The sequence below is a fragment of the Meriones unguiculatus genome, chromosome 6 (genome assembly GCF_030254825.1).
Source record: "Meriones unguiculatus strain TT.TT164.6M chromosome 6, Bangor_MerUng_6.1, whole genome shotgun sequence".
Taxonomy (NCBI): Eukaryota; Metazoa; Chordata; class Mammalia; order Rodentia; family Muridae; genus Meriones; species Meriones unguiculatus.
In genome coordinates, this window is record NC_083354.1 from 105070473 (window position 1) to 105142561 (window position 72089).

Below are 72089 nucleotides of genomic sequence, written 5' to 3' on the forward strand. Positions count from 1 at the left end.
ATCCACTTATAAGTGAGTATATACAATATGTGTCTTTCTGCCTCTGGGATACATCACTCAGGATGATCTTTTCTAGTTCCCACCATTTGCCTGCAAATTTTGTGATTTCCTTGTTTTTAATTGCTGAGTAGTATTCCATTGTGTAAATGTACCAGAATTTTTATATCCATTCCTCATCTGAGAGACATCTGGGCTTTTTCCAGATTCTGACTATTAGGAATAAAGCTGCTATGAAGGTGGTTGAGCAAATGTCTTTGTTGTATACTTGAACATATTTTGGTTATATGCCTAGGAATGGTAGAGCTGGATTTTGAGATAGTGTTATTCCTAACTTTCTGATAAAAAGCCATATTAATTTCCAAAGGGCATTTTCTTAATAAGTGATTTGATGGGAGAAAGGGGGTGCCCAGCCCACTGTAATGCTAGCCTTGGGCTGGATACTGGATTCTATAAAAGCAAGATGTCTAAGCTAGGATGAACAAGCCATTACCCACCACTCCTTCATGTGCTGCATCAACTCCTGCCTCTAGGTTCCTGACCTGACTTTTCAGTAATTCACTACTACCTAAAAGTGTAAGCTGAAACAAATCCTCCCCTCTCCTAGTTGCTTTCTATCACAGCAATAGTCTCGGAAAATAAGACAAGTAGTGGTGTTGCGTAATGTTGACTAATTTTGCTTCATTGCTGTAAGTTATTTATAAGTGTATGCATGAATGCATGCATGTATATTTGTATATTTGCATCTTTCAAATAACTTACTCTAAAGACTGTTGCAAGAGTTGATGAGTATTAATTATGTTATACTTGAATGACTGAATTGATTATGTAAGGACATAATCTGTGCTAATCTGAGCAAAAAATAAGCTAAAAACCCTGTTCCTTCAATAAGAGAATGAGATTATGAGAGAAAAGCTACTTCTAAATATGAGAAAGACAACAACTGAATGAAAGCAAAACCGTTTGAACCCTTAAAAGAAGCCATGAAATCTCCATGGTACATTCAAAAATTTTGCAAAAGTTAGCTGGATTTGAGTTTTTGTTTCTCCCCATTCAAAGGAACATGCCAATTATAATTACGTTGCTCCCTGCTGTTTCCTCCCTCCAGATCCTCCCACATACCCCTCCTCACTCTCCTTCAAATGCATTGCCTTTTACTCCACTAATTGTTATAGCAAGCAGATATATGTATGTATACTCATTTATATTCCTAGGTATAGCTTTCTCCATTTGTATGTGTTAATTCAGTGCTAAGTGTTTGTCATTGGACAGCAACCAGGTGTTCTTCTTGGGAGAAGACTACTTGGGGAGGACCACCTGGAGAGGATTGCCTGGAAAAGACCACCTCTCCTTTTTAACCTAAAAATGACTAAAATGGGACTGATCCTCAGATCATTGTCTTTCTTAATCTCACAGGATTCATGATCTAACAGAGTAGCAACTAAATTTAAATGAGTATTTCAAACTATAATCAAGTAAGACTCAACATTACTTTGATGACCATTTTCTTGACTATAAAACCCTTCAGAGTTCTCCACAGTGGATGAACAGAAAATAAGGAATACAAAAGCAGGGCCATAGGTAGTAGTTTTTGCAGGATTTAATTGTTGACATGTCACTGATTTTCAGAATAGGAACTGTAGATAAGTTCCTCCCTCCCACAAAAGAAGTTACCCATTCTCTATGGAAATAATTCAACTCTATTGCATTATGCCTATTAGTAGATATTTTATGTTAGAATTATTATCTGAACTTGAAAGCATAATAAATTCTTTGCCAATTAGATTTGATTTAGAAAAGTTTATTAAACACTTACTCTGATGAAAGAATAATTTACATATCACCCAAACTGGGTCTCTTTAGGTCTTACGCTTAGCGCTTTGCTCTGCACATTAAACACTCAATAAATGTTTGTTAAATTAAATTAAATTAAAGGAGTTGCTTTTACTGCAGCTCCCATGCCCTTCCATGATTAATGAATCATCACTAAGTGAGAAATTAATGAGTGTGCTTTTCGTATCAGGAGGAGAAATGTATTCTGTTTTAGAGAGAGACAAAATTTCACAGCAGGGAGGAAGAGAGACAACTCGAGGAATTAACAGGAAAGAAGCTTGCAATTACAGCTACTGACATGTGGATAAATTCCAAATAGCTGCCAAAATCACTACCTGGGAGCTGACATGCACAGTGGTTTCAAGTTAATCAAGGCTTCCAAGCTGCTTTGCTGTACAGTTAGAATGAATACGAAATGAAAAAAATCTATTCCTGACAGCTCCAAGAAGCTAAAACTGAAGTTCAGACTTCCTGTTGCTGCCATGTTTGCTGTCATTTTGCCTGCATGGTTCTTCCTCGTTCTTGTAATCAAAGAATCAGTGCACACAGTGAGGATCCTACACTAAAACTTGGCTGCCAAGGGTAGAAGTGCCAGGGAAGGATCCCAAAGGGAGTGTTTCTTAAAGCATGTGTGACATGTTAGAGTCTTACAGCAAATAGGGAAATTTAAGCAATCAGGCAATCAAGGGGAGGAAGAGCCCAGCATGAAGTTGCTGCTCATGAAGGTGGAATGTAATTATCCATGGAAAGCAGTTATGGCCACAAGAAGTCTGCAGGAGCTAGCAAATAGAAAAAAAAAATGCAAAACCATCCTGCAATCTGGTATCAGATAAATCTAGATAAAAATCATAATAAAACCTGGATAAAAATCATGGATAATAACAAAGGAATGAGCACTAGAGGAATAGAAGGAATAAACTATATATCCAAAGATGTTGTTTATATATTTGATATACAACATATACTTGTATATAAAGGAGTGCCATATATCTATACACATATACTTGTGTATAAAGGAATGGTATATATGACATCATCATTTATTGTATTCAGGTGACAAATAATGGAAAACTATGCATTCATAAGGATGGTCTTTTGTTCATTCAGCAAGTTACTATCTTGGAACTCTATTTCTCAACTATGAACACACAGTGTTGGACATGGATCACTGAAAAAATTTATTGAGACATGCACCAAATATCTACCACAGAAAAAGTACATCATGGGTTCATCTCCCCTTTTCTTCAGTTATATTGTGTGGAGACCAGAGAGCAAGAAAATGGATATAAGCAGAATGTCCACTACACGTTCAGAAACAAAGAACCTGTCCTACCAGTATCTGACCATTGGGAAGTTTACAGTGGTACTTCCACTGTTGTTTTGCCATTGATGATAGCATCATGCTATGATGCATTACTAGATAAAATGGGCAGACGGTAAATATAAATTTAGTGGCCTGGGGAAATAATGAGCATGCCTAATGGTAGTAAGAGACAAGCAGGGTGAGCTGACTTGAAAAATCATGCCAAGACAGCATCTGGCCCTCTCAGAAGCCTTGAGTCCCCTCCTCCATTTGTGAATTCCATGAACATTGTTCAAGGTGGCCAGTGGAGGTGAGGGTCTTGGGTTTTGATTAAGGATAAGCTGTTACTGTGCACATGCAAAGACAGATGATGGCATAAATAGTATAAGGGTTTCCGTCATTGTTATTTCACAACAAAGCTCTCCTTCCACCCATGTTCTCCTGTTCTTCCCTTTTAGGTCTGGAAACAGAAGGCTCAAGTCTCACTTGGTGTAATGACCAGAAAACAGGTGTGGTTACAATTTTGTTTCAGAGGACATATGGAGATGAAAATAGAGTTTTCAGATTTGACAAACTAACAGTGACATTACAATATATTTGCAATTAATTTGAATTCTTAAGTAGAGATAATAATGATCCCTGAAAGAATTTCTTTCTGACACTGCCAATTAATTATAGACTAACAAGTTTTCCATTACTGACAAAGTTATATCCACCCACAGCAACCTTCACAGTCACTGACATTTTAGCATTTCAAATTAAAAATAAAATCTGTGTGAACTAGTTTCTTCAATTATACCAGCACTTATTTATACATTCTACAAAGAGATTAGTATAAGAACATTTTAAATGTGATTATCTTTATTCTTTCCTGATTAAGAGATGATAATGTTAGTAGGCTTGGACTTGGTTATTATTATATTATTATAAAAACACTCATTTTACAACCTAATTTCTGCAAATGATGTATAAATTTAAATCCATATTAAAAGTAAAAGCTAAATTTCAGGTAAGAATGCCAAATTTTATATAAAAATAACTATACCAAATAACTATAACTATTATTTAATATAGGGTATTACAACAGTTAATATTCCCTACTGTCAACAAGTTTCTTTCTTCATTCATGATTTTAGTGCATTCATCAGGCCAGCAATAGCTAATCTGAGCATAAAATAAGCTAAAACTCCTCACCAGCTTCATAAATGTGTGCTGCTACATTCCTCACTAATTCAGAGCAACAAGACAGTCTGTTAGGTAGTTAATGTTGAGTTTATTGGAATCAGGCCATGGGCTTTTGAGGAAACATGTGACTTAGCTAAGGACTTGCTTTTATTAACTGACTTTTGTGAAGACATATGTGAATTCTTTGTTCTTTTATCCTGCAACACTTTTGATACATTCAAACCTCATGCTCTCTTCTCTGCTCCTTCAGTTCCTAGGGGAAAGTACAATCTGTCAGAGAGAATTTTCTAGGGTCACCAGACTAACAGTTTTCTTTTTCAGTCTGTTCCTTTAAACTATATATTTTGAAAGAGAAATGAACTGATTTAGTGTATTTACCCCATGTACATTTTCATATTTGTGCTACCTTTTTATCAGTTTTTATATTGGAAATTTATAGAAACTAATAAAATGTCTCCTACTGCTCTAGTAATTTGATCATTTAAAAACAGTTACAGTTTATCAGATCATACAGACCACTAGAGTTCCAAAACAAAATTAGAGCTTGAGGGACCAAACAAGCAATGAATAGATGCTTCAAAAGTAGTTGGTAAACTCCGACAGAGTATGGAAAGTGTGTTCTTTTTATCATCAATGAACACTCACTTAATACATATTCGAAAGTACTAAGGAAAGTTAAAGCACTTCGTTTGGATTGCTGCAGTTAATGCTTCCTACAATCCATAGGACAAATCCAGAATTCAACCACATTTTGCAGTGAAAGATGCTGAACCTCAGGAGTTAAGTCACTGTCCAAGGTTTCCCAAGTAGTTCTTCACAGAGCAATGAATAAAATGTTGGCACCATGGCTCTATAATTTGCAACCAAAATTGTTATTTATTTTTCCACAGCTTTAAAACATGAAGAGTGGCCTGTTTTTCTCTTAACTTCCATTTATAACTCTCTAATATATAAAGGAAATTATCTACTGCTTCACACATCTTGGAAACACTGTATGTGTGTGTTTACATACAGTAATTATTTATATGTGAAGGATTGATATTTGATAAGGCAGACTTTTGTATCGCCTGGAAGCCAAGAGACACTGGAATTTCAGAGATAATACTTTACACGTGATTTGCCACTAAGAACATTCATTGGTTCACCCAGTCACTTCATAATAAGACAAAACCCAAAGAGCATCACTAATTATATTCTTCTTACAACTACACATAAAAAAGAAGGAAACCATTTACACTGTAAGTAGTTTACTAATAGATGGAATTATTATAAGGAGGGACATGCTCTTCCCATCCTGTTCATGTTTCTTAGAACACCATAATGTACTCTGTTGGAAGAAGTTCTGAGACAAATAGCATAGTCTGTTTGCTGTGGTCTTTTCTTTTGATTACCAAAATATGACATAACACACTCCCCTAGTTCTTACACTGAGTCTCTGAACTCTACACTTGACAGTCATGACCATCACGAACACTGAGTGGCACAGGGAACAGGAGAGACTGGCATGCATTTTGTTTGTCTGCCCACCTTACATTGTTTTACTGGATTCCATTAATCTATCCAAATAGGAAAATACAATATGATTGTAATAAATTTTTAAACTCAATGCTTACATTGTATGCCTTTGAATAAGATGCTGCCTGGGCTCATTAGGTGATTTAGAAGCTAGGCTTCACTAGAATAATTTCTTTAGTCAACTTCAAATATTTCTACAAAGTACCAGAGCTTGGCCATGGAGATTTAGAAATAGTTGGTGGTGATCAAATATGGCCAGGATCTATCAACTATTCGCAAAGATGAGTCAGGAGCCTAGGACCACCTGGTCAGTTGTGTAACAAGTGACTTTGAAGTCTCTTTACAATCTTGGATGTGAGTTCTAGGAAACAGCTTTGCTAAGAACCCACAGATGCCATTTGTTCCTATTAGGCCATGGCAAATCCATACCTTTCACAGTATTACAAACTTCTTCAGAAAAACATGGATTTCTATGGAATTGTTTCTTTCTGCTGGATAAAAGCGGGGTGTGAAGATGGCAAGTGCTGGTTTGACAGGAGTGGGTCAGCTCATTTGGCCACAAAGTAAGCTACATATCTCACAAAGTATGCAGCATTTTTTCAACGCATATTTCACCTACATTACTCTAATTGAGCTCACAACCCCATGATACTGGGAGGAAATGCTTTCATATTTTATAGATCAGAAAACTTAGGAAGGATACCCTACTACCTGTTATCTGCTGACTGAAATGTCCCGTGTGTGTGCTCTCTAATATTATTACTAGCCACGTGTAGCTTATCAGGCACTTAAAATGTGGCTAAGTGACTGAACAGTTGAATTTTTTATGATTAAATTTTTTTCTTTATTTTTATTTTGTGGACTCTGTGATTATGTGTGTGTGTGTGTGGTATGTGGATGTGTATACTTTAGAATGAACATGCAGAGGCCAGAAGAGTATGTCAAATGTCTTCTTCTATGGCTCTCTTACCATATTCTCCCAAAATCAGTGATTGACTTCATAAGCCCTGCTCTCCCGGGTTCACACTGCCAACTAGAGCAGTAGACAATCAACTGCCAATAGCTTATCTCTCATTCATGTTGAAATTCTGACTGGCCTGATACTGTGTGGCTTTCATGAACATAAGCTCTGGTGCTTAAACTTTATGAGCGCAGCAGATATGTCATGTCCAGAGCCAGCATTTTACAGCTCTCCTCCCCTTTGCCATTTCTTACATTCTTTCCACCCTCTTTAATGATGTTCCCTGAGCTTAAAATGAAGAGATTTGATATAGATAACTCAGCTATAACAGAGCACTCATGAATATTAACAACTGAGTTAATCATCATCCACTACAAAAAGGAGCTTTTCTGGCGAAAGTTGAGGGAAACACAAATATATTGACATAAACATAAATTATCTCATTCTATTAATGCTGAATAATTAAAAGGGAAAAACAGACATGGACTGCAGATGTAAAGTTTTAAGATTGTGGATCTACCTTGCCAAAAATGGGAAAACTACAGAATTTTGCTGAGAGGACACAAAGCTTAGGAATGGAGAAGATAAGTATGAGATTCAGGGTGCCTGAAATAAAGTGTGACCCTTTTACCTTTATGATCTGGGGTAATAAACTTAATATGTGTCCATGTTTCTCCATATGGAAAAGAGAATTTTGGTAATTTTTCCACAGGTATGTTGATAAAGTTCAATGTAATGATAAATATAGAACATAAACAATATACACTTCCTGGCATATATTCAGAACTATAAAGTATTCCGCAATACTATGATTTTGCAAGAGAAAGAGAAATAGTGTAATTTTAATTAACTCTAAGTCACTTTTACTGTTATAGTATATATGAGTATTTTAATTATAAATAACTTTGGAAATATTTACCTTCAACAATTAGTATTTAAATATATATTGACAGGGTTAAAGGTTTTGATAACCAGGAACCCATCATGATTCTCATCAAATAAGAAGTTCCTGGCTATCTTAGTTCTAAAAGATAAACATTCCCAGACAATGCTTCTGGTAATTGGGCCACCTATACATAAAAATTTTTGTTGTTTTGTATTTCACTGATAAATACTTAGGAAATAAGAGAAAGTCATGAAATTTTGATCACTAAATGTTAATTTGTTAATCTATAAATCATTTTAAAAGTAATACATAAGGAAGCTAGTTGAAACATCTTTGCCTTGATGCATCGTAGAGATTAACTGAACTTTGCACAGTCAAATACAGATCACACTTTATACGTGTATAATTAAAAATGTTGAATGCAACAGAGAATCCAGCTTGAACTTGAGAAGAACTGTGAAGTAATATCCACAATAAAAAAATGCCATTGCTTGTTTCTCTGAACAGAAAAAAAAATATTCTATGCTTCAAATGCCCTTATAAGTTTTTTAAATGTAAGATGGAACAGTTCGGCTTTGATAACTAAACATCGCTTTGCAACATTTATCTTTAAAGCAGGCAGGCTTTGTAGGATGGAAAACAAATATTCTACCTTCTTCAAAGTAAGACAATCTTTAACAAAGCATTCCCAAATTTACTGCACTAGGAAATCAAAAGCTATACACTCTCTTCCACAGTAACTCTCTTATTTTTCAATATGTGCTAGACAGTTTGGTTTTTATGCTCTTGTTCATATTTGTGTTTCTTCTTTACATTTCTCTTCTCTTGTATGAGCAGAGGACAAGCACCTCTCTGTTTATATACTCTCCAAGACACCAACCTGGTATCATGTAGCAAAACAAACAAACAAACAAAAATGTTTTCACTGTCATTGAATTAAAGCAGTTTAGATAAGATTTCTCAAAAATGAAGCTTTTAAAATAGTTATATTTATAAGTAGATAAAGCATAGATTTTACATTCTCTGTACTCCAATGCTTAGAAATTATTAAATTTTAGCTTAGGGCTAGTTCCCACCTTAGAAGTTGTGGGACTCTAAGAAGTATAAGCCTATACCTTCTCTACTTTGTGTAGAGTCAGAGTCTAGAAAGCAGCGTTATTCTTTGACTAATCAATCAAACCATCTACACATCTGACAACTTACTCCTAAAAATCATGTAAACTTCGAGTAAAGGGTTCCCAACAGATCCAGCCATGTTTTCTAGTTTCTGTGTGCATGCACGTGTGTGCAGGTTTGTCTTATTACCTTTTGATCATAACAAACCACCATGGCTAAGGCAGCCTATAAAAGAACTCATTTAATGTTGAGGATTTTGGCTCCAAATAGTTCAAAAGGTTACGGGTTAGGATGATCATGACAAGGAGGAGGGTGGCAGCCAGTCATGGAGCAATAGCTGAGAGCTGACATCTGCTCCACAGATACTAGGCAGAGTGAGCTAACTGGAAATGTCTGTGCTTTCAAAATTTTCAATACCCACCTCTAATACACATGTCTGCATACAAGAACACACCTCCTAAGCCTTCACAAACAGTTTCACCAAGTGGTGACTCTAGCAGGCCCAAGCATGGCAAACATGATGCCAACAGGTTTTTCCTATTATCTTTTCAACCCTTGCTAAACTCTTACATAAAAAACCCAAAGCAAGCCACAAAGGTCTTTTCCTTATTTACCTACTGACTCATTCAAGAAGTGAATCATCAAAGTTCAACTATCAAAACATCAAGGTCCAGTATTCAAAATTCATTATTTTGACTAACTTAATTGTAATGTCCAAGGACAACGTATCAACATGTCCTAGGTCATTCTAATATACACCCCTTCAGTTAGTGTACAGGCCAATCCAGCAACCTACTCTAGGGTGTTAGCAAGCTCATGCCATCACCTGCCACCACCACCAGGTACACACCAAGGGTGTGCTAGATAAAAGGAACACACCCCCTGCCAGCCTCCTTAGTGCTCTCTCTCTCTCTCTCTCTCTCTCTCTCACACACACACACACACACACACACACACACACACACTTTCTCTCTCCTTCCCTTAGTCTCTTCCTCTCTCTGTCATAGGTGCCCTCCTCTCTCTTCCTCCCTGCCCCTATATACCCTCCCCCACTTTCCCACACAAAAAACAAAATCAAACTCCTTTATAAGATATGCCACAATAGCAATCTACAATATAGCTACAGACATTTTGCAAACTAAATCATGCAGGAAACTGTTATGTTCTATAGTGGTACAACATAAAAAGGTAAAAAAAAAAAAGTTCCCAGTCTCTTTCCAGACTATATTTATGATTTTTTAAGGCTCTAAACCTAACTGGGATGAAACCTAAAGTCCTAATGTTTAATGATTAAGAAATGCAAGTCAGTCACCTTACAAATGATCAAACCCTTTAACATGTCCAGAAACGTATTCATAGTCATGTTAAGAACCAGTGTGATTAATTACAATATTATGCTTTATTTAGCCCATTGAACATGTTTTTGAAGTTAAACAGAAAGTAACTAGAAACAAGCAATGTTTTTTCTATTTAGATCTATTTGAGATAGACATGGTCCTCAAACAATTATTTGCAGAATATGGCATATTATAGATCATAATATTCAGTTTTATGTTTGCAAGATATAGCTTAGAGTTCATAGCTAAAGACAAAGATTGCTTAACTCAGATATGCTAGCCTTCAAACCTGTCAGAGATCTGCTAAATATGACATCTAATATGTTTAAATTTATTATGAAGGTCTCCAAGAAGATTTGGGCACAACGACAGATGACAGATCAATGGAATCCGATAGAAGACCCAGAAATAAACGCACACCTATGGATACTTGATTTTTTACAAAGAAGCCCAAACAATATAATGGAAACAAGATAGCATCTTCAACAAATGGTGCTGGTCTAAGTTGACATCTACATGTAGAAAAATGCAAATAGATTCATATTTATTACCCTGAACAAAACTAAAGCCCAAGTGGGTCAAAGAACTCAACATAAAACCAGACACACTAAGTATGTTAGAAGAAAATTTGTGGAAGGGCCTAGAACTCATTGGAACAAGAGAAAACTTTATGAACAGAACCCCAACAGCTGTTTCAACAATCATGAAAGTGAAAAGCTTCTGTAAAGCAAAGGACACTGTCATCTGAACAAAACGACAGCATACAGACTTAGAAAGGTTCTTCATCAACCCTATATCTGACAGAGGGCTAATATCCAGAATATATAAAGAAATCAATAAGTTAAAAAGCAACAATCAAGTAATCCACTTTAAAACGGGGTACAGAGCTAAACAGAATCCTCTGTAGAGGAATATAGAATGGTAGAGAAACACTTAAATGTTCAACGTCCTTAGTCATCAGGAACATGCAAATCAAAACGACCCTGAGATTTCACCTTACACACATCAGAATGGCTAAAATAAAAAACTCAAGTGACAATACATGCTGGAGATGTTGTGGAGAAAAGGGAACCCTCCTCCATTGCTGGTGGGAATGTAAACTTGTACAACTACTCTGGAAATCAATCTGGTGCTTTCTCAGGGAAGTAGGAATAGCGCTTTCTCAAGATCCAGCTATACCACTCCTAGGCATATATCCAAAAGATGCTCAAGTACACAACAAGGATATTTGCTCACCCATGTTCATAGCTGCTTTATTTGTAATAGCCAGAAGCTGGAAACAACCCAGATGTCCCTCAGATGAGGAATGGATATAAAAATTGTGGTATATTTACACAATGGAATACTACTCAGCAATTAAAAATAAGGAAATCATGACATTTTCAGGGAAATAGTGGGACCTAAAGAAGATTGTCCTGAGTGAGGTATCCCAGAAGCAGAAAGACACACGTGGTATATACTCATTTATAAGTGGATATTAGACATATCATATAGGATAAAGATACTAAAATCTGTTCACCTAAAGAAGCTAAGCAAGAAGGAGGACCCTGGGTAAGATGATCAATCCTCATTCAAAAAGGCAAACATGAAGGACATCAAAAGAAGGAGAAAACAGGGAACAGGACAGGAGCCTACCACAGAGGGCCTCTGAAAGACTCTATCCAGCAGGGTATCAAAGCAGATACTGAGGCTCATAGCCAAACTTTGGGCAGAGTGCAGGGAATCTTATGAAAGAAGGGAGAGCTAGAAAGACCTGACTGGGACAGGAGCTCCATAAGGAGAGAAACAGAAACAAACAAACAAACAAAAATATCTGGGCCTAGGTGTCCAAGGACCTTGCATGGAGATAACCTAGAACCCCTGCACAGATGTAGCCCATGACAGCCCAGTGTTCAAGTGGGTTCCCTAGTAAGGGGAACAGGAACTGTCTCTGACATGAACTCAATGGCTGGCTCTTTTATCACTTCCCCTGAAGGGGGAACAGCCTTACCAGGCCACAGAGGAAGACAATGCAGCTGGTCCTGATGAGACCTGATAAGCTAGGGTCAGATGAAAGGGGAGGAGGACCTCCACTAACAGTGGACTTGGAGAGGGGTTGGGAGGAGATGAGGGAGGGAAGACAGGATTGGGAGGGAATGAGGGAGGGGGCTTCAGCTGGGATACAAGGTGGATAAACTGTAATTAATATAAAACAAAATCAAAATTAAAAAAGAAAAACAAAACAATAACAATAACAAAATATGATAAGCAGGCTTCAGAGGCCTCCTCAGTCCTCTTCATATGTAAAAATCAGGCCTTAAGCCTCATTCTTAGAGATGTTACCACTAGGTGTAGACACAGTCTACCTTGTTACCAGATTTAAAAAACAAAGAGCCCGCCATTGAGTTCCTGTCAGAGATAGTCCCTGTTCCCCCTACTATGGGAAACCAATTGGTTATTGAGCTACTACGAACTTCTTCCCAGTAAAGGTTCTAGGTTATATCCATACGTGGTCCTTGGTTGGAGAAACAATTTCAGAAAAAAAACCCTGTGCCCAGATATATTTGATCCTTGTGGGGTTCCTATCCTTTCCCTGTCATACTAACTCCCCTTCTGCCGAAGGTTTTGGTTATGAGGACTTCGCAGCCAGCCCTAAAGATACCTGATAAAACAGGACCAGATGAAAGGGGAGGAGGTCCCCCCCCAGTCCGTGGACTTGGAAACTGGCAGGGAGAAGCTGAGGGAAGGAGGGTGGGATTGGGAGGGAATGGGGGAGCGGGATGCAGCTGGGATGCAGAGTTGATAAAATGTAAATAATAATAACAAACAATTTAAAAAAACCCAACCAAACAAACAAACAAAAAAAAAAGGTCTAGATGTAACATTTTAGTATTCCTTTAGTTAAAGGACAAGTACTCACAGCAGTCTCATCATTCTTTATGATAAGTAGTTAAAGGAGAAAGGTAGAAAGCTTGTGTAAGGCCTAAGGACATCAAAACTTAATTAATGAGGACCTAGGAAAGTATTTTAGGTTTAAGGTGTTTTAAGGTTAACAAATACAAATGAAGGCCTAGATAGTTATAAGAAGGTGATTTAAGGTATAAAAAATGAAAATAAAAGTTGAGTCAGATTTCATACTGTTCTATGCTGCTATTGTATTAAGATTGTTCAGAGCCTTGGCATTCCACTATACATTACACGGTCATGGTTCCAAGCTCATGATTTTAAATTTCCTTTGGTTTACCTTTTAAGTATAAAAGTATTTCTCATTGTGCTAAATTTATAGACATTCAGTTTTCAAGATAGAGGGGGGAAAAAAGCCCCTCTTTCATGATGTATGTCTACTGCCTTTTTCTACAATGAATTTCTTTGCAGATTACAAATAATGGCGATGCTAACATGTTTAAAACATAAACTTAAAAAAGATTCTTGTAAGCTAAAGGAAATCTACATCTCAGGTCAAATGGCCTGCAGATAAATACTGCCGATCAACAGCCTAGGTTTCCCACCTATTGCCCATCTCAGAGGGTGGGATTCCTCCTCCTTTCCCTAGTTTTGGGACTCCCCCCCAAAAAAAAAATCACCTACCAAAACCATGGTTCCAAAAGTTCCAAATGTACGCCTCATAAAGATTTTTCTCCCTAACCCACTTGACTTTGTTTTCTGCCCATATATATATTCCAACATCCTGTCAAGTCCAGGTGTTTCCTACATCCAAGACAGCTCCAAAGCAGCTACCCACAGGTGCTCCAGTCTAACCTTGCAGACTGAATCAACTGAGCCTACATTTTCCTTCCTAGCAACAGATGTTATTACAGATGGTGGGCAGCAGTAAAACAACTGGCTCTCCCAAGACGTCACCAGCCTCCCCATTCACTTAGGGTCAGGGTTCCCAAAGATGTTGCAGTAATCAGCCTCTCTAAACACAGTGTCTTCATTTCCATGTTTCCACTCCTCCCTAAGTTTTTCATTTTTTAATTAAACAAAAAGAAGTGTAAGTGTACAGGCAAATCTACTAACCTGCCTCTAAGGCCCTAGCAACCTCTTATGTTATCACCTTGTATGCCAGGTGTGTGCTGGATAAAAGGACCTCTGCCAGCATCCCCTAGCTCTCTTACTGTTTCTCTCTCTCTCTCTCTCTCTCTCTCTCTCTCTCTCTCTCTCTCTCTGTCTCTCACTGTCTCTCTGTCTGTCGGGTCTCTGTCTCTCTACTTCATGGGCATCCTCCTCTCTCTCCCTCCCTGCCTTTTCTCTCCCCCTCCCCCTTTCCCACAATAAACCTCCTCTATACCAGATAGGTTGTGGTGGTGTTCATCATTACTATAATATCCCCCTTTCCCTATTAAAATTAATGCTTGCAGAGCTATTTGTTGCTATTCCTTCCTGATTCAACCACTTTGTCTCTTTGCCTTGCTTAATGAAGGCTCTATCTGTATATGGTTTGTCCTTGGAACTTGATGTTTGAGTGTGGTCTGTGCCTAATCAGATCATAGGGGAACAGCCCAGTATCCCACAACACAGGAGATCCCTTCAGTGACCATGTATCCAAACATATGGAGTCCATTCTCATTCAAACCACCACAATGTTTATACTAGTAAACAAATGTGCATGCATGTTTATGGAATTTAGAGGTTAACCTCAGGTATCCTCTCTCAAGAGATATCCATCGTGGGTCCCTCACTGGTCTGGAATTTGCCAGTAGCAAGACAGGCTACTGAGTGAACCCCGAGCATCTACATGTCCCTATCTCTAGGTGCTGGGATTACAGGGATATACCAACACACTCAGCTTTCTTAGATGAATTCTGGGGATTGGACTCAGGTCTTCATGCATCTGTATTGAGCATTTTATTTACTGAGATGCTACCCTAGCCCACATACTCTTCATTTTCATAGAAGATACTAAAACCCTCAAATGATCTAATATTCATCCAAAGATACTCATCTCAGGTTGTAGTTTGGTTAAAATTGGTCATGTCTTCTTCTTGCTACTAGCAGTTCTTGCAAACCTATTTGTGGGGTGGATAGTCTGTGCACTATGTATTCAGATGCTGAGTTCTATGCCCAGAAATCAGGTTGCAGTAATGGACATGGGCAGTGTCATGATCATTGAAGAATCTCCTCTCTCGATATTGTGTAAAAATTGTTCTCCTTCATCCCTGATAATCCTATACCTGGGTGAGAGATGACAGAATATGAGACCTCTGTTTCCAGTCAGCAGGTCTCAGGTCCAGGGAGAATTAGATGGAGAGGGAGGAGAGAAGGAGGTGATGAGGAGGTGCCATGAGGAGGTCACCATGATGAGTTCTCCATAAGGACCAAAAGATAGAGCAGAAATACCCAAGGCGAGACTGCAATGGCAAGTAACAAAGGGCACTTGGCTTGGAGGTAGTCAGTCTAGCATAAATGAGTTAGAATAGATCAACATCTGCCCAGTTGTAGTTTACAGCTTGATGAATAAATACAATAGGTCTCCTGTCAATTATTTAGGAGCTAGGGTGGATATTAGAAAAGGCCCTGACTAATACCATAATTCAACACACAGCATTACCTTTTTTCATCTTTCTGGTAATTTACGTTACCTACTGTGTTACTCTTCTCATTGTAACAGAAGACCGCATGAGTACGTTGAGAGGAAGATTTCTTTTTTGCTCCCTTCCCTTCTTCCTCCTCCCTTCCCTCCCTCCTTCCCTCTCTCTTTCCTTCCTTCCTTCCTTCCTCCCTCCCTCCCTCCCTCCCTCCCTCTCTCTCTCTCTCTCTCTCTCTCTCTCTTTCTTTCTTTCTTTCTTTCTTTCTTCTTAAAGTTTGAGGGAAGTTTTCATCATCATGGCAGGGTTAGAAAACATGCTACTGGAGCATCTCAGTCTACATTAGCCGAGTTATATGGTGGACCACATGGCAGCCAGCTAGGAAACAGAGGCAGCTAATCTGTATTTGAGGTAAATAGATACATCCTTCAAGGCCATAGATACAGCCCTCAGCGACACCCTTAATGCCTACTTCTGCAAGCAGGGTCCAATGGTTCGACCTCCATAAACAACAATAATAGCTGGAAAACAACTGTTCACATATGCAAGATATTTCTCATACAAATCCTCACTGGAGATACTGAGAGGTGATTCTTAGTCCTTACATTTTTCCAAAATGAGAAGAAACGTCCATTTATTAGACACTCAAGTGGAGTTAATCCTTTTGGATACCTTCAGACTGCTTTAAAAGAAATATGAAATTTGGCTGTATTTGTAGTGCTTTATTCTTCTCACAAGTTCTTTTCATTTTTATGAAATATATTTTGATAGTTTCTCCCCTCCCAACTCCTCCTAGATCCTAGACACCTTCCTATCCACCCAATTTTATGTTTTCTTTTGTTCTCTCTTTAAAACAAACAAACAAAAAACAAGCCAAACAATAAAATAAGAGTAAGAATAACAAGAATAGTGATTTATCACCAGTCCTGAAGCTCCGAAATACTGAGTGAAGAGGCATTGCTGACAATATTTCACCCAGAGATTTTACTATGTTTCAGAGGCTTCATTTTGAAACATTTCCTGCCATTAAGGGACCCTCGGTCTTCCAGAGTTTGAAGCTTGAGGTGGGGACAAAGCTAAGCATTGGATGCTAAGACAGTAAGGTTAATGGTGCCAGGTTAAAAGGTTGCTTCAACACACAAACACACACACATACACTCACATTCTCTCTACTGACTTTTCTGTTATGGGAGATGAGATATACAGCACAAATAAATATGTGAGAAATGTTTTGTAATGAAATTATTTCACACTTGTACCTCTAGGGCCGATACAAAATCTATATGTCTGAAATGTAGAGGGAGTATCCTCTCTCGTTTTTAGGACCCAAGCTGACAAGGCAGCCAAACTAAGCTGGGCTAGGATCTAGGACTTATTAGCTTCTCGTATGGTTGTAATTATGTTACTGTAGAAAACCAGCAGACAAAGAAAACACAACTTCAAATAATACATGCAGACAGCCAAGAGACTCACAGGTTTAACTACAGACTTGGGTTGAAACTGTAGCCATAAAAAAAAAAAAAAATGGCCTTTAGAATCCTAATCCATTAAAACAGAAAGGAATCTTACAGGACATGTCAAACAGATGAGAGATTAAGAAACTAAGGCCCCTGACAGTTAGAGACCTTTCAAAGGTCACAGAAGTGTGGAAGACAAATCACGGTCAGTCAGGCCTCTTCATGGATTTCATATCTGCAGTTGTCTGCTTAGTATGTTGTGAATCAGAAGTGCAAACCTCACATGTAAGTCTATAAAAGACCCTAAATCTACGCCAACTAGAATTCTAAGGTGTGTTAAAAAGATAGATTGGAAACAATAGGAAAAAGAATGTATTTCTTTTTGGCCTTGCTCAGTGAGCTCTCCCTTCTGTGGCTACTGCTTTTGGCTAGACATGAAGCTGTGAAAACTTCTCTCTGGATTCCTATATTCCCCGAGAAGGAAACTCAATGTAGCTTAAGCGGAAAAAATTCCTCTCTACATAGATAGATTGTCTAGATTGAAAATTCATACCATAAACAAATTTGAAAAGTACAGACATCTTACAAAATTAAATTTCCATCTAGAGCATTTGAAATGATTCTCTGAAGAAAAAGACAGCCAAATATTTTAAGCCTTTCTTCATGTGATGTGTATTTGTTTTTCTGTGTTTAAGGCTCACTTCCAGGTATCTGAAAATACACACATAATGGTTTTTCTTCTTTATTGTTTTACTGTATTGAAATGTATAATGTGTTGAATGTAATTTCTGGTACTCCTCTTACGTAAAACACAAAATGCCTACAAGGTTTGGGATTTACTGATTTATCTAGACTTTGCTGAAATCAAACACAAACTAATTGTCTTAGTCAGGGTTATTATAGGTGATTGGTTATATGTGGTGATGAAACACCATGACAAGAATGACTTGGGGAGGAAAGGGCTTATTTGGTTTATGCTTCCACATCATAGTTCACCATAAAAGGAAATTGGGACAAGAATTGAAACAGGGGAACAATCTGAAGGCAGGAGCTGAGGCATAGGAAATAGAGGAAAGCTGTTGCCTGGCTTGCTCAGCCTACTATATAAAATCAGCACCACCAGAATAGTGAGCTAGCCCTTCCCTATTAATCACTAATTAAGAAAATGCTCTACAGGCTTGTCTACAGCCCCATCTTATGAAACCATTTTCTTAAATAAGGTTCCCTCCACAGAGAACTATTTTTATCATGTTGACATAAAACCAACACATTGATCATACCTTTAACAAGTTTAACCACTCAAAATGTCTTATATGTATTCTCACTTTTCCTTTGCACCCCACAGAAATTAAATTTCTTATTTTCAAATAATTGATATGAATGGACTCTCTAAGAGTTTCAGATTCATCTGAATATTATCTTTACAACAGTCAAGTATGCCAATTAAACTAAGATGCAGTTGATTCAAAGAGCAATTTAAAAAGCCAAGAATTTGAACTACAATTTTTAAATAAAAATATATTAAATACATGTATAATTAAAAATACATTTTTCTCAAGTATAATCAGGCCCAAACTTTCTTCTCTCTCCCACCTTTCTTTTTCCTGTGCCTCTGTAGACTCTGCACTGTTGTCCCATGTCCTAGGCCCCCTATTCCCACCCAGGTTCTTCTATTTTTTACACACACAGGTACACACACACACACACACATACACACACACTTTGCATCACACATACAAGGTAAGTGCAACACCACTAAACTGCATCCCTGGTCCCTCTGTTTTTGAGTAAGTACACCAAATTCTACCCCACATTTCAGATGCCTTCTAATGCTCCAACACTGTTTTCTACATACCCACCACATTGTGCCTTATCCTATGTGAATGTAAGAAGCAATGTAGTATGGTATTAAGGGCTCAAGTCATGCAACCTTAGTTCAAAATCGGCCATCGATTGACTACAAATCAGGCTGCCTTTTAACCTTTCTTGGTTCCAAGTTCATTTTTTTTTTTAATAAGTAACAGAATTAGTTTAACATCCTAAAGTTATTGTCCTAGTTTGCTTTCTCTTGCTGTGACAGAGACACCATAACCAATGGCAACTTGGGAGAGGAAAGGGCTTATTTCAGCTTACAGCTTACAGTTCATGATATAGGGGAATCAGGCTAAGAATTCAAGGGAGGAACCTGGAGGCAGGAGCTGAGGCTGAGATAACACAGAAATTCCCATTACGGATTGCTCTCCATGGCTTGCTTTACTTGCTTTTTTTATGTAACCCAGGGGCTACAGCCTCTAGTGGTCTAGGACATTCATTAATAAAGAAAACACCCCCAGATACTTGCATAAAGGTAATTTTATGCAATCATTTTCTCAAATGAAGTTTCCACTTCCCAGATGACCCTGGCTTATATTAAGTTATCCAAATGTAATTACAAGGTATACATTATATAACATGTGTATTACACATGTGTATGCATTTATATATTTTCTTGAAAACCTTGTTTTGTGTGTCAGCTTGACATAAACTAGAGTCATCAAAGAGGAAAGAGCCTCAGTTGAGAAAAATGCCTCTACAAGATCCAGCTATAAGGTATTTTATCAATTAGTAGACACTGGGAGAGAGCCCAGCCCATGGTGAGTGGTGCCATCTCCAGGCTGGTGTCCTGGGTTCTATAAGAAAGCAGGCTTGACAAGCCAGGTAAAGCACCTCTCCTTGTCCCCTGGATTAGCCTATGTCTCTAAGATTCTGCCCTGTTTGTGACCCTTCAATGTTGTAATACAATATGCAAGTATAAGATAAATAAACCCTTTCTTCTATTTCTGGTCATGGTATTCCACCACAGCAATAGAAATCCTAAGATACCCAGCAAGTCCTCAAAGAATGTAAGTTAATGCCAATATCTTATTTTATAGATCATTATTATCTGTCAGCAAAGTGACCCAGGAAGTTGATTAATCTTTCAAATTATTGTCTTCTTATCCCAATTAAATAGTATTTTCCTTGGTGTTATTTATTGTTGTACAGAATACAAACTCCAAACTTAGTGTTTTTGATAAACTTATTTCATAACTCCTACTGTTCATCTATATAGATACAGCATAAAGCACCTCATCTCTTGGGAGGCTGCATTTGATGTGTCCAAGGCTAAGGGCCAGACAAGTCTCATATAGAGAAGGATTGGCTCCCAAACTCATGTTTTGCTGGCTTCTACCCCTCACAGTTTGTTCATCTGGGGGCTTTGGTTTTGTCCTGGCTGTTTGCCATTGGTCATCTTCCATTTCTCAATATGCTGATCTCTTTTTAGGACAAGATATCACATTTCAGCTTCCTTTGTGAAAGAAAAATGGAAATCACAGCTGTTTGGTACCTAATCAACGATGATCTCCTATCACTTTTCTTCCATTCACTGGAAAAGTTAAAAATCAAACTCATATTCAAAGAAAGGAGATTGTACAAGACTGTGACTGTTGTGTGGAGTGGTCATCAAGAATCATCTTTGATTGCCTACAAAATTTCATAAGCTTACTCCAGAAATTAAATGGGATTAATGTATCAAACGTTTATTTAAGATAAATTTAGCCAGGCAGTGGTTGTACATGCCTTTAATCCCAGCACTCAGACGGCACAGGTAGGTGGATCTCTGTCAGTTTGAGCCCAGCCTGGTCTACTGATCAAGTTCCAGGACAGCCAAGGATACACATAAAAACCTCTCTTGAAAAACCCTGTCTTGAAAAAAAGTATCTTACCTAGCAGGACATAATCAGGAACAAGTTCATATTCTACTTTACTAAAATAAAAGTTCTTTAAGATTAATATACTGACAAATGGTCCCTTAAGAAGATTGGTCCTCTAATAAACAGATTTGGATCTCACCAAACACTGGAGGTTCAAATAATACCCTATTAATTCACAATTATATATTATACTCACTTTCCAAAAGCTCAAATTCCATCAGTGTAAATGTGGTAGGCAAAATAATAGTTTCCAAAGATGTCCATATTCTCAACCTTAGAACTTGCAAAAAATGATAATAACAACTACTACAAAATGTTGCATATTTAAGAGGCACAGAAGATATAAAGTTCATGAGATAGAAAGTCTTGGAGAGGAATATCCAAGAGATTTCAATGTCATCATGAGAATCTTTAAAAGCAGAAAATATTTCCTACCTGTATTCAGAGAAAGAAATGTAAAGACAAGAGAGTTATTAAAGAGATTCAACATTTCAAGCATCAAAGAAGGAAGAAAGGGTCCAATAACTTTTAGAGATCTTCTAGAAGGTAGAAAGCCAAGAAACCAGATTCTAGCCTGGAGGCCCCGAAACCTAATACAGATTGCTGACAACTTGATGAGAGCTCTGTTATGCTGCTGAGATCAGTGTTGGACTCCTGACCTACAGAACATGGTATTAAGTTGATATTGTTTTAAGCCACTAAGTTAGTGTCAATTTATAACAATAACAATATAAAAATGGTACAAAGGAAAAGTATGTCAACTCCTAATGAAAAAGACTATACTAAAGTACTTAAAGTGTATACAGGGTCATTATAGGATGTATAAAGTATTAAACACCATTAAAGGTAAACAAATTCTACTTCAGCAATTCAAACACAGAGCTATTTAAAAAACAGATTGCAATTTAAAATCATAACATATCATCAAACGCAGTAAGAACAGAAAATACTATTTTCTTTAACAAATACTTATAGAATATTCAATGTAGAAACAGTTACAAACATTTTGTTACATCACCCATTTACTTATTTAACCATAAAAAGTAGTCATTATCATTCTGTTTTAAGGTGCCAAGGACAAGGAACTTGCCTAAAATCACACAGCTTTGTAAGGGACAGGGGAAGAATCCAACTGTTCTAGTTCTACAATTCATACTTCAAATCACTAGTTATATTTCCTCAAAAAAAATCTAAAGCAAATTATGATAAGAATATATATGTATAAATATTTCACTTCATAAACTTTTTAGAGTTAAGCAACTGAATAGTACTAAGAATTCTGTATTATTCTTCCCAATTTATTTATTCACCAATTACTATCTCTTGTACCAATAGGTATAGAAGGAAAGAAAAATAGAGTTCACTGATTAGTGACTATGGCTCTCCCTCATTCCTGGGGTCATTGGCCACTGCTTCTCAGGAACAAGGGAGCAGAAACGACAAATTGAGGACTCCCTGGCCCATGAGCACAAACAGAAATGGTGTTTCAGGTCAGGACCAGCTTCAGGGAAGAGGAGCAATTGTATTCAGGGTGAACCAGGGTTATACAAAACATTGGGGAGGGGGAGGGATATCCAGGATAAGCAAAGGTCATTGACTGAAAGGCTAAGGTACTGAGATGTGTCATTTACATGGGGAAGCATTCTATGTATTCCAGAAGTTGGCTGAAGATATTCTTATCAGTAATAAGAGAGGTGGACTTGTAATTCCCCTAAGGACTATGTGACATTCTTCAGGTGGAAGGTATGTGGGTTCAGGATTCCCAGTCACAGAAGAAGCCTTGCCAGCAAAGGGTGTCCTCCAATTTGTACCAAGCTCAGAGCCTTCTTGTCATGGCAGATTGGGACCTTGGCAGCAGGGTTTCCCAACAAGTGATAAGACAAAGTAAATAATTACAATATGACAAAACAGTATAAGTAAATGACAAATATCAATATATCATAAATAAACTGGACTCAAGAAAAACCATTTTATGGTCCTATTCTCAAATGAGTTCATTATTTATATAAGGAAATAACATGTTTAAACAAACAATTGCTTGACATATATGATACTACTAGCATGTAACTGGTACCAAGAGGCAGAGAAAAGTTTAATATATGGATTGACAAAGAGGGCACTATGGGGTTTGAAAAAAGGAATTATGGAGTTTGGAATTAAGAAAGACCATTCTTAGCAAACAAGTATGAGTATACCTGTAGGGTGGTGAAGCCAGAGTCCATCAACTCCTTAGTACATACCTGAAAGCACATGGACAAGAATAAAGGCAATGGCAACAAACCGTCAATGAGAAAGTTAACATTTTAAAAGTGGTATTGGAAGGAATTATGGCCAGGGACTCAAGGTATCATTATACCTTCAACACCACTTGAAAAACAAGCCTCCCTCAAGGCATGTTGACAACTCATCAGAAATGAGAAGAGTTAAACTGGATATTACTTTAACTACCAGGCAAGGGACTGTCAGAACAGCATCTGGTGTTCTAAGTGGTTGAGACATTAGCTTAGGGGCAACTACAGTCTAAAGAGTGTGTTTCAATACCTACAACCTGGGGATGTGTTACCTTAGGGTGATAAAAGGGACTTTGAAAATATAACTAAAGTTATGAACTTGACATAGGAGACTCAAAATAATCAAATTGGATTTTTCTAAAATCAGTGATTAGAGAGATGTAAGAATGGAAAGGGAAAAGAAAGGAAAAGTTGAGGGTCTCATCCTTGTTGCTAAGCAGAAGATGGAAGAAGACAGCCACAAAATAGAGACTGTGTCCAAGCAATGTATACAGTCCTCTCCTAACAACAGTAAGAAAAAATGAAGGAAGGTAGAAAAGAAGGAAGGGACTAAAAAAGAAAGACAGGCAGGCAGGCAGGCAGGTAGGCAGGCAGACAGAAAGAGAGAGAGAAAAGGGAAAAAAGATAGAAACTTCAACCTGACACCTGCAAGTAGTTAATTTGGCAAATAACCAAACAACCAAAGATCATATGCACCATATTCCTCCACTGAGCTTCCAGAGGAAAAGCAGGGCCTTCAGATGCAGTGATTTTAGTGCATTGAGGCCCACCTTGAGACATAAAATAAATTTTAAAAAAAGGGTTGTTTTGAGGTGGTAACTTTGTGGTAATTCTTTACAGCAGCAACAGTAAAATAACACAATTGTATGATCAACTTTTTTCTTTTAAAACCCAATTTTATATTGATTTAAGAATAATGCAATATGCTAATATAAATTTAACTTCTTAAAGTCAGCAATTTTAAAATATGTTAGAGGCATAAATCAATGAGTCCTTAACATTTTTATTGTTATTCTTTAAAGCCTAAAAGTCACTAAAAGGCAAAAGGAGGATATAAGATGCCATTATAATTTAATGTTTTCTTTGTACTTAAAGGTAAAATAATAATCAATTTTTCTTCCTCAAACTCTCATACTAAATGAAGTATATTAATTATTTTCAGTACTTTTAAAAAGACCACAGTCAAGTCTTCACAAAGCTCTTTCTTAGCACATCTTTATGAATAATTCCAGGCTTAAAATATTAATGTATTGAATTTACAAAATCAAAATCTACTATGCCTGCTTATTATCTACACAGTCACCAACTTGATCCTTATTAGCCCCTATAAGTAAAGGCCACGTCTGACTCTCTTTAGCTTGTATTCTCACTAACATTGTCTAGCAATATTCCTGGCCCGGGAATAAAACCTGGCCCAGGCTTTTGTTCAATAAATGAGTAAATACATTTCTAAGGCAAGTTTTAAAAGAATTAAAACAAACTCTCTGAAACTACTAGTTCATTACAAAAATAAAGAAGTACACGATATTAAGACTAAATCCAAACTGGGCATGGTGATGTACACCTTTAATCCCAGCACTTGGGAGGTAGAGGCAGTGGAATTTCTGTGAGTTCAAGGCCAGCCTGGTCTACAAAGCAAGTCCAGAGAAACCCTGTCTCAGAAAAGAAAGAAACAATAACAACAAAAGACTAAATCCAGAAATTGTTTTAAATATTTTCAGCCAAAATTTTAAATGTTATGCTTCCTGTCATTCTTGAGACATCTAACATAATTGACTTTTCCTGTGGGATCATATTATCAAGATACTGTGACGTTTACGAGACCTATTAAAATTACCTGAACTGGAGACGTGTTCTGAAAATGTATTCTCTATCCATTATTGTGTGTGCATGAGTTGCGATGTCATTGTTTACTGTGTGTGTGCATGTGTTTATATGGGGCAGTCATATAAATGAAGGATTCAAAAAGAGGCGTTCTAGCCATCATGTATCTGGGATCCAGTGCTACCTACTTTCGTGGCAGAAAGCACCTTTAATTGCTGAGCCCTCTCGCTGGTCCCATTTTCTTTTCTTTCTTTCCTTTTTTTTTTTTTTTTTTTTTTTTTTGTAATTTCATCTTTGTCCTTCTCATAAAAATTAAGAGAAACCAGGCAAGATAATATACAGCTGTTTTCCCAGCACTTAGCTGAGACAGAACTGCTGTTGAGGACAACCATGGCTATACAACAAAAGCTTGTCTCAAAAGCAAAAAATAAAAAAAAAAAAAAATAAGTGAATCACAGCCTGGCCTAACAGAAACAACATGGACACCTTTCTACCAAGTCCAAGGCTTGCTATTCTCCAAAGAGTATTTACTCTTTTGAACAGGGCCCAACATAAATATGAGAACCACACTGATTTAAAATTTTTGGGACACTTTCAATGTAACCAACACATAAAACTGATGAGCGTTTTGTATCCATTTATGCTGTCTTACAATCATATCCATACCTTACAGTCAAGAGGAGACTGTATTTCAAGCCATCCACAAAAAGATAGTGGCCACCATGGGGTGGGTATACAGAATGGTCTAGACACCTCCCTCCTGTCCCTATCTGAACTCTATACCCTATCAACCTGTACTTCCTCCTACTGGGTCATCTTAAGGTCACTTGCTAGGGAAGAATCTGTTTCAAGTTTGCCTTCTTCCTCTTCCAGCCCATTATGCTGGATTCTTTATTATGTTCTCCTTTACCTAGTCCATGTACCATGCTTTGAGTAAGAACTCTGCGGTGCACGGGCTAATTCTTGAAACAGAATACAAGGAGAGGGTTTGGGGTGGGGTTAAGACTCGTATTCTAGGATCACTACCTCTAACACCTCAGTCCTGCTCGCTGTCACCTGGGTTGCCTTCCACCCAGAGGCTTGCAGCCTCCGTTCTGAGGAGCTATGGGGACCCAGGGTTCTGCCACATATATGGGGACACGGTCGGGCCGACACCCGCTGGGGCGAGAGGGGCCCTCTGGGCAAGGTCAGCCCTCTGGCCTCAGGTGCGCAGGCGCCCCACGACCACCCGGCGGCGCTTGTCCGGCGGTCCGCAGCGGCGTCCGTGGTCTCTGAGACCGGCGGTCCCGCCGGGCCCTGACACGGAAGCCTCTTCACGCCGGGCCCCGACCCGGCGCTGACCGGTTCGTGACTCTCCTGCCAATCAGAGGCCGCTTTGCCAACCAATCCCAGGCCGTGGAGTATCATCTTCGGCAGCTCGGCAGCTCGGCCCTTCGGCTCCTCGGCTCCTCGGCATTTTCCGTGGCTGGGCCTTCTCCGGCGGCTTTCCCCCAGACCCTGTCCCCGTCTCGGCCGTAATTTCCCGAGTTTCCCTTCAGCCACTTCCGGGTCCTGCGCCGTTCCGGAAGCCCGCGAGTTCCGGAAGCGTGGGTCGCCCTGCCTCGGCTAGGAAAAGCCCAGCTTGGCGGAGGACGCTTGAGAAAAGGTTCCGCGGCGCCCGGGCGTCCCGCAGAGCCCGCAGGTCAGTGTCCGCCCGGAGCGCAGCCTCCGCGGTGCGGCGTGCGGGCCCGGCGGTCCCGGAGCGCGGCCTGGCGACGCTCGCCTCGGCTGCAGGCCGCGCTGGCTTCCCGCACTGCTGGATGGAGCCGGTGTGTCTCCGGGTTTCCGGAGAGGCAGTGAAACAAACCAGTCTCCCCTAGGATAGCGCAGTCACACACCTAGAGCGACCCTGCTAGGAAGGAGCCGCCGCCTTGCCCGAGGAGACTTTCCAGACAGCCCCGACTACTCGCCATTAAGAGTAGTAGATGGACTTCTTAAACTCGGATTCGAGAACCTCTCCGGGTCCATAATCTGGGGCTCCTGAAAAAGATTTTGCGTTTGAGTACGATGGAGTTGCAGCCTTCCTGAGAGCCCATTCACTTAAGCTCAGTTTTGCTCTCCCGTGGGCGGAAGGTTTTTGAAGGTGTTGAAGGTTTTTCTTGTGAAATACCTTGTGAAGTTCACTGAAACCCATTGGTCTGTTACAAGGAATGTGACAGTCATTTCTGTTTTTCTTTTTGGGTCCTTAAAAGTCGTTGTTGGTTCGCTAATTTATTTATGTTCCGTTTTCCACACACCAGATACTTAGCAAAAGGACTTTTCACGGACTGAAAGTTTTTCCAAGTCTTACCAGCTTCAAATGTTCTAGGGCACCCTTTGCCGAATTTTTGTGTTGACAATTTTAGGTAATTACAGAATGACATAGAGTCCCCACCCCCACTCCTTTACCAGTTTGTAGTCAAAACACCTTCCAGGAATGTGTGGTCTTTAGTTAAACCTGAACAGAATGAATTTCGAGTGGCTGACTTACTTTCTTTTTACTGACTGGATCTCTTTTGCATTACCAATTACTTGTATCCAGAACGATTACAGTTGAAAGACCAAGAGCCAGGAGATTTGAAAAAGGAGTCAGTAGAATTACTTAGAAAAAGAACCCCTCCTTTTTCTTTTTCCTTTAAGAAGTAAAGTAACAGAACACAATAGGCTACTGAAATGAAAAGAATTAGGTTCTAGTCTTGATTATAGTTTGCCTCTGCCCAACTTTACCTTTTGGCCTAATTCTCTGTTTTAGTAATTAGAGGTAGCACTCAATCTGTGGTTTTAAAATTGTTCCATAAAAGAACTTTTGTAGAAATTTCCTGGAGCCATGCAGAGGAGAGACAAAGCAAGCCGACTGTCAGCTGTAGTTTAACAAGCACAGCTATTTATGTGTTCTTTTATAACAGTGTTCCTGTTAAGACTTAATTCATATCTCGGACCAGATGATCAGTCTTTCCTTTTAGCATGAAAATTCTCTTTCTTAGTACAATTGTTCATTTGTTTTCAGTGTGCATTAATTTGGTTATTCTGGCTTCCTGAAATTATGTATTCATAATTTCTAAAAGCTACAAAAATGATAATGCTGTTTCATTTTATGAAATAATGTTTCAAGTTTATTTCTGTCTTTTTGATTGGTCATAATTCCTAATTTCCATTACTCCCCAATATTCTTTTTTAACTGTAATTAAAATCCTTGCAGTAATTTTCTGTTTGACCAAGTCAGTTGCTGAGCCTTGAAGATAGGAGCTGACTTGCTGACTTCTCTAGTAAAATTAAGGATCTAGTACCATATGTTTCTCATGGCACTAAGTAATTTTCAGGTTTCTATAGTACAAAGAAAGTGTGAGCTTTGTCAGTTTTTATGTCTGAAGCAATGCTCACTTGAGATCCATATCTGCCTCCCACCACCACCACCGCCAAGTGCACTTTTCTTGTTGATCTGAGTTGGATAACCAAAAGGTAGGCTACATATTCCCTGTCTTTTTCTATGACATAAAATTAGCCTCTAAGTATGTCCCTCTTTCTTTCCTTCAAAATGTGAGAGAAACCTTGAGAGAACATCCTCAGCTGTTCCATTTTCCTGTTACCATGGGCCTGGTGCTATGGCCTTCACCCAGTACCGTGGTTTTAATACATGGAGATAGGGAAGGGAAGAGGATCATGCATGCTTTGCTAACCCCAGTGTGAGCTGTGTGTCCTTCCAGCCAGTTTCCTTCTGTACAGTCAAAGTCTCTTCCTATATTGTTTTTTGCTCTTTTAATATGCATTCCTTTTTTTTTTTTAATCAGAGCTCAGGTTTCTTTCCTGAGTGGGTCAAGGAGCTTGAAAGTAATTGTGTCTCTCTTGTCTTGCCCCTGTGTTCAGTGGATGAGTTGGCCTAACATCTACCTTACATGAAAATCTGTATTCATAATAAATGATCATGCCACATTTTTCACCCATATAAGTCTCTTTGTTTAGGTTTGACATTCAATCCCTTTGACTAATTCTCTGACCGCATGTATAGGGGGAGGGCATGTGGATGAGAGCATGGGTGATTTACCACATTCCTCTAATTTCTTTCTTCATCTGTAATTCAGAGAGCTTGGTTATGAATTTGGTCTTTTGAATGATCCTGAAAAGAAAAAACTTTGCTTTTCATTTTATGGAATTACATTTGATGCAAGCTCAGCAACCACCCAATCCATTCTAAGTTTATATGCATTTCAGTTTTTGTAGTGATTACCAGAAATTTACTAATTGTTAAATTTCCATAAATTATTTTTGTCTTAAAGTAGAGATGATAACAGCTACTGTTTTAGAAAGATTCCATGACACAATATAAAGGTAATATGCATTCTGGTGCAATTATGTATCACATGGTAATTTCTCCTGTTCTGCAATTGATACATCTTTGTTTGGGGGTATTTTCCCATTCTCTTTTGCCATAAAAATTGCAGCTAAAATATGTTCTAATAATTTTCAAGTCATTTGGAATTCATAAGCAATTTGATTCTAAAAGTTGATTAATGGAATAATTTGAAGATGTAGCTTCTTTGAGCATATCATCTGTCTGTCTATGCATGCTTGGATTAGAAGGTTGCTATATGTGGTATCTATGCACTTAATGTTTAGCCTTTGAAAATAATTCCTTCAGGGTGTCCTCTGGTGCCACCTTACAGTACTTATACTTCTGGGCCATCATCACCTTGTTGGTATAAGGCACAGGTACAGAGTATGGCTCTGCCACTTCTAGCTCTGTGACTTTATAGTAGTTACACACATACATACACACACACACACACACACACACACATATATGTGTGTGTATATATATATGTATATATATGTATATAGTACATTTTCAAAGTCAGTGTTTGCTATACCAATTACAAAGGGTGTTTGGCTTGTTTTCTAATTTTGTCCTTCCAAGCTTTGCTAAAACACTTCTTGTAAATTACTATTTTTTATTTATAATTGGTTTTTTCTCCAGTTGATGAAGACTGTATTGTGGTAAAATGACTTGTCCAGAATCTATTTGACATGACTTTTCCTATGTGCACTTAGATATCTCTTTAATGTTGCGGCATATTTTCTGAATGATGGAGAAATAGCATCTTTCTGAAAAAATAATAATAATAATATGCAAACCTTGCTGCTTTCTTTAAAAAAAAATGTATGATGCTACATCAAGGTGTTAGAAATTTTGTTTTAAGTTTTTAAAATAGTATTTTGGTTAACTGTAGATACTGAAACTAGTACACAGTAGCTAAAAGAAGTAAGCTCTGTGTGTGTGTAGGTATAAGATGAATTAGATGAATTACAGTCTTGAAAATTATACCATTTGCTCTTGGTTTCTTCTGTCTTCAAAAATGGGGGGAAATGTATTTCCTCTCTGGGAAGGAGCTTATCACTGCTCTCTTTTGAGAAAACTGCATTCCTTTTATCTTTCTTACATGTTTTAGAATAGTTAAGAAAATACTTACTAGAATTTTGATTAAGAACCCTTTTCAAGTTAAAGACATGTGGAGACCTAAATGGCCACAGTTTGAAAACTTTATATGTGTTGGATATGTCCAAAGGAACATTATTGTGATTTATCACACTGACTTTGTATGAAGTATTGAAACTAAATTTATTTGTGATGGAAGGAAGAACAACAGAATAGTGGCAATTCATTTAGCAAGTCTGGCAGAGTGGGATTTGAACTTACGAATTGTTGGGTTTTAGCCCTGTTCAAAGTGCCAGAGGTCACGGTATTCTGTGGGTCTCTGCTGTGGCTCTTCTCCTTACCTATGTTTGAAATGTGCTCTGGGAATCCAGTTAAGTCCCTCTCTGATGCAAGTCCCATTTGCTAGTATTGATTTCAGTACAATGGACAGTAAATCTATCAGACTATACAAAGAAGATAAAGTAGTAGAACATAGATTCAAAACTTAAGATCTGCACTTAAAGATTATTCACGTAGCCTCCTAGTATGAAGTTTTAGCTTAAAACTTATAAAAACCTAGAGGAAATAAAATGACGTTATAGTTCCATCCACTTTGATTGGTGGAATTTCAAAGACAGTATAGCAGTGATTTTTGTCCTACTAAGGATGAGTTTCCTGTGATAAAACTGCAAAAGAACATGGCAAGGGGAGAGACACATATGATAACTTAGAGATTAATAGGAATTCCAAGGTTTCTGCTGACAACGTTTACAGGACTGTAAATTTAAATGTAGAATTTCTGTAGACAGTATGCATTGACAAATATGTTTAATGGTAATACATCTAGTACTGAGAGTCCCAGAACAGGTCAATAATAATGTGTGTATTGATAGCAGCAATGTAGGAGATGTTACTTGGTATTATGGCTAAAAATCCATGTTATCCTCTTAATCATAATTACATTAATATTGACAGGGCCTTGACAATATCCACGTTACTATTGATAGATTTCTGTCAATAACATGTTTTTAAATAAAATATATTCATTTATAATTTGCACCACACTCAATAAAAGCTCTAAAATACATACTGAGAACTTCCTTCTTCCTCAATGAGATAAAATGATTTACTGTTTTTTCAATGTATGTAGATGATAAAGGTTTTATTTTGAAAAGAAAATCAAAAATTAAACAGTTACTTAAGGCATAAGGTTATATGTTGCTGTTCTTCAAAAACCTGTTTTTCAAGAGTTGTTTTTTGTTTTGTTTTTTTTTTAATCTAAAAAAAAGCAGTGTGGTATATCCCCTGATAAAATGTCAGCAGGGAACCTTTTAAACGGTTCTTAGTGCTGGGTCATTTGGTCTTAAACATACTTACGTGACAAGTTAGTTTAATTACCTTAACCATAGGAGGTATTATACTTTTTACCTATCTTTAACTTGTCTTCAGCATCTCTCCCATGTATCCTTAAAGAACTGAAAGTGATCTCTTATGATAATGTGTATATCACAAATTATAGTTTTATCACTTTTATGTCATTAAATAATTAAAATTATTCACTCTTTGCCTGAATAGTAAATATTTCTTAAGATTAGCATGGTTCAGCAAATGAGGGGAAAAATGTGTTAGGATAGGCCATTAAAAGGTGGAATAGAATGAAACTTGTCTGGGCATTTTGAAAAAAAAAAATTCAATCAGAATAATTTCAACTAAGAAAAGAAAAACGTTGACAGATTTACATGTTTGGGTTTTTTTGTTTGTTTGTTTGTTTTTAACTCTTCAACTTTGGGCCAACATTTTTGAAATTAGGTACCAGTCTAAAAGAACCAAAAATATGGGACTTAAGTAAAAGTCTTGAAAGTAAACTATATGGCTGATGTTTGAGCATTGCTATTGGCAATCACTGTAACAGCCAGTTACAGGAAAGTAATTAGCAATAGGGGCCAGGAAAGTACTGGCTTACCAAAAGTAGTAGAAAAAAATTATCTAAAAATATTGTAGCTAAAACTTTTCTTTTTTTTCTTTTTTTTTTTTTTCTTACAGGTTATTTACTTTGTATCCCAGTCATAGCCCCTCCCTCATTCCCTCCCAATCCCACCCTCCCTCCCTGCCCCTTTCCAAGTCTACTGGTAGGGGAGGACCTCCTCTCCTTCCATCTGACCCTAGCTTATCAGGTATCTTCAGGACTGGCTACAATGTCCTCTTCTATGGCCTAGCAAGGCTGCTCCTCCCTCGGGGGGAGGGGGAGGTTGAAGAGCTCACCATTGAGATCATGTCAGAAATAGTCCCTGTTCCCCTTACTAGAGAACCCACTTGGATACTGAGCTACCATGTGCTATATCCGAGCAGGGGTTCTAGGTTATATCCATACATGGTCCTTGGTTGGAGAAACAGTCTCATGAAAGACCCCTGTGCCCTGATATATTTGGTCCTTGTGGAGCGCCTGTCCTCTCCAGGTCTTACTAACTCCCCCTTCTTTCATATGATTTCTTGCACTCTGCTGAAGGTAAAACCTCTTTTCTATTGAAAATAAATTACCTTCTCCGAAAATTTGCTGCCATTGTGGACAACCTTTGGGCTGTAGAAGTCCTGCAAGTGCTCTCTTTTTTTTAATTAAATTTTTATTTTTTATATATTAATTACAGTTTATTCATTTTGCATCCCAACTGTAGCCTCCTCCCTCATTCCCTACCCATCCTACCCTCCCTCTCTCATCTCCTCCCATTCCTTTCTCCAAGTCCACTGATAGGGGTGAACAGCAGTTGTCTTCTCACTCAGTGGTCTGTGCTGTCAGGTCAACCTTCTGAAATGTAGACTGTGCTATGTCTCTTCTCGGTGATGTTCATACCTAGCATCACTGCAACATCCCTAACAGCTTTGCCCAGGGAGCCATAGCCCAGCATCCCATCTCTCTTGCAAAGCCTCTCTGCTTTCTTCATAGCAGATGGCTTCCTTCTTTGCAGCCAGGTGACATGAAAATACACTGATTAACTAACCAAGGATACCTTCCAGCAGCTCCTGCTGAAATTGAACTCCAAGAGCCTCAGTGAGCCCACAACCAAGAGTGCACATCTCAGGCCTTTTGCACAGCCTGTTCCTTTGTCCTAAGTTAAGAAAGAATTTATCTTCTTGTCAGAGAGGTTTTGTGGCCCTATGTAGTATTTTCAGGTTTTGAAGTCCATTCTTTGATTCGGAGATCCATGGCCAGTTCTGATTTTACTAAAGCTCTGTTAAGTTAAAGTACATGAGAAAAGGAAGTTCACTGATAATAAATATTTAGATCAAATCTGCTACCTCGGAGATTGCCTGGCATTTATATGCCCAATGAATATTAGTTAAATTGAATAAGTATTTGTCAGAGAATTAGAAGTCACTAGAACACAGACTACTTCCATTATGTTGAAAATGATTTTATGTGATTTAAAGGCATTTATGGCATTTTTTTCTGTACTTCACGCCTATTACGGGACAAATCTTATTATGCTGCAGTGGAAGGAAGAGGATTCTATAATCAGATTAATTGAACTTCCAATTATATTTATTTCATCAGTTTCCTCTCCTGGGCACTGCCCTTCTCTAAAGCCAGCATTCTAAAAGATATGTGCCTGCCAGAAAAAGGGGGTGGGAAGTGGAGTGGAGTTGGAGGAGAAGAACTGAATAGAGTATTTTGTTGATAAACCCAGGGTTGAATGCTTCGACTGCCTGTGCCCTGCCTGATGAGACAAAGTACCCCAGAAAGAGATAATATCGTTGTGCTCCTGAGGCTTCTTCATTTCCTAGTCAGGTTCAACCATGTTGATGGGTTAAGTTGCCGAGTACATTGATAGCGATGGAACCCAACCCCATTCTCTGGAAATCCCATTTTATGATCTTGTTCAGACAAGATACAAACTATATGTGAGATAATCCTCATGTCATATCCTCCTGCCTGGCTCACATAAGTACATAAAATAGTGATACCATGTTTACAGTTTATCTGCCACAATTACATTTTAATGACGTAGTCAATATTTCCTGGAAACAGATTCTTTTGACCCAGGTTTAGGCCTTATTGTGAGTAATAATGAAGCTTACAGTCCTTTAAAACGAAATTTGCCAAGATCAACTTGTAGTCTGTTTCTTTTATGCCCACCCTTACCCATGGTAATAACAATGTGGTAATGAGACTTCTTTATAGTTTCCAAGCCACTTTTGTAGCATTATCGAGTTTAATCTCAATAACCCCTTGAAGGAGCTGTTATTTCCAGCTTTTAGAAGAAGTATCTGAGGCAAACGAATTTTTTGATCACATAGCAAGTAGGAGACAGAGCTAGAACTTGAGTGCAGGAACGTTTGATTTCACCTTTTCTCAGTCTGTCACAGTTGTCCAAAAATGTATGTAGAATAAAGGTGAGGTATTCCATACTGACAAACTGTGTTCTGTAATGGACAGTGTTTGTTCTAAGTTTACGACTAAAACAAGTCACGAAAACTATTAAAATCTTGGAAATAAATCCTAAAACAAAACCCAGAGAAACAAATTATTCATCTGGGAAGGAAAGGCTGAAGAGCAGTTTAATAATAAGTCATTTGGTCTACTAAAAAAAACCTTACCAAGGGAGGAGAATGGGCCCAGCTGTTTCTAATCTACACTGGGGCCAGGCTTAGGGAGTAAAAAAAGCAAAGAAAAAAAATGTTAAACTGTAACAGAATAAGAAAGAATTTTTTATAGTATTGTTAAATATTGGATCTGCTAGGCTGTCTTAAGTCTTAATTCTCCTTTTCTGGTAGTCATTAAAAACTCCTTGCTACATGATCTCAAGTATGATTTCTCTAGAAAGAAGGATTTTGAAAAAGGTTTGTGTCAGGCAAACTTTTCACTGACTGTACTAAATATCAGTTAAAAATTGAGGCAGAGGTGTCTTGCCTAATTATCACGTTAGCTAAGTGTGTTCCAATGCTCTTCACCTAGTGTATGGCCTATTGACTGGCTACCAACCCTCCCTATCTCATAGGACTTCACAATTGCTCATTCCTGAGCAACTCCTATAAGCAGCCAGTCTTTGTTGAATTCTAGAGCTTTAAGATTAAGGTACTCATGTACTCCAATCTGGCTCTTTAACAATTCTAGTAGTTAGAAATACTTAGATTCGCACCACTAGCCTATAAAGCAAGCCTAACATCTCATCTGCTATTTGGCTAAGAAAAGCCATCTGTCAAACTCAGTGCTGGGGACCACATATGCAGGATTTACATGATGACTTGAATTGGGCAAGTACCCGTATAGGTTTGTGTTAGCTAACCAAATAGTGGTTTTGTTTTTGTTTTCCTTCTGCTATATACATAATGTGATTACATTAGGAGAAATACCACCTTAGCTCTGTGCACGCAATTGCCTTCCTTTTCAGACCTTCGATGACAGCCTTACTTAATACCAAGGCATGTTTTTGTCTATATTCCAAGATCCATTTATGATTGGGATTTTTGTGGAATCAACAATGACCTGATTTCACAAGGACTGCTTAATAGAAAAAGAGACATGCTGAGTCAGTGAAAGGTTTATATCAGCTTTTGTAGATGCAGTGATGGAAACCAGCTAGAAATGAATGACAGGAAGAACATGCAGCATTAAAGAATACAAGTGATAGGAAGCAAAAAAGTTGAATTTTGCTTTGACACTGACATCATTCTCAAGTTTTTGTGTTTTTGTTTTGTTTTGAGAATTTGAGACAGAAGTTCTCAAAATCACTAGAGTAGTTATGATAAAGGTGAAATCGGGAGGTCCCATTACATGTATAATAAATCAAAAATCTGAAGAGTGAAGCCCAACAATCTAACAGATCCTGTGAGTGACACTGGTTAGCTCTCAGATTTGAAATCTGCATAGAGGAGTGAAAGTATAAAGTATGTTAAATAGCAAAGATAGAACTGTCTTCCTACCTGAGACTTGTTATAAACAAAGTTGAATTCATTGTGAGGATATACGAACTACCAGAAGCATGTATCACTCTGCCATCCACATTTACTGTTTAATTACAAAAAGTAAATTTGATCAGAAATGCCTGGACTTATAAAAGTCTGCACCCAAAGTCTCTGTCCCATGATAAGTATGAAGGCATCTTATAGAAACCCCGACTTCAGCGTTGTATGCTTGGTCTTCCCCTCGTGTACTTCCCATGTTAGAGCACGGGGTCCCCATCCAGTTACTTATTACTCCATTATTTATTTATTTATTTATTTATTTATTTATTTATTAGGTAATTGTTGTCAAATAGTGTCAGCTCTCCCACCTCATTTTAGATTTCAACATTCTTTTTTTTTTTTTTTTTGTCCCCACTGATAGGCTTGTAATTAGCTTCTCAGTAGGTCAATCTAACGGTCTGTTGAATGGTCAGTGTGCTTCCAGTCCTTCTCACAGCTGGCAGAAATCCATTCTGAAGAGTAGCCAGAACAAACATCTACTGAGCAGATCTGATTAGATTTTTTTTTTTCTTGGGAGTGTTGACTGAATCCGTTTACCCTCCTGGTGATAAACCACGTCTGAGCTTCTCGCCTAGAGCCTTTAGGATCTGTCTCCTGCTGGCCTCTGCAGTTTTCTACTTGTCCTTGTGCTTCTTGCTCTCCTTAGTCTTTCTACTTAAAATGGTTTTTGTTTCTGTAGCCATACTGACCCTGCTTCTTCCTGGAGCCTGCTTAGATAGCTCTTCTCTAGGAACTGGTCTTCAGAAATGCAGGTGGAGGCACAGTACCCACCTGTTTTATATAGCATACCCTTTCAGTCCCCCTCATTTAACCTAGGCAAATTGTAGGCTCCAGCGTGCTCACAGCTGCCTTTCATTCGATCATATCACTCTCTGCAGCATAGCTGGTAAAGAGCGATGGACCACAAACTTGGAGAAGTAAATAAGAGCCTGTAGTTTATGGCAATTGTAAATAATTTTAAAGGTTACTGGATAGAATTTGTCCTTTTTTTTACCCTAAACTTTCATCCTGTTCATTTATCAACTAATATAAAATGCTTCTGTGTACCAGGAATTATGATAGCTGCCCTGATTCAACTCTGATAGTACCCAAGTAGTCATAGCATCAGTGCTTATCATGTAGTAGAGGAAATAAATGATTGAAAAGTATTCTGTCCAAAGTATAGATGCCAAGGCAGGAAGATAGAATGCTGAGGGAATACGCAGCAGAGTGGCCAAACTACATTGTAGAGTCAAAAGAAAGTAGTACTTGAGCTGGTAACTTAGCTGAGGAAGGAGGACACATGTTCCTTGCAAAAGAAGAAAAAAAATACACTTTATAAAGTGGTCTTGCTTGGGTTTGGAGATGCGTGTATTCTAGAATGCTTCCACGATGGATGTGTCTGATGGGCTAACAGATAGATAAAACAATAGAATGAGTTCTGGTGGAGGGAAGAACAGCCAGACTGTTTTAGAAAAAAGGTTTTAGCAGTTAGAAGGTAATGAATGCATGAGAAAAAAAAACAAAAACATTTTGTTTTAAGAACAAATCCATCCAATCCATCATTGGCATGGATTGGATGTGAAAAGTGAGGAAAGTGGACTCTTTCTCTTTTGAACCCTTTGCTTTCCTGCAGCTCCTGGCAAGTATGAGGCAAGGGTCTCTTGAAGCAGACTTGAAGCACATCTCTCCACCACGTTGTGGGTAGGCCGGTGAGTGCTGAAGGGGCCGTAGGAATGGGGAAAGGTGAGTGCTCCCTTAGAAGGAACTGGGATTTGTATGGTATCATTTTTACTCATGTCTGGTTTTGCGGAAGATGTCAGCAGGAAATGACCCTATATTATTCAAGGGTCATTTTGTTTTCTGTGGTTGAGCTTGTTAAGCATAAGGTCTCTGCCACTAACTTAATCTAGGACATATGAGCAGAATTAAAATTCACTTCTTGAAAATGTCTCATGTTGTCAGAGATAGTTCTAATTTCAAGAAGTATTAGGATATTTTCAGTTCATTTACTATTTAACATTTCAGATCTACCGTTAAATAAATTTCATAAAATAATGAAATTTTAAAGGAATGGAAAGTCATTTTTGTCTCTAGCCTTTTGTTTTGTATGTGAGAAACACAGGGTGGGGAAGAACAGGTGAAAATCCTGGTCTCAGACCACATTGTCCACTAGCAGAGTTGATATCCACAGGATCCACACCTTTAATGTAAGCCTGGCCTCTATATGTTACTGTCATAGGCCTTTCAAAGGCTTGAGAGCGTGTTTAAGCTTAGTGTGATGAAAATCCTTTTACTATGTGTGTGTGTGTTTCCTAGCCTATTGGTCAGTAATTGACAAAGGCTATATATGTGAAATAAAACACATTATGACCTCATATATGTATATATTGTGACATAAATACTGCAATTAAACAAACATATCCATCACAGGGTGCCTGCATGTGCGTTTGAGACACAGTCTTAGCCAGCTTCAAACAGACATGCTGACATATTAACTATAGTAGCCATGCTATACAAAAGTGTCCATAATTTACTCAACTTCTAGCTTAGAATTGGAATTTTTGGACAAAGTCTCCCCAATTTTACTATTCTTTTGAAATCACAACTTTGCCTCAGCTTACCTGAGTTCCACATACTTAGATTCTGCATGAACGTAGATCAAGCAAAGATGCACTTAGAAACTAAAGATAATTTGGGTCATAGTTTGAGGCTTCTGGTTCATTTAAAAGTTGTAACAGATTTCAGCTGTTCTGTATATCAACTGCTGCAGTGAGCAGATGTTTTGCTGCTGTAATTAGTAATTATAAATGACCTCTGAAGCACACCTACCTAGCTAACATTAATTAACTTTGTAGATTTTTCTGTTTTTTTTCTCTTTTAGCGTGTATTTCTTTCCTTGTGTATTATGAAATTATTATAGTATGTGTTTTTACTCCTGTTTATTCTTGATCACTTTATAGTTTGTGTATCCAAAGTATACATTAGTATTTTAGTAATGAAATATAAGTAAAATATATTTGAGAAAGTTTGTGACTATTTTAAAAACACACCCTTGAGTCCCAAAGAAGTACTGAAAATCACAATGAGGTCTTGATTTAATAATCTGTTGCCATGGTATATGTAATTCATCTTTCTCCATTTTTTTTTTTTTTTTGTGTGTGTGTGTGTGTTATTTGGCCCCATTGTAGTTTTAGGATTTTAATCTGTCTGCCAGAATATCCAGCCAAACAACTAATTTGTAGGGGTATATTTGTAGAGTCAGTAAAAAGCTGTTCTGTGTGTGTGTGTGTGTGTGTGTGTGTGTGTGTGTGTCCCTCTTTCCTTCCTCCTCCCTCTTCCCTTTCCTCCCTCCCTTTCTTCCCCTCCTTCCCTGCCTCCCTCCCTCCCACACACACACACACACACACACACACACATTCTCTTTCTCTCTATGTATATCCCTCTCTCCATCCCTTCCTTATTTCTCTAACTCTCTCTCTTCCTCTCTATATCCATCCCTCTCTATCACCCTCTCTCTCCATAACCCATAAGGGCCAAAGGATGGGATTAGTGGGGAAGGAGCAAGATATAAAGAAGGGAAGAAGAAAAGAAAGAGAGGTTCCAATTAAGAAGAAATTGTTGCCGTTTTTATACCACTAATAGGCTCATCTTCTGTGTTTCCAAGCAGCTGAGACGGTAATAGAAGATTGCCACTGCTTGCTGTTCCCTAATTGTATGTTTCCTAGGCAGCTTCAGAGAAGACATGTCTGGCAGAGAAGAGAATATGAAGAGTGCAGACAGAGTGCTGAGGATAAGTCAGCTGGATGCACTTGAACTGAACAAGGCACTGGAGCAGCTCGTGTGGTCCCAGTTTACTCAGTGCTTTCATGGATTCAAGCCAGGGCTGTTAGCTCGCTTTGAACCAGAAGTGAAAGCACTTCTGTGGCTTTTCCTATGGAGGTTCACCGTCTACTCCAAAAATGCGACTGTGGGGCAGTCAGTATTGAATATTCGGTACAAAAATGATTCTCTTTCCAACCCAAGATACCAAACACCAAGCAAAAATCAGAAACTGGGGTATGCTGTGTGCACCATTGGGGGTAGGTGGTTAGAAGAACGAAGTTATGATTTGTTTCGAAACCGTCATTTAGCGTCTTTCGGGAAAGTCAAACAGTGCATGAATTTTGTGGTTGGACTTTTAAAACTGGGTGAGTTGTTGAACTTCTTGATTTTCCTGCAGAAAGGAAAGTTTGCAACTTTGACAGAACGCCTCCTTGGCATTCATTCTGTATTTTGCAAGCCCCAGAACATGCGTGAAGTTGGCTTTGAGTACATGAATAGGGAACTTCTCTGGCATGGCTTTGCCGAATTTCTGATTTTTCTTTTACCACTCATCAACATCCAGAAGTTGAAAGCCAAATTGTCTTCCTGGTGCATCCCCCTCACTGGAGCTGCTGCTAGTGACAGTACGCTATCCAGCAGTGGCAAAGAGTGTGCTCTGTGTGGAGAGTGGCCCACAATGCCACACACCATTGGATGTGAGCATGTGTTCTGTTACTACTGTGTTAAAAGCAGCTTCCTGTTTGACATGTACTTTACCTGCCCTAAGTGTGGCACAGAAGTGCACAGTGTGCAGCCTCTGAAATCGGGAATTGAAATGTCAGAAGTGAATGCTCTTTAGAAACCAAATTGTTTCCTCTGAGAAAAATGCATTATGTCCAAGTCCTTGGCATTAGTCATCCTCAGTATTGTATGTAGGTGTCTTTTAAAAGGCATGTGCTGTTCATCCCCGTCTTCTTCCTTTCCAAGCACAACTGAATTCTAATCACTGGAAACTAAATGATACTAGAGAATCTTGTAAATGTTCATGCTATTTTTTAGATCACCTATTACATGTCTTAATGTCAAGAATAATGGAAAATTTTTGTCAGATGAATACTAAGAATGACTAAGAATGTTCCTTCATAGAAAAAGGTCAGACTCCAAAAATAAAAGACTTTTGAGACTCTGAGATGAGTGTGCATTCATTTTCAGAGATAACAGAACATCACAAGCTGACATCATAAGGCCCTATTGCACTGAACCTCAAGTTCTAATGTCTCACATGTAACTAAGCTTTTCCCTGAAGCCAGTTTTCAAAAGTTCAGTCCAGAGCTGTCAGACCCTGCAGAGGTGAATTCTTACATTCAAAATGTAAAGTGTGTTGAAGGCAACTTAGAAGTAAGGTGTCAGGACTGAGGGACAGCTAGTATGAAGAACACTGTTTCCTGAGCATCTGTCTGGGATCAGAGCTCATGTTTTCTCCAAGCATATTGGTAATTTTATGAAATACTGGAGGTCTGCTGTACACTAATAATACAGCAAATCATAGCAAGCTCCTTTTCTCTACAGTTTTCACTAAATGAACCCTTTGTTAAGTAATAATATGAAAATAATGGGACTGTTTTTAATCACTTCACCAAAACAATAGCACTTTTAAACAGTCTCAGTTTTTGTGCCTTCACAATATGCTAAAAATCTAATTGGTTTACATGTTAAATAATATCTATCTGTAATTTTTATCCTCTGGTGATGTAACAACTTGTGTTGATCAGTCTCTAGTCTTGATTAGAGTATATAGAAAGGTGGGTTTTACGCAGCAAATGTAGAAGCATGAATATATGAGTGGTAGATTGTTGTCCATCTCTGCTCACATTTCATTCAGTTCGTAGGTATTGATCAGCTGAAGATACAGCAATGAATATAAGAGAGTAATATCCTCCAACGTCCGTTCACCTAATGCTGGGCCAGAGCAGCTTCAGTTTAGTGTAAGACAGGCAAAGTGGCCCACAGCTTGAGGAGAATGTGTCTAAAGTTAACTCTTTTCTTCTCCCATTTTAAAATTTTACTGTGAAAAACCAAAAATTCAAGAAAATACACAATTTAAAAATATAGATGACAGGATGCACATATATTTCATTCATTGCATTGCATGTGCATTTCTTATTTCAGCATTCTTCACCATTGTAACAGATTCTGTCTTCTTTCTCATACTAATAAGTTGTCTGGAGTGTGTTTAGGACTCTTGAGTTCTCACTAGAGAAAGCCACAGAGCTGGCCAAGATGAACCAGTGAGTAAAAGGATCTGCTGCCAATTCTGACAACTGAATTTGATCCCCAGAATCTGGATGGTGGAAGAAAAGAACCATGTCCTCTGACCTTTGCATATGCACTATGGAGCTTGTGTGTGCATGTGCTCACGTGTGCGTGCATACCCGTGTGTATATACAACTCAGATTGATTTTGATAATTAAGAAAACATTTTAGTGATGTGTGAAAATGAAGAATTTATGTCAATACGGCTGATCCCTTCTGGATGCTCCAGTCACCTTTAAACAAGGCTGGTGAGGTGGCTCAGTAGGGTAAAGTTGCTTGCTTTGCTCTCTACAAAGCCTGAAGACCTGAATTCCATCATTGAAACCTTCATGATTACATGATTGAAGGAGAAAATTGACTGTCACTCTCACAAGTTGTCTTTTGACCTCCACCCATGCCACAGTACATACGTACACATATGGGAATATAAATGTAAAAAAATCATCTCTTTCTAACAGGCTCACTCCAAGAGTTCTCCTTTTCTTATCCTGAGGCATAAATGACATGAACTTGGCTTGAAATCCTGCCAATTCTGTGTGTATATCCAGGCAATATATATGAAACTTCTTTGCATTGGTACATCACACATACATGTTTAGGACACTTCTTAGATAGCTTTTTGTTATTGTGGGGGGGAAATGTTCTAGAAAGCAAAGGATAAGGGAGTTATTTGGATGCCATGATTTTGGCATTTTCAGTCCCTTAGTAAGTTGTATCCAATGTCTCTAGATATGTGGGAAGGCAGAGCACCCTGGTGAAAGCCCGTGGTGGAAAAAAGATGTCCCCCTTCATGGCAGACAGGCAGGTAAGGTAAACTGGTCTAGGGCACAATTCCAAGGACCAGATTCCTATAGCTAAGCCAAAGCTAGTTTCTTCCTCCTCCCCATAATAACATCAAATTATCTATCCACTGATGAGATCAGAGCTCTCATCATTCAGCTACTTTAAGTTAGCTGGCAGCCAAACTTTTAACACTGGAGCCTTCAGAAGACAGTTCAGATTCAAACCACAGCAGACATGGTAGTAGTAATTCTTTCCATTACTGCTGTCATTAGTATTCAGAATTGGCTTCATTCTCAGGGAGAATATTGACCACTTTAGAAGTTAAGAGGTTTTCATCCTGCCAGCTTTCTTATCCCACTGGATTGACACCTCTTGCAGATCAGTACAGCAGAAACAGTAGCTCACTGTTGCTTCTCTGCCTTGGATTATATGCACATTCCTAAACCAGTCTTGATAGGGGTCCCAGGCTCCCAGTTACTCTGGGTGACACTCTCTAGTGTACACCACATGAACATAATGAATTGTTGTGGGCAGCCTGACCATGCTAAGAAATTGAAATGCTCTTATTAAAGAGGGTGGGCCACCATTTTATCATCTACCTGGTTTGACAAGATTGAACGTTTGACATCATTAAAAGGAACTGGATGTCTTAGAATACAAATATGAAAAGCTTGAACTCAGTATGAGTCATACACCAAATATCTTGTCAGATATTTTTTATATACTGATGTATAAACTTCAAGAAGCAACTCTCTTATCACGAAAACAGTACTTTATAGATATGCTAACAAGTGCAACTGCAATACAAGTATTGTGGACATGGTAATTTTTCTGTAGACCCTAATAGCACTTTATAAAATGCATAATTGTTTTTTCTTCAGGCTGCCTGAGGGATTTTATTTTATTTTATTTTATTTTATTTAATTCTTTATTAATTACATTTTATTCACTTTGTATCCAACCTATGGTTCCCTCCCTCCTCCTGTCCCAATCCCTCCCTTCCTCCACCTTCTGCATGCATACCCCTCCCCAAGTCCACTGATAGGGGAGGTCTTCTTTTCCTTCTTTCTGATCCTAGTCAGTTAGGTCTCATCAGCAGTGGCTGCATTGTCCTTGGTAATGCTGCTCATGCCCAGGCTAGTCTGTGACTCCTGGACTCAAGTAATCCTCCTGCCTGCCTCAACCAATCCAGTAGCTCTAGCTGTTTTTGTTTCGTGTGTGTGTGTGTGTGTGTGTGTGTGTTTCAGGTTTATTTGTTTTTAACATCTGTCCTCTCTTAGATTACAAATCTGATATTTGTTCTTCACCAGGTAAAGAAAGCCTTTTCTAATATATCTTCAGAAAAGGTTAGATGAACACATTATCACAAATTTCATTGTTTAGCAGCAGTTAAAGAGGTATGATATGGAAGAAATAGGTGCAGTCATCCTCAAGAGACTGGTTCCAGCCTTCCTGTGGATATTCCAAAATCTGCTGCTGTCCATATTTACCCCTTAAAGAAGATAGGGTGGTGTTCACATGTAACCATGTACATCCTGCTGTGTATATTAAATTGACATAGATTCTTTAGAATATTGAGAACAATGGAAGTACTGTGTAAATAATTGCTGTGCCATGCAGCTTTGTTAATAGTGGCAAGGACAAGGCTGTACATGATCTTAAAAGACGTGACTTTTAAGAAGTCTGGTTGAGTTCACAGATTCAGAGCGCATGGACACTGAAGGCTGCTCTATATATCGGAGATCCACTTTTTGAAAGATATTAATGTGCAGGAACAAACAGAAATAATGGTAGATTTTAGATTCACCAAGTCTAAGGGCAGTGCTAGCATCTATTAGTCCCTAGACATCAGCCACTCTGAGAAGGAAGACACAGTACACACGGCTGTTTCCTCTAGCTGAAACTGATGCTTGAGGCAGTTGGCTACCACTGCAAGACCACCCTTGATAGAGTAGCTGGGTACCATGTCTTAATGTATGTAACATAGAGTGTTGGGCTTTCCACTTTAAATAGATTGTTTGGTTTTTTTTTTTTTTTTTTTTTTTTTTTTTTTTTTTTTTTTTTTTTTTTTTTCCTTGCTAACGGGATACTTGACCTAAAACAAGCTAATGGCATGGCAGGTAATCAATGGATTTATGAGTGACTGACACACTCAAGTGCTTGCTGCAGGAGCTCTGCCTTGCTGTAGATGGCTAGGCCTCCTGGACAAGTTCTATGACAGTCTCAGAGGCTTCTATTAGGCTCTGTCTCCCTGGGCATTGCCAGATTTGTTTTAATATGAGGCAACTGGTTATACTCCTGAGTGGCCTCAGAGCTCAGTGTTCAGGAAAACAGTATCATATTTTGTTATATGAGTGATGCACCTTTATTTTAGCCTCAAGAACTCAGCCACTTACGAATGATTTCCCTTTGTTAAAGAAATTTTACACAAAGATTTTCTTTTCTCTCCCATACAACTTGTTCTCATATTCAGTGTCTGTCCTGTTTATTACCTGTGTGGTTTCAGTGATATGTCTTAGTCACTAACATATCAGAGCTGTGTATATTCTGCACCTTGCCAAACTCCTGTGAATTAAATGAGTGACTCTGAACAAATTCATTTAACCTTTTTGGACATTTCATGTGTTCCCCTAAAAAATAGACATTTCATATCTAACTCTTAGATTCGAGATAGGGAATAAACCATTTTCTCAAAAACTATTTATGAGTCCCTGCATTCATTCTTCAGTACTCAGAATATATTTGTGAATACAACAAAACCCTACTCTCATGGAGTCAAAATTCTTGGAGGTATGATTGTTGGAGAACACGAGTAAGAGAAGCCAGGTGTTAGAAGTTCTCTGCAGAAAATACAATTTGCTAAAGTAAGCAGCAAGGATGCTACATTGGGAATATGTACATCTGTCTGAAGAACTGAAGTTCGAGAAACACCCAAAGGGTATGGAAGACAGCCTAGCACAGGACAATCGAGGAGAAGAAGTAGGGTATGCTTAAACTGACAAGAGAGGCTGTTATCTGTTGCAGGGTCAGGAGAGATCACTGTAAGAAGGAGCAAAAGGTGTAGAAAATGAGGTGGGTGAGTTGCTATGGGTATATCTGTAAGTTATTTGTGAAAATCTAGATGTATTTGAAGCACAAGAAAGTCACAGGAGAGCCAAGTGTAGTGGTACACCTGTACTCCCAGCACACAGGGAGTCAGGCAGGTGGATCTCTGTGAGTATGAGGCCAGCCTGTTCTACAAATCAAGTCCAGGACAGCCAAGGCTACACAGAGAAACCCTGAATGGATTTTATATATATATATATATATATATAATAAGTCACAGGAAATTTTGAAACAAAGAATATGATGACAAAGTATGTATTTATTTATTTACTATGTTATTCACTTTTTATCCCGGCTGTAGCCCAGCCCCCATCTCCTCCCAGTCCCACCTACCCACTTTAGTCTACCCGCCCCCATGACCCTTCTCTAGTCCAATGATAGGAGGGAACCTCCTCCCCTTCTTCTATCTGACCCTAGCCTATCAGTTCTCATCAGGGCTGGCTGAATCATCTACCTCTATGGCCTGACAAGGCTGTACTTCCCAGGGAGAGGTAATCAAAGAGCCAGCCACTGGGTTCATGTCAGAGACAGCCCCTGATTCCCTTACTAGGGTATCCACTTGGAAACTAAGCAGCCTATGGGCTTCCTCTGAGCATGGGGTCTAGGTCCTCTCAATGCATGGTCCTTGGTTGGAGTATAGGTCTCTGCAGGGGCTCCTGGGCCCAGATTTTTTAGCTTTGTTGGTTTCCTTGTCCACAAGGAGTCCCCTCCAGGTCTTTCTGTCTCCCCCTTCTTCCATAAAGTTTAATGCGCTCTGCCCAAAGTTTGGCTATGAGTCTCAGCATCTGCTTCAATACCTTGATGGATAAAGTCTTTCAGAGGGCCCCTGTGGAAGGCTCCTGTACTGTTCCTTGTGTTGTCCTACTTCCTATCTCTATCCTGTTTGCCCTTCTGAATGAGGATTAAGCCTCTTCCCTAGAGTTCTCCTTATTGTTTAGCTTCTTTAGGACTGTAGATTTTTGTATGTTTATCCTGTATTATATGACTAATAATCCACTTATAAGTGAGTATATACCAGGCTTTCTGCTTCTGAGTTACCTCACTCAGGGTGATCAGAACATTACACAACCTCATTCTGTGAGTCCATAGTCACCTTGATACCTAAACTGCACAAAGGCCCAACAAAGAAAGAACTTCAGACCAATCTCGCTTATGAACATTGACATAAAAATTCTCCATAAAACACTGATAAGTGTGTTCATAAATCCAAGAACACATTAAAGATATTACCCACCACGACCAAGTAGGCTTCATCCCAGGCATGCAGGGGTATTTCAACATACATTGATGGAAATTCATCAATGTAATCCATCATATAAATAAACTGAAAGGAAACAACAACAACATGATCATCTCCTAAGATACCAAAAGAGCATTCAACAAAATCCAAGTCTACATTTTAAAGGATTACTCTGGATAATATGCGGGGAAGTAAGATTAATAGGAAGAAATTCCAAACAGCAGTCATTGTGAATCACATATGTTGTTCTGGTTGAGCTCAAGAAAAGCATCAGCCATATCACACAGCCTTGGGAAACCTAGGTAGTTTTTCTGAGCCCCTTCATAGAGGCCTCCTGGAACAATTCCTCAGGACCCCATTCAAAGTCTACTATAATTTGAACAGAGTTCTAATGAACTTTTACCAGCAGACTAAAAATACCAGAAAAAGGGAGAAGGAAACTGGTCTTACAGAAACATGTAATAATGGGCAGCCTTATATCAAAAGAAAAATTTCTTTACAAAAAAAAAAAAAAAAAAGAAAGACTATAATCTAGCAGCAGCGTAGGAAGAAGCAGTCTCTAAGGATGAACAGTGAATAGTAATTGTGGTTTAAAAAAATGGCCTTGGCTCATCAATAACAGCTACCTTATGTTCTATATAATTTGATTAAGACAGGGAAATTAGTATTGCTATATTTGACAAAGCCTTCAAACTTGGCACTGAGAGGCAAAACTTGATTTATTTGAAACATTCTCTTTTTAAACAAAAGATGCTTTTACTAATGGTACTCAATAAGAGAAATGTTGCTGTTTTTAAAGGATATTTTCAGCAACAGAACAATTCTAAATGTTCTGTTGAGCCAAACAAGTTAGCCAAATTCTCTATGGACTGACAGACTTTGATTCTCTGAGGCTAGGCCTTATATTTAGTGTATATGTTTATATAAACTAGTATGGAATATACATTCACCTTCATGAGTACAAATAAGTAAGGAACTCTTGCACAACTATGTGTGTGTGCCCTTAAAAGAGTGTATAAACAAGAAATAACAATTTTTTTTCTTCTTGTTTCCAGATAACTTCTTGTTTCCTCTGTTTTCTTTTTTTCTTCCTTTATTTATTTTTTTTATTAATTACACTTTATTCACTTTGTATCCCCCCATGAGCCCCTCCCTCGTCCCCTCCCGACCCCACCCTCCCACCCCCTTCTTTACGCATGCCCCTCCTCAAGTCCACTGATAGGGGAGGTCCTCCTCTCCTTCCTTCTGATCTTAGTCTATCAGATCTCATCAGGAGTGGCTGCATTGTCATCTTCTGTGGCCTGGTAAGGCTGCTCCTCCCTCAGGGGGAGGTGATCAAAAAGCAGGCCTATCAGATTATGTCAGAGGCAGTCTCTCTTCCCATTACTATGTAACCCACTTGGACACTAAATTGCGATGGGCTACATCTGTTCAGGGGTTCTAGGTAATCTTCATGCATGGTACTTGGTTGGAGTATGAGTCTCTGGGAAGACCCCTGTGTTCAGATTTCTGGTTCTGTTGCTCTCCTTGTGGAGTTCCTGTCCGCTCCAGATCTTACTATTTCAAGAGAAAGTTTTACAGTTTTAAACATTAAAAAACATAAAAATGTAAGCACCATTTTGCATGGTGTCCCTCATTGACTCTCAAGTTGAGTTATTAATTTGGCAACTACAATGAGTCAAACAAGGTTAAAGCCACTCACTCATAAGGCCAGGAGATTCAAAACAGAGTCTGTTCTTCCCATCATTAACTTTCTTTTTTGTTAATCATAGAATAGTATATTCTTCTTAACATGTGTAACAGGCCTTTTCTAAACTCCAGAGTCAAGGAAACATAAATCATTTGAATTAAGTAACACTGACTTTCCAAATCAGGCTGATGTGGACATGTTTATATCCATCAAACTCAAAATTGATCAGAAGAAAAGTATATGAATTGTGGGTATAGATTTATTGAAAATGTGTTCAGTACAACATTGTTCATAACAAATGTGAAACCTCAACTAAATTAAAGAGTAAAGCTGTTTAAATAAAATAATGTTACATCAATACTGTGAGAAAGAATGTTCTACAACAATGTGTATAAATCATTTTAATATGTTTACCATGTAATAATAAGGTGACAAAGTAAGATCGAAAATTAAGTGTAATACAATCTCAATTAAATATAAACAAACATCAACAATAAATGCCTTTCAATGTGACTCGGTTTTGATTTTTCTCTGCATTTGGTCTATTTTCTAAAATTAGCAAATATTTGTTATTAGCACAAAAAAAGATGTTTCTTAAAGATCTCACTGTGCATTGCATTTCATTAGAGTTGCTCCCACAAGTATGGTGAGGAGGGAGGGAGGAGGTATTATTCAGCTGACCAAGGGCAAGTTACTAGTCGACAAAACACAGGGAAATAGAACTGGCCTCTCCCTACAAACATTAACTGCCTGTAGCTCCTCAGAGAAGGGTGAGGCCTATTTATCCCTCCCCCATCCATGACAGTCTTGTCAAACTGACAAAAATCTATAAAGTGGAAAAGACTTCATGGGAAGAAGAAAGGTTTCAGTTGAAGCAGATAAAAGAAATTATTCTGTGTTTTGGGGGATTCAGAGTTATTCCTGGGATAAGAGAAGACTAATGGAGGGTGGGGTACAATCAACTCTCTCTCTCTCTCACTGTCTTCCTCCCTTTTTTCCTCCCTCCCCCTCTCTCTCTACCTCCTGTGTGTGTTTGCAAAGGAATAGTTTGTTTTGCATTTTAATACATATATGTGGGTTTTCTTATTTTGTTTTTTCCATGTATTTTTTTTAATTATTTACTTTTACAGTTTATTTACTTTGTATCTCAGCTGTAGCCCCCTCCTTTATTCTCTCCCAATCCCACCCTCCCTACCTCATTCCCTCCCTGCCCCTCTCTAAGTGCACTGATAGGGGAAGCCCTCCTCCCCTTCCATCTGGCCCTAGTTTATCAGGTCTCATCAAGACTGGTTGCATTGTCCTCCTCTGTGACCTAGCAAGGCTGCTCCTCCCTCAAGGAGGTGGGGAGGTCAAACAGCCAACCACTGAGTTTATGTTAGAGATAGTCCCTAAACTAAACAAGAAGGCGGTCCCGGGGTAAAATGATCAATCCTCACTTATAAAGACAAATGGGATGGACATTGGAAATAGGAGAAAACAAGAAACAGGACAGGAGCCTACCACAGAGGGCCTCTGAAAGACTCTACCTAGCAGTGTACCAAAACAGATGCTGAGACTCATGAACAAACCTTGGGCAGAGTGCAGGGAATCATATGAAAGAAGGGGGAGTTAGTATTCCACAAGAACCAAATATACCTGGGCACAGGGGTCTTTTCTGAAACTGATTTTCAATCAAGGACAATGCATGGATATAACCTACAACCCCTGCTCAGCCATAGCCCATGGCAGCTCAATATCCAAGAGGATACCCTAGTAAGGGGAATAAATAATTTTAAAAATACCTTATGGTCCAGTTTTATCTAAAGACAAAACATCTGCACAGCTAGTAAACACAACTTTTATATATGTAAGAGTGCTGGAGACACAAGATTATAAATTGCTAGAATCCTGATTTTCTGCATGAAGATAAAGTGTGCCCTCATAGTAACCACAACTTTAAAAACATCTGAACTATTTCATGCTGCTTAAATTACATATAAATTGTAAAAAGGCAAAGGTTCCCAATCCCTTTTCCTAAAGTGCTTGCATAGTATGCACATAAATCCGAGTATTTGTAAAAAGTGTGCACTTTTTTGTTTCACTTAATTTTTTTTTATTTTAAAATATCTAGAACGAATACACTGGACTAGAACACTTTAAATAACCATTTTATGTTTTCAGTTGTGCAAATCTTCCAAATGGCCATTTTCCCTCAACTAACAGTCAAGATCCATAGGATGACCTGGGATTTTTCTGCTCTTTTCAGAAGAGAACATGTTGACACTAACATTTCTGAGTGTGGCAGTTAGACTGATAGCAAGAGATGATGCAGACTTGAAGTTCAGCTGAGTATTAATGTCAATCATCCCAATCCTGAACTAATGGATCCAGCATGTCCTGTGTGCTTTGGAGTGATTTAGAATGGTTTCTCGGAACCCAAGGCACTCATAAATGCCACCTTTTATTCCCAGCCTCCATTCCTCAACGGGCATCCATTTGTCAAAGTCCCCTTCCAGTCTGCAAAAACAAACAAACAAAAAACTTAAAATGGAAAACATAAAATGTACAAATATAAAATATTACACTAAGAAAAAATATAATATGTTGTATTAAAATATTTACCTTCATATCAAATGTGAAGGGCAGGTAAGTTTTTAGAGAACAAAGGCCTCTGCCCACCACTGTGTTCCTGTTAGTGATCATTCTCAGATCTGATTGAATTCTCACTTTCAACTGGATGAGTCTTTCAAATAACAAGGTAGTCTGCAGTGTTAGGGAGAACAAAGGCTTCCATTTTTATAACAGTACAAACAACAACTGGCACAATATAGATGCTATATAGATGCTCTGTAGAAGTCTGAAGAAGCTGAGAATTGGGGTTTAACCAGCATACCCCTTAAAGACAGTGCAATAGAGCTGATGGTCTTAGTGCAAGAAAACCTTTATAGGCATGCCTAAAAAGATGCAGACTCCAAAGTCCCTGTGTCCATGCTCTGTGTCTTAGGAGTGCTATTTGTAATTTGCAATGTTCTCTGGCATCCTTGCTCTGAAGAGATATACAGCTGGAAAGCAGAAGCAAAATAAGAGAATTAATAACTTTTCTTTGAAAATACATGCAATTTTGCAGCTGTCAATTTCAGCTATGTCTCTTTAAATACTTTTTCTCCTAGAATACAACCGGGTAGATGAGATTTGGGTTTCTTGTTGTTTTTTAAATTCCATTATAAAAGTAATAGCATTGTTTTGGTGTTTTGTAAGCAGATAATACTCTTCTGGTGACTGTTTTTGCAGTAATGCATTGCTCTAAATTCTGAATTCTATTATTTTACTTCTACAATAGTTTAAAGTGTATTTTTTTTATAAACAGCAAACTTAGCCTTATAAAAATTCATTACATAAGGGCATAAACAAGTGCCTTTCCTTCTAGTCATTGGCAGTAAGTGATTCATCTGTTTTCCACCAAAAAAAAAAAAAAAAAAAAGAGGGAGAGAGAAGAAAGAAAGAAAAGACAAAAACAAAATCAATTTCATTGCAGATGTTCTGTAATTTCAGGCTCCCTGAGCTGTAGAACCACATCACACAACACCAATGCCAGGAATGTGAGGACTTCCTGAAAGCCTGTGCTCACTCTCTTTAATAGGACTGAAAATCATTTGCTCTCTCCTCAGTTGTAGTTTCAAAAAAATTTTGGAAATCACTCTCTTATTCATTGTTTCTTTGCATATGTTCAGTCCACACGTGGATTTAAACACTATGGGTAAAAATTTATAACCTGTTCTGCTAATACTCCTCATTCCCCAATTACTATATGATGAACTTAAATATGTGAAAGGATACCTAAGAAACACACATACACATGCACACATTCACACACACACGCAAACAATGTTAAAATTCTCACAATTAGTACTTTGTTATTGTGGAGATTTGGACAGTTGCAGCTTCTGCGCAAAATTATCATGGACTATTTTAATCTCCTTAACAACTGCCTACTGGCTGTTCTAATAATCCCAATGATTATTAGGTGAAATGTTTTATAATCTAATAACTAATAGACACTTGCTTACCAACCCCACAGCTGCGAATGGCATCAGATAGCATTCAAAACCTACAACAAAGATATTCCCAATTTGTTCTAATCTGCCTTCCTGGTGCTACCATCAATATACATAGAAAGCACCTCGGTTTCAACTCCTGTGTTCTGTAATTATAAGCACTTCATGAAATGTTTGTCCAACAACACACTCCAAGTATGAGAACTAAGGGATTTCTCACTTGTGTTTTATAGTTCCAGACCATAGTGCAATTTCAGTCCATAAGGTTGAAGTGGCTTGCCCATAATTTGCTCTGCATTTACTGATGTTAACAAAAATCAGATATCTATCAAAAGGAAAGAAGGAGGGAGGGATGAAGGAAGGAAGGGATGAAGGAAGGAAGGGATGAAGGAAGGAAAAATCCTCAGGTAAAAAAAAATAGCCTTGGGAGTAGGGCCATGTTAGAACAGAAAGGGCCTAGTGTGTCCTGGGTAAGTCGACTGTGACTTGACAAATAGGAGAGGCATGCTGTATACATGAAATGACTGAACATTGTAAAAGACTTTTGAGATTTGGGAGGAAGAATTTCTATTGAGAGTTTTTTATTTGTTTGTTTTTCTTGGAACTTAGCATGTCCCCTGTTCCATAGCAGTATTCAAACATCATTTTACGAATAAACAGAAAATGAATGGAAAAGAAAAATTATCGATCTAAATTTGCCATTTAGATTATTTTTGTATTCCTCGTGTTACTAATAATACCAGATATTAATTTAAAGAGAAATTAGATAGAGCCTTTCTATACTATAATAGCAGTATAAATCAACTTAAAAAACATTGCTTTTTGTACATTAGAAATTTTAAAATGTTTCTGTTCATAAGAAATTATTATTCTATAGTTCAATACTGCTAATTTATAGATAGATTTATTTAACAGATATTATCTATATGCTATATTAAAAGTTGTTAATAAAGAAATCTCTAACAAGGAATATGTTAAAAGAATCATGATAGAAAAGAATAACATTATACGTGTGTGCCTGTGTGTGTCTTTGTGTATATCTATCAGTAACAAGAGAATAGAGTAATTTATTATAAAATATTGGCAATAGCTGTCTTGGACATCTTTCATGTGATCATATTTTCCAATTTTTTCAGAAAATACATACCCCATAAGAATGGAAATGAAAGGCTGTGGGTAGAACTCAGTTGGTAAGGTGATCTTAGAGAACCTTACTCTACATCATCAGCAAGACATAAAACGTAGTGTGCTCATGCAAAACTATAATCACAGCTCTCTGGAGATAGGGACAGAAGGATCAGTTGGGTAACACCAGCCTTGGCTATGTACTACATTAGAAGAGAGCCAAGGATACAAGGAAATGAATGAGTGAATGAATGAATGAATATTTTTTCAAGGTATATGAGAAAAATGTTTCTAATAACATGAAAGATAAAGAGATAATGATCTCCATCTTATTCCCAGAAGAAAGTAAGAAAAATACATAAAAAGACACTTGCTGGTAAAGAAAATGTACATTGTTGGTAAGCATACGCACTATGTTCTCCATGGTTAGAGATTTAAAAAATATGAATTAGGATAACAACACTCTGAATACTAATAGCACTCAGAATACTAAGCATTAAGTAGCTCATATTGGACTAATATGTCACTTCTCAAAATGTGTCATAGAAAAGCTATCAAACATGGGGACAATGATTTATGTAAAATAAGGATTTTTACTCTGAGATTCATATAGGTATGTGCCAGGGCAATTGAATTCATAAATCTTAAGGAATGAATGTAGTGAGTCCTTGAGGTGTTTTGCCTGAGGCCAAAGGTGAAGAAAAAGAATTTACACTTTGGGACTAAGACAAAGATGATACAGAGGACCGCACCTAGCAATAATGTGGTGTTGAATGCCTTGCCCAGCCTGTATCAATATACTTCTCCAGAAAAAGAATCAATGGATTATTGTACATTATATCCCTAGTGTCTGTGCTACGAAACTACTTTATGATTGACAATTTAGAAAAGAAACAATAAAAAAGAGAAAAGAAAAGAAACAATGTGCTTTGAGATACTTGAAGACTTGAGAGGAAATGTTTCCGTCATGATTGTTTTTGTTCACACAAAAATGGAGACAGAGAACTTAGGCAGGGGAAATAGACATGGATATTAGATGTTTATTATACAAATATGTTTCATTTGGATAGGGATCATAGAAATGTGAATTAGAATACTAATGTAATACATGAATATTCATTTTTATGAAATCCAATAATGATTCAGTTGAGGAAAGCAATATAACATTCTGAATTAAGAGTATGGAAAAGCCCATAGTTGTTGATCTATATGTGTATGAATACACACACATGAACACGCATATACACAGAGACAGACAGACAGACAAAGATAGGAAATATTTCTTTTGGGAGTGGAAGACCACTCTTTTGTTCTATTCAGGCCTTCAATTGAGCAGAACAATTAGGCTACCTATTTTTGAAAAGCAATCTGAATTATTTAAAGTCCATACCTTCAAATTTTAGTATCATCCAAAACACCCAAACCGAAATGCTTGGGCAACATTGGTGCTAACGTGTGGTCATTTAGTAGTCTAGCCATGTTGCCATGAAAGTGTATGAGAGAGGGACAAACATCAGCACATGGAGAGCTTCTGAGCAGTTTCTGCTAGGTACTGCCTTGAGGACATGAAGTGGCCTGAGGAGCAAAAGCTGTCAGAGGGGAGGAAGAGGGTTTCTTCCATGCTTCTCAGCAGACTAAACAAATGCCTGGCAAACTGAGCACTTCCTTCATGCCTAAACATCTGCAGCCCTCAGGGCTGACAAGCAAGAATCATCTGAAAGATTCAATGTATTATACACAGAAATAGATAAAGAATGGTATAATAATCCCTTCACTTGTTACACCTGATTATTGACTGCACTCATGTCAAAAGACAATAAACTATGAAAAATTGGCACCTAAATGTGAGTATACTTTTACTTTTTTAAATTAATTTTTATTTTTTTAAATATTAATCACAGGTTATTTACCTTTTATTCCAGCTATAGCCCCCTCCCTCATTCCCTCCTAATCCCACTCTGCCTACTTCATCTCCTCCCTGTCCTTTTCCAAGTCCACTGCTAGGGGAGGACCTCCTCCCCTTCCACCTAACCCTAGCTTATCTGGTATCTTCAGGACTGACTGCAATGTCCTCCTCTGTGGCCAAGCAAGGCTGTTCCTCCCTCAGGGGGCAGGGGGAGGTAAAGGAGCCAGTCACTGAGTTCATGTCAGAAATAGTTCCTCTTCCCCTTACTAGGGTACCCACTTGGATACTGAGCTACCATAGGCTATATCTGAGCAGGGGTTCTAGGTTATATATATATACATGGTCCTTGGTTGGAGAAACAGTCTTATAGAGGACCCCTGTGCACTGATATATTTTGTCCTTGTGGAGCTCCTATCCTCTCCAGGTCATATTAACTCCCCTTTTTATTATATGATTCCCTGCACTCTACCGAAGGTTTGGTTATGAGTCTCAACATCTGCATTGATACACTGCTAGGTAGAGTCTTTCAAAGGCCCTCTGCGGTAGGCTCCTGTCCTGTTCTTGTTTTCTCCTACTTCCCATATCCATCCCATTTGTCTTTCTAAGTGAAGATTAATCATTTTACCCTGGGTCCTCTTTCTTGTATATCTTCTTTTGGTGTACACATTTTAGTATGTTATCCTATCTTATAGGACTATATAAGTGAATATATACTATGTGTGTCTTTCTGCTCCTGGGATAGCTCACTCAGGATGATATTTTCTAGATCCCACCATTTGCTTGCATTCATGATTCCCTTGTTTTTATTTGCTGTGTAGTATTCTATTGTGCAAATGTACCACAATTTCTGTATCCGTTTCTCCATTGATGGACATCTAGGTTGTTTCCAGGTTCTGGCTATTAGAAATAAAGCTGCTGCAAACATGGTTGAGCAAATGTCCTTGTTGTATACTTGAGTTTCTTTTGGATATATGCCTAGGACTGGTATAGCTGGATTTTGAGGGAACACTATTCCTAATTCTGAGAAAACGCCAGATTGATTTCCAAAGAGGTTGTACAAGTTTACTTTCCCACCAGCAGTGGAGGAGGGTTCCCCTTTCTCCACAACCTGTCCAGCATGTGTTGTCACTTCAGGTTTTAACCTTTGCCATTCTGATAGGTGTAAGGTGAAATCTCAGAGTCGTTTTGATTTGCATCTCTCTGATGGGTAAGGACATTGAGCATCTCTTTAGTTGTTTCTCTGCCATTCTATATTCCTCGATAGAAAATTCCCTGTTTAGCTCTGTACCTCAATTTTTAATCAGATTGCTTGATTTGTTGCTTTTTAATTTCTTTAGTTCTTTATATATACTGGATAGCAGCCCTCTGTCAGATGTAGGGTTGGTGAAGATCCTTTCCCAGTCTGTAGGATGCGGTTTTGTTCTGATGACAATGTCTTTTGCTTTACAGAATCTTTTCAGTTTCATGAGGTTCCATTTATCAATTGTTGCTCTAAGAGCCCGGGCTGTTCTGTTCAGGAAGTTGTCTCCTGTGCCAATGACTTCCAAGGTTTTCCCTACTTTTTCTTCTAACCCATTTAGTGTATCTGGTTTTATGTTAAGGTCTTTGATCCACTTGGATTTTAGTTTTGTGCAGGGTGATAAATATAGATCTATTTTCATTTTTCTCCATGTAGACATCCAGTTGGACCAGCACCATTTGTTGAAGATGCTATGCTGTCTTTTTTCCATTGAATGGTTTTGGCTTCTTTGTCAAAAATGAAGTATTCATAGATGTTTGGGTTTATTTTTGGTATTCTATTTGCTTCCATTGATCCACTTTTCTGCTTCTATGCCAATACCATGCCTTTTTTTATTACTATTACTCTGTAGTACAGCTTGAGATCAGGGATGGAGATACCTCCAGATGATCTGTTGTTGTACAGGATCATTTTAGAAATTCTGGTTTGTTTTTTTTTTTTTTTTTGTTTCTCCATATGAAGTTGAGAATTTTTCTTTCAAGGTCTGTAAAGAATTGTGTTGGTATTTTGTTTCAAACAGGCCTTTCACCTACTTGGTTAAAGCCATACCTAGGTATTTTGTTATTGTTGGCTATTGTGAAGGGTATTGTTTCCCTAATTTCTCTCTCGGCCCTTTTGTCTTTGGTATACAGGAGGGCTTCTGATTTTTTTGAGTTGATTTTGTATCCAGCCACTTTGCTGAAGGTGTTTATCAGCTGAAGGAGTTCTCTAGTTGAGTTTTTGGGGTCACTAATATATACTATCATATCGTCTGCGAATAGTGACACTTTGACCTCTTCCTTTCCTGTTTGTATCCTCTTGATCTCCTTTACTTGTCTTATTGTTCTAGCTAGGACTTTCAGTACTATGTTGAAGAGATATGGAAAGAGTGGGCAGCCTTGCCTGGCCCCTGATTTCAGTGGGATTGATTTAAGTTTCTCTCCGTTTAGTTTGATGTTAGCTATACGCTTGCTGTATATTGCCTTTACTATGTTTAGGTATGTGCCATGTATTCCTGATCTCTCCAAGACTTTAAACATGAATGTATGTTGGACTTTGTCAAATGGCTTTTTTGGGATCTAAGGAGATGATCATATGATTTTCCTCCTTCAGTTATACTTTAACTTTTTTATGCTATATGTTGATATAATACTTTCAACTAACTAGCAAAGATGCCTAAATCCAGTGAACTCAGTTACAATGAACACAGTTATTTTTACTCTTCAATAAATGCTACCTGATTTGAAATATTGTTTCAGTACTGAGTGTTAGAGGAAGCCAGCAACAGTGACTTAATGGGAGGGAGAGCCCTGGCTGTTGCTGCTAGTGCTACTAACTCTATTTTGTTTTTATGCTATTTTTTGTTTGTTTTTGTCTTAGGTCCCTGTCACCTAGATATCCTACCTGTGAATTTGGAGGAGGGGAGAGAGGTCCCATTAATTAAATGAAGATCATTCTCCACTAATAAGATACTTGAGTTTTACTGTACTCGTGAATTTGTGGCACCATTGATCTTTCCAATGTTGAGTTTATTTTATTTCTCACAGATCTGGTTCAGTTGCTATCATGCAGATATTATTTATACATAATTTCTCAATCCAGTGTTCTATTTTACTAAAACCTTTAACTGTTAGGCAGTTGTAGGTTGGCTTCTGCTCAGGATCTCCTATCTGAGCTGAGTTGGAAAGTAGAAAAGGTGCCAAGATGCCCCAGCAACCTTGTGACCAGGAACCAGGTTCTGTATCTTCTATATCTACCTCCCACTTAGTTCCCTCTGAGAAGACAGACAACACTGATGTGCTGACCTGCCTGCCTAGCTCCCTTTTCCCTGGCTGCTGCTTTTATCCATTTCCTGTTTCTGTTCACCACAAATGAAGTATTTGACAATTGTTGGTTCCTATCAACGTACATTGTTTGCGAAACCAGTCTATTTTCCTTTAATCTGTTGCCAGTTTAGGAGTAAATGAAAAGGGAAATTGGATAGTAATTATGCTCATTTTATTTCAGTTTAAACATTTTATACATATACATTTGCTTACACTTATGGACACCTGATCTTTGACAAAGATGCCAAAACCACACAATGGAAGAAAGATAGCATCTTCAACAAATGGTGCTGGTCTAACTGGATGTCTACATGTAGAAAAATGCAAATAGATCCATTCTTATCACCCTGCGCAAAATTAAAGTCCAAGTGGATCAAAGACCTCAACATAAAACTAGACACATTAAATCGGTTAGAAGAAAAAGTGGGGAAAACCTTGGAAGTCATTGGTACAGGAGACAACTTCCTGAACAGAACACCAACAGCACAGGCTCTAAGAGCAACAATCAATAAATGGGACCTCATGAAACTGAAAAGCTTCTGTAAAACAAAGAACACCATCCTCAAAATAAAATGACTGCCTACAGATTGGGAAAGAATCTTCACCAACCCTTTATCTGACAGAGGGCTAATCTCCAGTATATATAAAGAACTAAAGAAGCTGAAAAGCAGCAAACCAAGTAATCCACTTAAAAAATGGGGAACAGAGCTAAACAGAGAACTCTCTGTAGAGGAATATTGAATGGCAGAGAAACACTTAAAGAAATGCTCAACCTCATTAGCCATTAGGGAAATGCAAATCAAAACGACCCTGAGATTTCACCTTACACCCATGAGAATGGCCAAGATTAAAAACTCAAGTGACAACACATGCTGGAGAGGTTGTGGAGAAAGGGAAACCCTCCTCCACTGCTGGTGGGAATTTAAACTTGTACAACCACTCTGGAAATCAATCTGGCGCTTTCTCAGACAACTAGGAATAGTGTTTCCTCAAGATCCAGCCATACCGCTCCTAGGCAAATATCCAAAAGAGGCTCAAGTACACAATAAGGATATTTGCTCAACCATGTTTGTAGCAGCTTTATTTTTAATAGCCAGAAGCTGGAAACAGCCCAGATGCCTCTCAACTGAAGAATGGATGCAGAAACTGTGGTACATCTACACAATGGAGTATTACTCTACAATGAAAAATAAGGAAATCATGAAATTTGCAGGTAAATAAATGGTGAGACCCAGAAAGGATCATCCCGAGTGAGCTTTCCAGGAAGCAGAAAGACACACACAGTATATACTCACTCATATAGACATGTAACATAGGATAAACCTACTAAAATCTGTACATCTAAAAATACTAGTCAAGAGAGAGGACCCTGACTAAAATGATCAATCTCCATCCAGAAAGGCAAAGAGGATGGACATCAGAAGAAGAAGAAAACAGGAAACAACCTAGGAACCTGCCACAGAAGGCTTTTACAGAAAGGCTCTGCCCTGCAGACTATCAAAGCAGATGCTGAGACTTATGGCCAACTGTTGGGCAGAGTGCATGGAATCTTATGTAAGAAGTGAGAAATAGTAAGATCTGGAGAGGACAGGAACCCCACACGGAGATCAACAGAACCAGAAAATTTGAACACAGGGGTCTTCCCAGAGACTCATACTCCAACCAAGTACCAGGCATGGAGATAACCTAGAACCCCTGTACAGATGTAGCCCATGGCAGTTTAGTGTCCAAGTGGGTTACATAGTAATGGGAAGAGGGACTGCCTCTGACATATTCTGATTGGTCTGCCCTTTGATTAGCTCCCCCTGAGGGGGGGAGCAGCCTTACCAGGCCACACAAGATGACAATGCAGCCACTCCTGATGTGATCTGATAGACTAAGATAAGACGGAAGGAGAGGAAGACCTCCCTTATTAGTGGACTTGGGGAGGGGCATTCGTGAAGAAGGGGGAAGGAGGGTAGGACTGGGAGGGTAGGAAGGAGGGGCTCATGGGGGGGATACAAAGTGAATAACGTGTAATTAATACAATTAAATTAAATTTTTAAAAAAGTCAGACCATATTTAAGACCTATGTTCTGAAGTAAAAATGATATCTTAAATGGAATGGCTGAATTCATGATAGAGACAGCCCCTGAAATCCTCACTCAGAGATTCACAAGGAGACTTAGCTGCCCATAGACCACATCTGAGCAGGGAGTCTAGGTCCTCTCCATGAACTCATTTGACTATTCTCTGATCACTTTCCTTTGATGATGCCGCCTTGCCAGGCTACAGAGGAAGAGGATCCAAGCAGTCTGATGAGATTTAACAAGATATGAGCAGATGGCAATAGTGGAGAACTGCCCCCCTTTCAGTGAACTAGGGGAAGAGGATGAGGGGAAAAGGGAGGGAGAGGGGACTGGGGGAGTTAAGGGAGGAGGCTTCATTTGGGCTATACAATGGATAAATCATGAAGAAAAAATTAAAATTAAAAAAATGTAAAAGCTGTGAAATCAAGGCAATTAAATTTGCCAACACAAAAAGCAATGCTACCTATCAAGTCACCTCCATTGGAAAATCTGAGAAATGCATGCATATTGTCTTGCTAAATCCTTATCAGAATTCATCTGTGATGTTTCATATTCAAGTAAGATTTTTAGGCTAAAACTATTTTTTTGCCTATAATAAAAATAACCAACTTAGCAAATATTAGTCAGGTGCACAAATTAGAGAAGTCATGAGCTTTATGAAACTCCTACTTCATTCTAAGTATTTTTAAGTCTTCCATGCTCCCTAATACCAATGTCCACAACCTCATGCTGCAAAAGGATACTGAGTCATGAGGTTGAATGGGACACCTTCTATGTACTAAATGTTGATCCCCAAAATGGGAGTCTGTCTTCTCTGTTAGGCTGTGGTTCTTGTATTTCCCCTACTAGTCCCACCTGCTATGTTTTTAAGTAACACATTTTGACATTTACTTTGGCTCAAAAGGCTCTTATTGAGACTATGTCATCATGTAGGTTAGGAGACTTGTAACGTTTTGTATTGTTATCACCATATCACTCTACCAGTAGGTGAATGAGAAATCATTGCTCTGAAAAAATGATTTTCATAAAACTGATATACTCATAAGCAATAGATTATATTTTATCACAATTTTTATCATTCTGTGGTTTTATGCTTCAGAACTTTTGCTCATTTATTTTAGCATTTACTGATGAACTCTTAACCTGTTCTTACTTGAAAATGTAACCAAAATATTAAAACTTAACTGATGCTTACTATCCTCAGATCCATGTTTTTGCTACATTCTTTTAATTGTATCATCATATATTTAGTCTCTATGAACATAACTTTGTAATCACTTCTGATTCTCTTTCCCTCTTATTCTGTCATTCATCCCAGTTGCTTTCTTGTCCCTGTTAATTCTCCATTTGCCGTGTTTTCTACCAATACTTTCCATTTCTACTTATCTGGCCTAGTTTAGAATATGAGACTCTTTCTTGCATTTCTATCTAGACTCTCCTTGAATCTATACTACTTTGAAATGTCTTTGAGAGTTTCCAGAAAAACAGTTCACAGAAAAACACCTAATGAGTTTGGCACGGCATTCAAGAGCCCTTTTGATTCTTTCCTTACTTGTGTTCCAGGATGGAGCATCAGAGATTTCCAGGGCTTTGTTTCTTAGATGATTCTCACTTCCTCATGTCTCTGATACTTTTCCTAAGTGTGAGGGATTATGGTTATAGAAACAAATCATCTTTGTTTAGCTCATGTCAATTGTCAGTGTATTTAATTATTCTTCATACTGTAGATAGAAACTAATAGACTAGGTTAATTTAGAGTGGATGAACTACATCCTCTAACTATTGCATGTATGTGTATATATAATGAATATAACATTCTATTTTATATATTTTATACAAGGTATTGCTTTTAGCCCAGGCAACCCTTGAACTCATGATTTCCCTATCCTATCCCATCAAGTACAGATATTTCTGGCATTTCCTACCATGCCAAGCCTTGCACTTGAAATTTTGTAATAGCCCTTGCCTGTTTTCCTGTCCTTATCTGTGTGACAGAAATATTCAATCCCACTCCCGATAGAAGCCACACTGTAAATGGTAATAGCATAGGTGCTCTGTATCCTTTCCTGTTATCTAGCGCCTTGTAAATTTTATATACCTTCTTTCTTGTTTAACTCTTCTATTCCTGCTCTGCAAGTGCGCACAATAGGGAATCTTCATATTAGAACATGGTCACACACTTTAAGCTATGTTGACTGAAACAATTACTGGGCATTTCTCTGCTATAAAAGTAACACCATAGGATGTGAAGAAGCCAGGCTGGAATCTGTTTTTAATTTGCTACTGCTATGTTGAAGCATCATGCTGTTTTCATGAAAAAAAATTAAATAAAAGTTCTTATCAGCAGGAAACTTGCGTAGCTTCTTGTCATCAAGCCTTCCTGACAGTTCAAGTAGAGACTTGGGAGACTAAAAGTCTCCTAAGGGTTTAAAATAATTTGAAACTCACAGATAGAAGACTGTGCTGAGATAGATCTAAAACTAAGATATACTGTAGTACCCAGATTTCCTACATTTTCTATAAGTAATGGAGATCAATGGTTCCACCAAGTCTTAATACCTTCTTGCTTGAGCAATGTATTACTTAAAAATGAGTAACTAAATAAAGCCTTCTAGAAGGAGTTTAAATAATTGAGATGGTTGACAGGTCATTTTTTCTGGCTCATTCTTAGGAGGCAGGAATGGCAGCTGGGCAGGTAGATGGTGCATAATCCATACCCAGAAACTGTAGAAAGTTGTGATGTAAAGGGAAAGGTTGGAGCTAGACTGGAGAGGACACTGTGTGAAATTAAAGGGGAATCAAGAATTCACTTGGTGACATCACCAACCAAGAAGAAAAGAAACACAGTTATTGTAAAATTGTTCTTTCCTTTCTTTATCTTTTGTGTAGAAAGACACTTAATTATTAGTATTTACCCTTCCTGAAAGAGATAAGTCTCTGGTATTTGTTCTTATTATTGCCAATCAAAGAGGAGAATGGGTCAGATTTTAGCTACCTAAGAAAACAGCAGAATAGTCTAACTCTGGTTTTTCTGAACCGTAGAGCCAAAATCCTAGCAACCCTAATTCAATCCATCTGTTTGAATGGCAAGCTTCACATTACCTTATCTGAACTCTGGTATTCTCTCTAAGGATGTTTTTCAAACTATCCATCAGGGTCCACTAGGGTTAATTAATTCACTTAAGTAGGTTGGACCACTGGTTTTGAAAGATGAAATAAAGATACGGTGAGGCAAAAGATGAAGGAAGGTGGGTTGTAGAGATAACCAAATATGCACTTGATCTTTAAACAGTATCAATGTAATAAAAGTGCCCTTTGTGCTTGTCAGAGGACGATGTAGGTTAGATGAGCCTTTCCCTTATTCACTTGCCATCTGGAAGAGCAGTATTCATGTCAGGAGCCAATCAAGCAGAAAAGAGAGAGTGGATGTAGTACAAGGCCTGTGTGAAGTCCAGGCCCAGAAGCAGTTTGAATCACATCTGCCTTCATTATGAGTCAGCATGTGGTTGTATGGACCCAACCTAACTGGGTGGAAGGTTATCTTCTTGCCTATATAAAGTAGAAAATGGAAATAAAATGTGTTCTGTTTCTTAATATTTACCTCATCCTTCACCTGAATTAAGTGTTTATGTGATTCTGTTGGACAGGTCATTTAAACTATCTCTCAAATACCTCATATTTCTGGTACTAGTAAATGGAACTATTTTATTTTTATGAAAACAACATATGTTCTTTTATTGTAGATGCAATTACTGAAGTTTATTTTTCTATATTTGGACTTCTTGGTATATTTTATTTTTAATTAATTAATTTATGTATGTATTACAATTTATTCACTTTGTATCCCCTCTGTAACCACCTCCCCCATCTCCTCCTAATCCCAACTACCCTCCTTCTCCCCCTATGCCCTTTCCCTAGTTCCCTGATAGGAGAGGTCCTCCTTCCCTTCTATGTGACCCTAGCCTATCAGGTCTCATCAGGGCTGGCTGCATCATCTTCCTCTGTGGCCTGGCAAGGCTGCAGCCCCCAGGGGGAGGAGAGCCAGCCACTGAGTTTATGTCAGAGACAGGTCCTGGTCCCCTTACTAGGGAATCTACTTGGAAATTGAGCAGTTTATGGGCTTCCTCTGAACAGGGGGTCTAGGTCCTCTCCATGCATGGTCCTTGGTTGGAGTATCGGTTGCTGCAAAACCCCATAGGCCCAGGTTGTTTTGAATCTGTTGTTTTCCTTGTGGAGTTCCTGACCCCTCCAGGTCTTCCTACCTCCCTCTTCTTCCATAAGGTTTTCCACACTCTGCCCAAAGTTTGGCTGCAAATCCCAGTATCTCCTTCCATACCCTAGTGGGTAGAGTGTTTCAGACTTCCCCTTGTGGAAGGCTCCTGTCCTGATCTTGGTCTTCTACTTCCAATGTCTATCCTGTTTGCCCTTCTGAATGAGGTTTCAGCCTCTTCCCTATGGTCCTCCTTGTTGTTTGGCTTCTTTAGGACTATAGATTTTAGTATGTTTATCCTATATTATATGACTAATATCCACTTATAAATGAGTGTATACCATATGTGTCTTTCTGCTTCTGGGTTACCTCACTCAAGATGATATTTTCTAGTTCCCACCATTTGCCTGAAAATTTCATGAATTCTTTGTTTTTGATTGATGAGTAATATTCCATTGTGTAACTGTACAACACTTTCTGTATCAATTTCTCAGTTGAGGGACATCCAGGTTGTTTCCAGATTCTGATATAACAAATAAACCTTCTATGAACATAGTTGAGCAAATGTCTTTAGTCATCCAGGAAATGCAAATCAAAATGACCCTGAGATTCCACCTCACACCCATCAGAATGGCTAATATCAAAAACTCAGGGGATGATGCATGCTGAAGAGGTTGTGGTGAAAGGGGAACCCTCCTCCATTGCTGATGGGAATATAACCTGGTGGAAATCAATCTGGCACTTTCTCAGAAAGTTATGAATAGTGCTACCTCAAGATCCATCTATACCACTCCTGGGCATATACCAAAAAGATGCCCCACCATTCAATAAGGATATATATTTGGATTTTCTTTGTAAAAAATGAGTTAAGTTGATGTGTTTTGAACATGTATAGCGAGTAAGGCTATTTCACATGATCAAAGATACAAGAATGGTCATTTTTCTGTAGTTGTTGTTTCATACCTTTCTGACTTAACAGAATCTTTCAAGCCATACATTCCCAAAGTGTCCAAGTGAACAGAGTTTAAACCTGTTTTATCTTTGTTGTTTGTTTGTTTGTTTGTTTGTTCGAAAACAACAGAAATTTAGAAATCATTCCCTTCTTGGGAAAAAAAAAGATTTTCTTTGAAGAATTTTAATCTTGGTTTATAATTTCTGGTGACCTATATTATGAGTCAGAATATTGTTTTGTTCAATCTCCACTAAGAATTGAATATTAGGTGTTCCATGAAAATAATTTGTGGACTGGAGGTAGGCTTTATGGTTTCAGAAGCCCAAGCAAGGCCCAGTGATACTCTCTTTGTATGTCTCCCTCTGTCTCTGTCTCTCACTCTCTCTCTCTCTTTCTCTGTGTGTGTGTGTGTGTGTCTGTGTGTGTCTGTGTGTGCTCTGTATGGATCTGGTTGTAGGACTGCCAGCAACGTCTCCAGCAGTATGTCTGCCTGCATGCTACTATACTTCCTGACATGGTGACAATGGACTAAACCTCTGAAATGTAACGCCTGGTAGTGTTTGCACTGCTTCAGCAGTGCCCAGCAAGGGCCAGTTTGAGGGATATTCTTAAGCGATTGTTCTCTGTGAGTGCTATTCAGAAATCTACTTTCACACAGAGGCTTGCTTGTCACCATGCAATGCAGTGCAGAGGAGGAAGACATCCAGAGGCCTGCCCACCACAGTGCCACCCAGTGGGGGCAGAGGAGGTCAGCCAAAGGCCTGCCAGCCTCGTGCTCCAGCAGCAATCGGAGCCCCCACAATGTGCAAGTGTATGGTGGATGGATGGGAGAGAAAGAGGAGCGGAACAGTCTGAGCACTGTGAAGAGAGATGGAACTGGAGTTGGGAGGTTGGAGAGGAATAGCCTGTCCTGAGTAGCCATCCGAAGTACCTGAGGCCTTGGGAAGTCCCACCCAAACCTGCTGCTGAGGGCCATGTCTGGGTCCGTGGGCATGGAGTGGCATGGGTCAATGTCGAAGCCTGTTGCTCATATTACCCTTAGAGACCATAGGGTGTCCCTGGTCTGGGAAGCCACCTGGGGCCACATTGATGCCCAAGTGCTGTGCAGAACTGGCCCCACATCTCACAGGCTGCAGCACTCGGAAGACAGGGTACTGCACCTTGCCCAGGCATCACAGTGGAGCTGGCCCTGATGGTAAAGGCACGGGTAAGCCAGCCTCCATCGCTGTGAGAATGAAAAAGCTGGCCCAGCCCCTCATGAGTTGCAGGATTTGGGAAAGTGGGCCCCGCACCTCTCCTGGGAAGCACGGTGCAGCTGTGGTGTGGGTTAACAGGCCAGAGGGCCTGAGAGCAGGAGAACTGACCCTGCCCACTGCCTGCAGGGCAGAAGCGGGATGTTTGAGGGTGGGGGGGGGCGGAGATGACCAGCTCAGCGACCACCCAGGGCTTTGAGTTGGCAGACCTAAAATTCTACGTGGAACTATTGGAGCACATTAAAGGGCGGGTTCTGCTATTCCAAAGCTGCAGAAGCTCCATGACACATGGCAACAAAAGGATAACTGGAAGGGGCCCAGGTGAGGATACAATGATGATGTTGAAGAGGCCAGAGGCCTCTAACCAGACCAGTGACAGAGGAGTGTATTGTGGGACACGCTGTGAAACACTAGTTTCCACAACAAGATGTTTTCTATGCTTTGTTTATGTTTGTTTGTTTGTTTGTTTTTTGAGGGGGAGGTTGCAAAGGCAGAGAGTGGATTGAGAGAAGAGAGATGAGTTGGACTGGGGTGCATGATGTGAAGCTCACAAAGAATCAACAGAAAGTTGAAAATCAATCCCCAGCTGATGAATCCGGTTGTTAAGAGGTGATTGGGTTATGAGGGTACTGATCAATGGAAGAATCCACTGATATTATTTGGAGGTGACAGAAACTAAAAGATAGGTTCCAGGTGGAGAAACTAGGTCTCTGGGGACAAAGTTTTGAAAAGTTTATCTTCTGTGTGTCCCCTTTATGTATGTCTCTCTCAGTTTTCCAACTAAAAGAGCACATACTTCTAATGCCCTGATGCCCTACCTCACATCACAACACACCCAGCACAGTGGTACCATATGCCTTGGGCCCAAAACTTGCTAAACAGTGAGCTAGTGTACATCCCCGGGGGGAGATACTCAACAGCAACAAAAACAAAACCTAACACCTAACACAGCCTTCTGAATCCATCATATGTGTGTCTATGCAAAGCCTTGTACTTCTGGTTTCTAGATCAGTAGTTTCCAACCAATGGGAAACCTCCATATCCAAAAGTATTAACATTACAATTCTTAACAGTGGCAAAATTACAGTTATAAAGTAGCAACAAAACTAATTTTATGGTCGGGGTCCCCACAACATGAGAAACTATGTTAAAGGACAGCAGCATTAAGTGGGCTGAGAAGCACTGGTCCAGATTCTGCTGTATGAACCGAACTGGGTCAGTCCTTCCTAGCTCATGAGGTAAAACCCATATCCCTAGCTTGACTTCATTTAGGGAAAGCTATATTAAAAATAACTGATGTTTTTTTAAGTGTGTAATCTTAGTTTTGTAGCATTGGTGGCTTTATAAGAAGTGGTCCTTCCCTCAACATAAAACCAGACACATTAAATCGGCTAGAAAAAAAAGTGGGGAATACCCTAGAACTCATTGGTACAGGAGACAACTTCCTGAACAGAACACCAACAGCACAGGCTCTAAGAGCAACAATCAATAAATGGGACCTCATGAAACTGAAAAGCTTCTGCAAAGCAAAGGACACCATCATCAAAACAAAGCGACCGCCTACAGATTGGGAAAGAATCTTCACCAACCCTTTATCTGACAGAGGACTCATCCAGTATATATAAAGAACTAAAGAAGCTGAAAAGCAGCAAACCAAGTAATCCACTTAAAAAATGGGGAACAGAGCTAAACAGAGAATTCTCGACAGAGGAATATCGAATGGCAGAGAAGCACTTAAAGAAATGCTCAACCTCATTAGCCATTAGGGAAATGCAAATCAAAACAACCCTGAGATTTCACCTTACACCCATGAGAATGGCCAAGATCAAAAACTCAAGTGACAACACATGCTGGAGAGGTTGTGGAGAAAGGGGAACCCTTCTCCACTGCTGGTGGGAATTTAAACTTGTACAACCACTCTGGAAATCAATCTGGCGCTTTCTCAGACAACTAGGAATAGCGCTTCCTCAAGATCCAGCCATACCACTCCTAGGCAAATACCCAAAAGTGGCTCAAGTACACAAAAAGGACATTTGCTCAACCATGTTTGTAGCAGCTTTAATTGTAATAGCCAGAAGCTGGAAACAGCCCAGATGCCTCTCAACTGAAGAATGGATGCAGAAACTGTGGTACATCTATACAATGGAGTATTACTCAGCAATGAAAAATAATGAAATCTTGAAATCTGCAGGTAAATGGTGAGAACTGGAAAGGATCATCCTGAGTGAGTTGTCCCAGAAGCAAAAAGACACACATGGTATATACTCACTCATATAGACATACAACATAGGACAAACCCACTAAAATCTGTGCATCTAAAGAAACTAAGCAAGAGAGAGGACCCTAACTAAAACGGTCAATCCCTATCCTGAAAGACAAAGAGGATGGACATCAGAAGAAGAAGAAAACAGGAAACAACCTAGGAACCTTCTACAGAGGGCTTCTGAAAGCCAGAAGAAGAAAACAGGAAACAAACTAGGAACCTACCACAGAGGGCCTCTGAAAGCCTCTGCCCTACAGACTATCAAAGCAGGTGCTGAGACTAATGGTCAACTGTTGGGCAGAGCGAATGGAATTTTATGTAAGAAGTGGGAAATAGTAAGAGCTGGAGAGGACAGGGTCTCCACAAGGAGAGCAACAGAACAAGAAAATTTGAACACAGGGAACTTCCCAGAGACTCATACTCCAACCAAGGACTATTCATGGAGATAACCTAGAACCCTTGCACAGATGTAGCCCATGGCAGTTCAGTGTCCAAGTGGGTTACATAGTAATGGAAAGAGGGACTGCCTCTGACATAATCTGATTGGCATGCTCTTTGATCACCTCCCCCTGAGGGGGGAGCAGCCTTACCAGGCCATAGTAGAGGACAATGCAGCCACTTTTGATGTGAACTGATAGACTAAGATCAGAAAGGAGAGGAGAACCTCCCCTATCAGTGGACTTGGGGAGTGCCATGCATGCAGAAAGGGGAGGGAGGGTGGGGTTGGGAGGGGAGGAGGGAGGGGCTTATGGGGGGATACAAAATGAATAAAGTGTAATTAAAAATAAAAAGAAAGAAAGTGGATGGGAAATTATATATTAAATTGTTGAAAATTATTAACTGAATGCAAGGTAAAAAAAAAAAGTCCTTCTTTTTACAAGTCATGGCAAGTGCCCTGATATTTCCTGGACTTTCAGCCACTTGCACTGTTATTTATGTCACAGTCTAAGATGTTTTGTTACAGTACCTTGACGGCCTAATACAGACCCTTACATGTAGTATTATAATGATATATTTATTATCTCCTTCCCTGTGAAGTTTCTTCTTACCTATCACAGCTGGGTTCATCTCTCACTTTACCTGCATTTATCACATACTCAGTTGTCAATAGTAGTAAACATAGCAAGTCATATATTAAGTATAGAAGTTCCTAGAGAAAATGGAAAATACCTAATCCTGTATGAGTAAAAAGCAAGTGGAATATTACATCACTCTATCTGAAATAGTAATTTATTTAATACTGTATTAAGTGATTTATACATGTTATCTAAATTAATAGTTCCACCAACCATAAGAGGCAGACTTTATTATCACCAATTTTCAAGTAGGAAAATAAGTTCAAACAGCTCTATAATATTACTCAGGGAAGCAGAGGAACTAACTTTTGAACCAATGTGTGTTGAACTACAAAGGTTTGTGGGTTTTTTTTTTTCAGTATTACATCATTAATCTTTTGTCACTTCCCTCTTCCCCCTATTTTATCAAGCTTCTGGAGTTGGTTGGTGGACCTGAGCTCTAAGCCTCCTTTAAGCCTTATCTCCTTCCACACTTTCCTGGCTTCCTTTGGCTTCCTTTACCCCTGATCTTGAACATACTGTGATCTGCAGTATTGGGTCTCATATTCTGATTAAAGCCATGCAGTAGTATAATACTGGGGATAGAGATGCTTAATCTACTTTCATTAGTAGCTGCTTGTTATAACTC

General features: G+C 38.7%; 1 protein-coding gene across 3 annotated transcripts; it reads left to right on the plus strand.

The window, feature by feature from the left end:
• The first annotated feature begins 26471 nt into the window (after window positions 1-26471).
• On the plus strand, window positions 26472-41307 carry Pex2 (peroxisomal biogenesis factor 2). Of its 3 annotated transcripts, none has more exons than XM_060385800.1 (3): window positions 26472-26627; window positions 37951-38060; window positions 39985-41307. In XM_060385800.1, exon 3 carries the CDS (start codon window positions 40060-40062, stop codon window positions 40975-40977), a length of 918 nt encoding a protein of 305 aa, XP_060241783.1. In that variant the 5' UTR covers window positions 26472-26627; window positions 37951-38060; window positions 39985-40059; the 3' UTR covers window positions 40978-41307. The 3 variants fall into 3 exon arrangements, with proteins under 3 accessions (XP_060241783.1, XP_021483907.1, XP_021483909.1); XM_021628232.2 differs by having other exon boundaries at window positions 40043-41307; XM_021628234.2 differs by having other exon boundaries at window positions 40047-41307.
• Window positions 41308-72089: the final 30782 nt, after the last annotated feature.